Source organism: Pelodiscus sinensis, chromosome 4, assembly GCF_052426305.1.
Source record: "Pelodiscus sinensis isolate ZL-2025 chromosome 4, ASM5242630v1, whole genome shotgun sequence".
Classification (NCBI taxonomy): domain Eukaryota; kingdom Metazoa; phylum Chordata; order Testudines; family Trionychidae; genus Pelodiscus; species Pelodiscus sinensis.
The window spans coordinates 4,845,136-4,907,381 of record NC_143055.1 but is presented as its reverse complement, the minus strand read 5'-3'; the positions used below and the strand labels follow the sequence as shown (position 1 = coordinate 4,907,381).

Below are 62,246 nucleotides of genomic sequence, written 5' to 3'. Positions count from 1 at the left end.
CCCCCCCTCATCGGCCCCCTCACTAGCCTCGGGTGCCCAGCTACCCTGCCAGCAAGGGCGGGCAAGAGCATGGTGGCCGGTCCCCAGGTTCATCCCAGTCAATCACCCGTTCCAGTGCTGCCCCACCCGCCGTGGGAAACACTAATCGCCACCCTAGACCCCCCCCCCACTGTAAATTGAGCCCATCGCGCCTTACTCCGCCATCTGCCCCCACGGAGAACAGCCCCGCTCCATGCGCTTTGGATCCCCCCTTCTGGAAGTTGAAGGCTGCTCTCAAATCCCCCCTCGCTCTTCTCCTCTGCAGACTGAACAAACCCAACTCCCTCAGCCGCTCCGCATAGGTCCTGCGCTCCAGCCCCCTAAGCAGTTGTGTCAGCCTCCGCTGGACCCTCTCCAGTGCGTCCACAGCCTTTCTCTAACGGGGGCCCAGAACTGGACGCAGTACTCCAGATGTGACCGCCCCAGAGCCGAATCAAGGGGATTAATCACGTCTCTGGATCTGCTGGCAATGTTCCTCCTAATGCCCCCTAATATGCCATTCGCCCTCTTGGCTACAAGGGCGCCCTGGTGCCTCCGCTCAGACCAGAAAGGGCAGGCTGATGCCTCCCTGCCTTGAGCTTTGTGCTGGCATCAGCAGCTGTGACGCGTGAGTGTGAAATGCCACCTCCGCATACACACACACACACACACACGCAGGCTCACACCCACGCCGCACCGGTGTAAAGGACAGTCTCAGTTACAGCCCAGCGCCTGTGTTACATGCACCGTCCCCAGGAACTGTGCTGTTTTCTGCCTCCCTCATGCTGTCTTCCCAGGGGTTAAAGAGCTGGTGTCAAGGGGCCCGATCCTGCCGGGAGTGCCGCTGCGGGCGGGCGAGTCGGTGAGGCTCCATGGGCCAGATTCCCCTCTCGGCAGCGCGGGTGCAAAGGGGACTTGCGTGACGAGGCCGTAACGTAACCCCAGTGAGGGGCTAACCAGGCCTGGGCCGCTCCAGCCAGGTAGGCGTGAAACTCTGCTCAGAAGAGCTCACCGGCTAGCTCCCATCCTACCACTGGAGTGTGCCGAGCCGGGGTCCCCCCGAGGCCACCAAGCTTACCAGGTTATTCACTGAGGGACGGCTGCCACGTCCTCAGAGCTACGAGGGTTTGTTCCCAGCCGCCAGGCTGCCGGGTGAGAATTCTGCACACACCCACCCCCGGCCCCGCTCCCCGTCAGGCCGAGGAGCTGTTAGCTGGCCTGTCTCACACAGTCGCGGCTCATCACAGGGCTGTCACTCACAGCCCTCGCCAGGATAAACAGCCTTCAGCTCTTCTCCGTGCCGCTGCTCATGTTGCTGGGACTGAGTTTCTGTCAGGGATGGGCCCGAAACCAGCACTTTCCATTTTAATCCTGGGTGCCCACAGTGGGGCAGACTTTTGGGCTCAGCCCTAGGCCGGTGAGGTAGACTGCTCCATGGAGAGGGCCCTATCATAGAATCACAGAATACTAGGACTGGAAGGGACCTTGAGAGGTCATCGAGTCCAGTCCCCTGCCCTCATGGCAGGACCCAGTACTGCTAGACCATCCCTGATAGACATTTATCTAACCTGCTCTTCAATATCTCCACAGATGGAGATTCCACAACCTCCCTGGGCAATTTATTCCAGTGTTTGACCACCCTGAGGCTGTGTCTACACTGGCAAGTTATTCCGGAAAATCAGCCGCTTTTCCGGAAAAACTTGCCAGCTGTCTACACTGGCCGCTTGAATTTCCGGAAAAGCACTGACGATCTAATGTAAAATCATCAGTGCTTTTCTGGAAAAACTATGCTGCTCCCGTTCGGGCAAAAGTCTTTTTCCAGAAAACTGTTCCGGAAAAGGGCCAATGTAGACAGCACAGTAGTATTTTCCGCAAAAAAGCCCTGATTGTGAAAATGACGATCGGGGTTTTTTTGCAGAAAAGCGCGTCTAGATTGGCCATGGACGCTTTTTTGGAAAAAGTGCTTTTCCGGAAAAGTGTCCTGCCAATCTAGATGCGCTTTTCCGAAAATGCTTTTAACGGAAAACTTTTCTGTTAAAAACATTTCCGGAAAATCATGCCAGTGTAGACGTAGCCTGACAGTTGGGAACTTTTTCCTAATGTCCAACCTAAACCTCCCTTGCTGCAGTTTAAGCCCATTGCTTCTTGTTCTATCCTCAGAAGCCAAGATGAGCAAGTTTTCTCCCTCCTCCTTATGACACCCTTTTAGATACCTGAAAACAGCTATCACGTCCCTCCTCAATGATCCTTGCGCATTCCGTCTTTCTCTGCTAGAAAGCACCTGATTGAGGTGAGGGGACCATGTGAGCCAGATTCCTGCTCGCTAAGAATAGGCATGAAGCTACCACTCCTGTCACAGAGCAGGTATCACCCGCAATGGGGGACCCTCACTGCTCTCCATGTGGGCAAGCGTAACTGCCACGGGGCAGATTTGAACCTGGGACCTCTGAAGCTTAGTATGGAGCCTCTAGTGCTTGGGCTAGGAATACAGCTGCCTCTCAGTTTAGGCTGTAGAGCTCCCTTGGTTGTCTCGCTCGCTGTGGTCTCAGTGCATGGGACGGTGAGCCACACTCGGTGTGTGGGTTACACAAGTGGCAGGAGACTCCTGCCACACAAAGGCCACATTAACTGCTCTACAACCTCATGGTGCATGGGGAAGAAAGGAAGCGGGAGGATCCAGCCTGCAAAGCTGTTTGCCTTGTAATCCTGATTCGCATTTGGTTTCTCCAAGTTCCCGGGTCGTACGTCTTCACTGAATGGCTCCCCAGCATCCAAACTTCCTTGGCACCCTGGACCCGAACCCGTCTGTCTCCAAATGCCCCAACCTGGTTGGGCATCTCACCACTTAAGTCTTGCAACCTGCACTTTGGCATTTGTCTGACCTCGGAGGCTTAGCAATGGAGCGGTCAGCAAACCAGAAGGCTAAGAACTTGCAGGGAGTTGCAGACGCAAGGACAGATTCTCTGCAAACTGGTAAGCGTTAGCTTCCTACCCCACCCCCAGAGAAGGGAATCACCCCTTTTCCTGCCTGCAAACCCACTGGAGAACACCCCAGTTCCTGGGTGCTGTCTGCAAGGATTCACCTCATCATGTCAGACTCTGGGCTCTGTGTCAACTATTTGCACTGCTAGGTCACTTCATGTCGGTTCTGCTTGCTGGGTGGATAACTGCAACTTTTTTAGCCTGGGAGAACAACCACTAGCAAACGCCAAGGATCTGCTAGCGATGCTTAAGAGAACCGTTTGTGGGGCAAAACCACCAGAGCCACAGAGATTCTCACAACTGCCCGAAGCTGAAGTTAGCCGGGTTGACTTTTAAAAAGCCATAGCAACGCTGGCCAAAAATGTTCGTTAAAAAAAAATTATTTAGCGAAAACTGCAGTTTTCAGCCAAACAGAGAATGCGTCAAGGCAACTTGGTTTTTCACCGAGTTTTCAAGGTTTCAGCAATAAAAAGCAGAACTGAAAGGAAACAATCGTTTTTGTTTGGACTGGGCATTTGAAATCTGACCTGGAGATAAAACACCTACTTGAAATGAGCTAGAAAGGTTCATTTCACCCTCTCTCAAAACCTAAATCCGACCCAAAACTTTTGGAAGGAAGGCATTGCGTCTGGAATTTTTTAAGGAAAAAAGAAACTTGGATTTTACAATCAGCTCAAATTTACCTCATGCACAGAATGTCCAACGTTATAATGTAAAATAATAAAAATAACCATGCGGAGTCCTAATGAAGTGGTTTTTAACTGCGAAAGCTGATGCCCAAATAATTCTGTTAGAGTACAGCTATAAAGCAGCATTATTTCAGAATAACAAAACGTGTCTATACTACAAGCCTTTATTCCGAAATAATGGCAAGCTGGAGGACTTCTTACGCCGACTCCTGGTAACCCTCATTTCACAAAGAGTAAGGGAAGTCAAAGGAAGATTGTTCTTCATAGAATCATAGACTTCCTGCTGTGTAAAAGCCAAATTAAGCTATTTTGACTTCAGCTACACCATTGACGTAGCTGAAGTTGTGTAGCTTAATTGGACTGTAGCCCTGCTGTGTAGACATACCCTGTCTCTAAGGGTACGTCTAAACTACATGCCTCTGTCGACGGAGGCATGTAGATTAGACAGATCGGCAGAGGGAAATGAAGCTGCGATTAAAATAATCGCGGCTTCATTTAAATTTAAATGGCTGCCCCGCTCTGCCGATCAGCTGTTTGTCGGCAGATCGGGGCAGTCTGGACGCGCCGCGTCGACAAAGAAGCCTTTCTTGATCGGCACAGGTATGCCTCGTGAAACCAGGTTTACCTGTGCCGATCAAGAAAGGCTTCTTTGTCGACGCGGCGCGTCCAGACTGCCCCGATCTGCCGACAAACAGCTGATCGGCAGAGCGGGGCAGCCATTTAAATTTAAAGGAAGCCGCGATTATTTTAATCGCGGCTTCATTTCCCTCTGCCGATCTGTCTAATCTGCATGCCTCCGTCGACGGAGGCATGTAGTCTAGACACACCCCAAGGCGCTACAGGACTCCTTGTTGTTTTTGCAGATATTAGCTAACACGATTACCCTGTGGAGACATCAAAATAGCCACGCATTTTAGAAGCAATATAAACTCCCCATGGTTCAGAGTATGAACAAACCTCTATCGGAGGACAATGAAAAATATCCCCACAGGCCGATTATTCCGCAACTGTGGGGCACTTATGCCTATCTCTAAAGCATCTGGTTCTAGCATGGGCAGCAGTTCCTAATGCCCATGAAAAATAAGGACCTACAAACCTGGGTACAGGTTAACGAACTTGGTCACAGATAACAGTGAATCAGCATTTCCCTGCTCATCCAGTTCTACCAGGAATGATTTCAGTGCCAGTGATTTTAAAACACTCTGGAGAAGGGTCTGTGGTCGGATGGGAAAAGTGGATATCTTGATCTGACCAGCATCTGTGAATTCTTGCGACCTGTAGGCAGCACCACTGGATTCCTCCCACCTCCGCCCTTCACCCTGCCAAGGGAATGAGATATACTTTGAGCCCATGTTGCTTTTATTACCATACAGTCACGCACGCTACAGCTGTTCACTACCTACGACAGGCCACGCAGGCACACGCACAAAATTAAAAAGAATAAATTAAAATAAACATGTGTAAAAAAAAAAAAAGAAAAGAAAATTGTGTACATGGAGTTTCTTGGTTGACTTTTTTATTTGATCGTGTGGCTGACCGACAGCGTCAGGCTGGGAGGAATGGCAGCTCGGCTCAGTTCCCAGAAGCGCGTGACCGGCGTTTCCTCTGCTCTCCAGGCGTTTTCCTTTCCAAAACGCCTGTGAAGGCCGGCCAGGGCGCAGAACTCGGTGCTGAGGGAGGAGTTGGCCCGTAGGCCTCTCGTTCGGCCTACGTGCCACGGAGGAGGCTCAGCTGGTGGTGATTGCTTTGCCTTTGTGAAATCTCTACAGTTTTTCTTTTCTTTGCCCCGTATTTTCCCCTCTTCCCCCATGTTCCTCTCATTGGTTTATTTGCCAGCAGCCGGCCTCCTTTTCTAGTCATTGGAAGTAACATCAATGTCTTCCCCATTGGACTGCTTGGTGGCAATCCGCCATCTATTGATGTGATGCGAACCTTTCTTCTTCTGGTCTGACTCCGGGCCTTCCTCCTCCAGCTTCTGCCTCTTGTATTTCGTCCTTCTGTTTTGGAACCACACTTTCACCTGGGCGAGACAGAAAGAGGAGGGGGAGTCATGGGGAGGCTAACGCTCTGGGCGAGTATTTCGACGCGGCGCAAGCCTTGCGTCCAGAGGGTCCCTCGAGCTTTTCTTGTTTGGGGAGAAACCTTCTGCTTTCCCTACACCCCCACCCACCAGGATTGCCAGCTAGTTAAGGCTTGGTCTTCCCGAACATGCTTTATGGTGAGTGTATTGCTTGCAGGATGTGTGTATTAGAGGGCAGCGTTGTGATGGGAGCCGACAGGGATTGTGGTGTTGTGCAGCGCGATGCTTCCGATGTGCGTAGTAAGGGACTGACTGGTATGGAGATGTCGGGCGGTGGTTTTCAGTCTAGGGGTCGCGACCCAGCACTGGTTGCACAATATCAAGCACCGGGTCTCCTTGCTGTAGGGAGAACTGGGGGCTAGTAGGGGTGCTAAGGCGGCTTCCTACCTGGCCTGGCCCTGCAGAGCTCGCGGCATCCCGGAAGCGGCTTGCAGCAGGTCTGGCTCCTCGGTGGAGGGACCACGGGGCTCCATGCGCTGCTCCCGCCCTGAGCATTGGCTCCACACTCCCATTGGCCAATTCCCAGCCAATGGGAGCTGGGGGGTGGGGTCTGTGCCTGCAGGTGAGCGCCGCGGGCATCGCTGCTTGTGGACCTCCGCCTAGGAGCCAGAGCTGCTGCCGGCCGCTTCCCTGGGGGGGCAGGCTGGTCTGCGGTGCCGGGAGAGGCAGGAAACTGCTTTAGCCCCTCCCGCGCCGCTGCCCGGGAGCCGCTGGAGGACAGCCCGTTCTCAGCCATAAGCTCCAACCCCCTGTCCCCACCCTGAGTCCCCCCAACCCGTAGACCCCTCCTGCATCCAGACCCCTCGCTCCTGGCTTCTCCCCCCGCCCCCGCCGCGAGCCGGCCCTCTAGTCAAAAGACCTCCACCCCTCTCACCCCCACCGGGCGCGTCCCTGGGCTAGCCACACCTCTGTAAGAGTGACCGCGCACTGCGGTACAACAAAGCTGTAGCCTGGAAAACATCTGGGGGTGGGGGGGAGCTCACCGGGAGGGGTGTGGGGGGGCCACCTCCCACCCTCGCCTGTACGTTTCCAAGTGGGTTCGCTACCTTGCGAGAATGAATTGTGAGAGGTGAAAAACGCCCAGGGCGGAGCCACGCTCAGGTGAGATGACAGACTCCCCCGACCCCTGGGGGGGGGGGGCTGCGTCATGCTCCCGGAAGGGGCGGGGCCAGAGCAGCTGGCCTCGGTGCCACCCAGGCCACACCTCCCCAGGGCCAGCCGGAGCATGCCAGCTGGGGCTCTGCAGCGCGCTGTGCTGGGCTCTGGTGGCAGTTTAAAGGGCCCAGGGCACTGAATTGCCAGGCCCTGGGGCAGTTGTCCGCTTTGCCCCCCCCCCATCCCCATTAGGCCTGGCTACACTAGGAACTGCCATTGGCACAGCCACATTGCCCGGGGGAGAGGGGTTGGAAAATCCACCCCCTTACGTGACGTAGGCAGACAGGCTACTGGGCTAGATGGACCTTTGGTCTGACCCCGTACGGCCGTTCTTATGACGTAGTTACGCCAACCTAACCCCAGTGTAGCCAGCACGATGTCGACAGGAGCATTTTTCCAGTGACCACCCTGGCGAGGAGGTTACCTGGAGAACCCCGCCTAGCACCGGAGGTCGGTCTACACCGGAGCCTTCCAAGTGTAGACAGAGCTTCAGGGTGTGGACCCCTAGGAAGGGCTGTGCAGCCTTCGATGGGTCACAGCCTAGAGCCACTGGCTTTAGGAGCGACTGAGCCCGCCCCCGTGCTCTCGCCCGAACCTCCTCCCAAACGAGAGGTGTTGGTGCAGCTGCACCCCCTGGCTTGAAGTGGTTTCCATCAGACACAGGGTTTACAGCTGGGCTCTGTCATGCCCTCGCCCTCCTCCCTCGTACCAATTGTTCTGGCCCCCCTGCTCCCAAAAATCTTTTTTCAAGGCTCAAAAAAAAAAAAAAGGGCCTGATTTTTCATTTCATTTGTGCTCTGCCCAGTGGCCACCTGGAGTAGCATGAGACGGGCTCAAACACCAGGAGGAAGAGACGAGTCCCGGGGTATTTCTGGCCTGGGTGATGACACCAGAAAGTGCCGTCCCCGAAACCTGCTGGCTCTCCAGCGCTGCTACTCAGACCCACGTGACAGGGCGTCTGCCCCGCACTGGCCCTTTAAAGGTTAAAACCCCGCCCTAGGAGAGGGGTGGAGCTAGGGAGCCAGTGTGAGCCAATTAGGGCCCAGCTGAGCGCTGTATAAATAGAGGCGCCTGGAGCGGGTGGAGACAGACTCGATCGTGCTCTGTCTGAGGAACAGGAGGCTTCCTGAGACGGGGAGAGCTGGGGAGCTCTGGTCAGGCAAACTCCCAGGCTGAAGGCCGGAAGCAAAGCCTGAGTGTACTAGGGCTGCAGAAGGCAGCAGGTCCACACCCCCTTGCAAACCCTGTGTTTAGGGCTACCGCATGGTTTAAAAAAAATACCGGACACACTCGATCTCAGATGGGGGGCTGGCCGGGACCAGCCGGCGGGAAGCGGCGCTGACCAGGCAGGAGCGGGGGGGTGACCGGCCAGCGGGGAGTGGGGCTGGCTCGAGGTGCACACAGATCCCGGGGTGCTGCCTGTCCCGCGCTCAGTCCTGACAGGGCTCACGGGCGAGTCCGGCCCCGGGGATATGCATCCCGCCCCACTCCCACACTCCGTAGTTACATACTGTCTGGCGTACCTAGACCTCCCCCACTGCAACTTGAGACCATTGCTCCTTGTTCCGCCACCTGTCACCACTGAGAACAGCCTCTCTCCAGCCTCTTTGGAACCCCCCTTCAGGGAGTTGCAGGCTGCTCTCAGATCCCCCCTCACTCTTGTCTTCTGCAGACTGAACAAACCCAAATCCCTCAGCCTCTCCTCATAGGTCATGCGCTCCAGCCCCCAAATCATTTTTGTTGTCCTCCACTGGCCTTTCTCCAAGGCGTCCACACCTGTAATTGGTCGCATCGCCTCGCGTCTCTGCTGAGGAAGTACAACCCTTCAACTGGGGCTCAGCAGGCCTGAGGTCAAGTCCCAGTTCTACCCTGGGCTTCCTAGGTGGCCTCAGGCAAGTCACACCCGTGCCTCAGTTTCCCCATGTGTACAATGGGGATGATGCTCCTTTTTTCTACCAGGTGAGGCAGACATTTATCCGCCGTCCTGATTTTCCCCAGCTCCCGGTCCAGCTAGTCTTGGAGAGGGGCCAGGTCCTCCCGCGATGAGCCTCATTAGCGGTACCATTTGTAACGTACCCCAGATGTGAACGACAAAGCCCAGTAGCCTCCTAGGGCAGGATTCAAACCAGCAACTGCAGGGTGAAAGGGCCTGTGCAGCCCTGTGACAGAGCTACCAAGAGGTGCCCGACGGATGGCGGTGCAGGGCACAGGTCCGCGCTCCCTCCACGGCTCCACGGAGCAGCTCTGCTAAGCTTCTCCCTTGTCTACACCTTTCTGCGGCTCCCTCCCGCTTCTCTCTATTCACTGGTCTCTTGCGCCTGACTCCGCAGTTGTCTTGGCGTCTGCCCAAGCAATCCCTGGCCCCGCGTTGCACCCCGGATGCTGGGGACAAGAACAGTGCATCGTGCCCGGAGTGTTTGCTTAGAACCCAGCAGGGCAGCTGGTGCAAAGAGCGTGAGGTGTCGGGTGCTTGGAACAGACACTCCCCGCACATCACACGTAATCCTAATGCTCATTCAATTCGTGGCCAAACGGGCAGAACGAAACCCTGGTCCTCCCTGCTCACAGGGAAGCGAATGGCAAAGCTCCACGGATTTCCACTGGGTCTTTGAGTGTGGCCCATCTAGGAGAGGAGGGATGAGCCGACAGCTCTGCCCGGGAGATGGGAGACCTGACTTTCGTTTTCTGCATGTCCTCGACCGCCCACGTGGCTGGATCACTGGGTCTCTCTGGCCCAGGTTCTCAAAGGTATTTAGACACCTAACGCCCATTGAATCAATGACGTTATTACACCATGAAGCATTGCGGCGCCTAAACCCCTTTGTCGAGCTAACCATGCATGCCTCAGTTTCCCTACCCGTGCAATGGGGATAACTGTGGTGCCCTATGAGTTCCCACATTGGTAGAGGCAATCCACAACTGATCTTAATCCGTCCGAGGAGGCTGTGTGGGTGGATGTGCCTAGAGGAAGGAGGGGAGAGGCATAAACAGGGGCCGGACCAGGGTGTGCTGAGGACCTGAGATGGGGGGAGGCGTATTTGGAGGGCTTGATGCTTGGGGAGGATGAGGTGTGAGTTTAGGTGGGTGGGAATGTCGCTTTCACTGGTGACGTCCTGGGTTTGTAGTGAAATAATTTCACAACCGTCATTGACAGTTACCGTTTTTTGGGGGGGATGTCCTGCTTTTCTTGGCCAGGGGGTGGGAGAGAGACATTTAGTGCGGCTGCTCGTCAGCCGTTGAGACAGACCGAGAGAGGCGAGAAAGCTGGACAGGCAAAGACATCTCAGAAGAGGGAGGAGAGAGAAACAGAGGCCCTGATAACTCAGGGCAAGCAGCCACGTTTGACAACTGTGCTTAGCATGAGCTTCCATTCCAAAGTGTGACTCTGTACAGCGTGCGTCCAGATCTCGTTTGCTCCATCTGTAAGTGCAAAGATGAGCTTTTATCAACAGCCAGGGCCATACACTTAGCCTGGCAACTGGAGTCCCTTCCAACTCATACCCACCGCCAGCGATTATCTTAAGAGCGCCGTGTGCGCTGAACCCCCATCATCCAAAATCCAAACCTCTCCCTTGTCCCCTCTGTCTCGAGTGGAGGGATGAGGAAGGGATGCAGCTAACACAGCAGTTCGGATAACAAAGCAGAGACCCCCAGCCAGTCCTGTGAGGAGGAGGGGGAGACAGAACATGAGGAAGGCTGCTATTTTATACTGAATTAGGACAGAGTCTATTGGCACTGATCAAGGTCAGAGCCCCATTGTGCTGGGATCTGCACAGACACACAGAAAGGGCAGGTCTGCCCTTGCGGAGAAAGTCAACCTAAGATACACAACTCCAGCTATGAGAATAGCATAGCTGGAGTCGACATACCTTAGGTCGAATTTCCAGTGTCCCCACAGCGGGAGGTCGATGAAAAACTCTCCCGTTGACTTCCCTTACTCCTTGTGAGCCGGTGGAGTAGCGGAATCGAAGGGGGTGCCCTCAGCGGTTGATTGAGAGGGTCCTTACTAGACCCACTAAATCAAACTCTGGGAGATTGATCTCCACAGCGTGGATCTCCCTGTAAGTGAAGACAAGCCCTGAGAGACAATCACAGACCGCAGAGTGGTATCTGTGCTAGACTGTAACTTTAAAAACAACGAGTTGTCCTGCAGCACTTTAGAGACTAACAAATATATCTAGTAGCATGAGCTTTCATGGGCAAATGCCACTTCCTCAGATGACCTTGAGTGGAGAAAAAAAGAGGGGACCCTCACAATGTTTCTGTTTTAAACTATGCAGGGTCCCCTTTCCCCTTCCCCCTCCGAGAACGGGGCAATTTCTTGAGTATATGTGATCTGCTAGTTTATTATTCGGTTTGGGGACTAAGCTGAATAATTAAAACAAACAAATAAACTGGGTCAGTTTGAACAGAAATTGATTTTTTTTCTCAGCAAAATGAAAAGAAATTGTTTCAGGTTGAAACGAACTGTTTTTGTTCCACTTTAAACCATTTTTGCAGGTTTGTTTGTTTGTTTCAGTTGGTCTTCAAGCGTTTTTCACCAATTTTTTGCTTTGCCTGTTTTTCTAAGTTGCTAAACTGCTGAGGCCGTTTCAAAAGGAGAACCTGAAACGATTCGTTTCAAAATGGCTGGAATGAAACGGTGCAAAGCGAAAAGTCAAACCCACCTGTTGCAAAATGGTTGAGGCAAAACATCTGGAATGGTTTTTTGTGTGTGGCGTGAGGGTCTGGGCTAGTCCCTGAATTTCACCTGAATTCACAAATAGTTTCAGTGCCCTCTCAAATGCATGTTTTCATTGAATTTACTATTTGCCCCAAAAGGTCCTGATCCGGCCCCAAACACTGCAGTGTCTGAGCACCTCAGTAGACACCCTCCCCTCCCTCTTGTGAGGCAGGGGAATCCTCTTATCTGAGTTCCACAGGTGGGGAGAGGGACACAAGGTTACCCAGGGAGAGGCGGAGCCCGGAACTGACAAGGGGTCTCCCAAGCAGTATTCCCTGTAAGCTGAGCACTTGGGTGGCCCCCAGGAGAGATCCAGGTGTGGCCCAGCTGATTAGCAGAGCACCCACAGCCACCTAGTGCTGGCAGCATGTGTTCCTATTGGTGGTGCGCCTCTGCGCTTGCCTTGGTGCATATAACAAAATTAATTCTGCACATGGATTGGGGAAAAATTAGAGGGAACGCTGCTCCCCAGCCTCAGCTTAGCAGCTGGAACCAGGATGGTCCCACAGCCACCTAGAGCCGGCAGCATGTGTTCCTATTGGTGGTGCGCCTCTGCGCTTGCCTTGGTGCATATAACAAAATTGATTCTGCACATGGATGGGGGAAAAATTAAAGGGAACACTGCTCCCCAACCCCAGCTTAGCAGCTGGAACCAGGATGGTCCCACAGCCACCTAAAGCCGGCAGCATGTGTTCCTATTGGTGGTGCACCTCTGCGCTTGCCTTGGTGCATACAACAAAATTGATTCTGCACATGGATGGGGGAAAAATTAAAGGGAACGCTGCTCCCCAGCCCTAGCTTAGCAGCTGGAACCAGGATGGTCCTTCCTCCTTGCACGGAGAACTTGGCTCACCAGTTCATGGATAGTTCTCTAGCTCAGGGGTGGCCAAACTTATTGACTGTGAGCATCAGAGCTTCGTACGACAATCTTTAGAAGTTCAAGAGCCAGGATGTGCCTGCCAGGGCTTGGGGCTTGAAACCCCCCCCCCCCCCCAACAACCTCCCGCAGATTTTTGCCAAGGTTTGCTGACCCTATCTCTGGCAAAGTCTCTAACTCCACCACCCACCACAGGGCAGAAGCCCTGAGCTCCGCCCTCTGCCCCCCGTCTGACAGGCAGAAAAGGGGGGGAGGGACATGGCTGGCTCCATGCACCTCACGTTACCAGTGAGAGAGCCGAATGCATCTCACGAGCCTCAGAATGGCCACCCTGCTCTAGTTTCCAGCTGCCTGCTCCCTCTCCCGCAGCAGGGCCGACGCTGCAGAGAGGCAGAAGCAGGAAGGATTTAGTTGCGCTGCGAAGGTCGGCCGATCGGACGCTGACAGCGTGCGGGGAAAAGTGCCTTGGTGTAGCCAGGTGCTGCTTTTAACTTGCCGTACAAGTTAAGCGCCACTGTAAAAATCCAAGCATCCTAGAACTGGAAGCGACCTCGAGAGGTCATCAAGTCCAGTCCCCTGCCCTCTCGGCTGGACCAAGCACTGTCTAGTCCGGTGTTTCTCTTTTTTTTTTTTTTTACAAAGTACCCCTTTAAAACAAATTCTAAGGACCCCCAGTACCTAGTTTTCAGACACACACAACATTTTTTTCTACCATTGCAACACATTTGTTTAAACAACTTCATTGTAGCCGGGCGGGCGATGACATTTTTGGGTGTAAAAAGGACAAAAATAATAAAGTGCTGTAAAACTTCAAACAAACACTCCGTTTTCTCCACATTTCAGTTTTGTTGACGTTCCCCCCCCAGACTTCGCTCAGGGTTGAGAAACCTGATCTAGACCATCCCTGACAGGTGTCTGTCCAACCTGCTCTGAAATATCTCCAGCGATGGAGATTCCACAACCTCCCTAGGCAATTTATTCCAGTGTGTAACCACCCTGACAGGAAGTTTTTCCTCCGGTGCAACCTAAACTTCCCTTGCTGCAGTTTAAGCCCATTGCTTCTTGTCCTGTCCTCAGAGGCCAAGGAAAACAATATTCCCCTCCTTTTAGGTACTTGAAAACGGCTATCATGTCCCCTCTCAGTCTTCCAATAGAGCCGTGGAATCTTACCAGGGCTCAATGTGTCAGTGGGGACGACCTGAAGAGATGCTAGGCCTCGTTCCTGGTCTTGGACACACAGGCCTCCTGCCATCCCCATCACGCTGAGTGTACAGAGGGACCCAGTGTCCGGCTTTCTGAGGACAGGACAAGGAGTAATGGGCTTAAAGTGCAGCAGGGGAGGTTTAGATTGGACATTAGGAAAAAATTCCTAACTGTCAGGGTGGTCAAATATTGGAATAAATTGCCAAGGGAGGTGGTGGAATCTCCCTCTCTGGAGATATTTAAGAACAGGTTAGATAGACATCTGTCAGGGATGGTGTAGGTGGAGCTTGGTCCTGCCTTGAGGGCGGGGGGCTGGACTCGATGACCTCTTGAGGTCCCTTCCAGTCCTATGATTCTATGATTCTATGATTCATCCGATGCCTTTCCCTGGCCAGGCTCAGCAATGACCCGCTAGCCTGGCCTACCCTAGGACATGGAACAGCGGCTGGCCCCGTGGATTAGAACTGACGGCTCTTTGAATGGGAGCACAGAGCGGATGCAATTCTTTGAAATGGCATCATAGATGGGAGAGCTGAAGGGGAGGGGGTCTCCTGTGTTTGTACAGCGCCTAGCACAGAGGGGGCTCTGAGCCTGAGCTGAATGAGAAAGACAGAAGCAGTTTGCTCGTGTCTACACTGGCCCTCAAGCCGTAGTGAAAACTGGCGAGTCGAAACTGTAAACCCGCTGGGGCCACGTCGGGAACTGAACAGCGTCAACTCCCGCCGCAGTCCCTGGGAGCAAAGCGGGTCTGGGAAATTGGGCCCGGCTTCGCCCTGGGGCGCAGTCCCAGACTTGGGGCCGTCTCCTCCTGCGGTGGGGATGGAACCTGGGAGCAGGGGAGGTCTGGGTGTCGCGTGACAGTCCAGCCCCCGGCGGCTCCGGCTCCTCTCCCAAGCCAGTGCTGGGCCCTGCCTCGCTGTTTGCGACCAGAGGGCTCCGCAGACACATGAGAAAGGCAGGCGGAAGGCAGCCCCGTGGGGGAGGGATGCAACCCCAGAGCAGGCACTGAGACGCACTTCGCCGCCGCCCTGGGAAGGCCCCCGTGCTCGCTCCGGAGGACGGTGTCCCTGTCCCAGTGGGGACAGGAGCCCCATAAGTGAGGGCTGGAGCCAAGAGGGCAGACAGCACATCCCTGCCTGCTTGCGTGGAGGAGCCTTCATTCTCGACAGCGCTGCAGAGTGGTTACAGCAGGGCCCGGTCCACCAGGACTCCAGCTTTGTTGCCATGGTGACCAAACTGTATGGCCTTGGGCAAGTCACCCCGCAGTATCCCAGCCCCGCACGGGGCAGACAGAGCTGCTGGCCGGCTGGGAGGGGTGAATCACGGTCAGAAACGTGCTTGGAGATCCTGGGTAAGGAGGCCAGAGCCATGGGGGGCAGAAGGGACTCTGCCTACGCCCAGATCCTCAGAGGCGCATAGGTGCCCAAATCCCTTGGATTTCAGGGGGAATTAGGTGCCAAAACACTTCTACAGGCCCTCTGCCACGGGCGTCATCTCCCACGCGCGGCTGGGGCCCTCAGCCAGTGTTCCTTGTCGGCTGAGCGCTGGTGTGGCCGCCGAGGAGACATTCAAATGCCGCCCCCCTGATGAGCAGAGCACCCCCAACCTCCCCACAGCCGGCAGCATGTGTGGCTATTGGTGGTGCACGTCCACACACGCTTTGGTGCACATCAAATTTATTCCGCACACAGTTGGAAACAAAATAGAGGAAACATTGCTCAACCAATGCCCTATGCAAGGACAGGGGGAGAGGGGTCCCTTCCTGGTGTCCCAGAGGGGGAAGCAGGGTAGGAACTAGGCCACGAGGGAGTGGGGGGTTGCCATACCCCGACCCAAAAAAGGATTTCCCACCCCAAACCCAGCACATGATGGAAACCATGGTAAGCCAGGGGGGTGGGTTGCAGCAGCCCCCTCCCCCAGCACCGATGTCCTCGGATGAAATGGGGAAGGGGGAGCATTTAAAATCCAATCCACATGTAGGCCTTTGCTCTCGGACTGTGATGCTTAGGCTGCCCGGGCACAGGGCCGGCAGGAATCCAGACATCAGAAACGAGCCGCTTGTCGTTGTCAGATACTGAGTAGCTGTTTGCTTCCTTGTCAGGCAATATATTTAAATCTTCATCCGATGTGTGGCCCCCCCCTCACTGGGAGCCTCTGAGCCCCCTCACAATTTTGAATGTATTTAGCCCTACAGGAGGCAGGGAAGTCTTATTTTACACATGGAGAACCAAGCCACAGAAGCTAAGGGACTCGCCCAAGGTCACACATAAAGTCAGTGGCAGAGAAAGCATATAACTGCAGATCTGTTAATGCCGAGGCTACCACCTTGCCCACTAGACCACACCTCCTCCTCCCCAAGGTGCAGAAAGAGTTTGCGTGTTGCCCCGCCCGCAGCTCTCTTGGAGAATCGTGCATACCTCTCACCTTCTACGTAAACATTATGAAGAGATTTTTAAAAATGATCAAGGAGCAAACTTTTCCGTGTCAGGATTTGTCCAGAGTTCACCTACGTGCCAGGGTCTGAGATGCTGCAAAGGAACCGGGTGAGTAATTTTGCTCAAAACAGAACTGCTGGCGGAGCAAAACCCATCCCCGGACTGAGTGCATACTGTGATCTCATTAGAGCACGTGTCCCGGCTGAGTCAACACCTGGCTGACGCGTCTTTGGGAATAAACAACTGCCAGAGTTCTGCTTTGATGGCGACTCAGTAATGGCCTTAGTCCTTCCTAGCACCACTGTCCTGGCCACATGCAGTCCTTCAGGGACTATTAGCGCATTTCCACAGGAGCAAAGATCTGGATCCCAGCTCGGGTAGTTACTTTCTGCTTCCTCTCTAATGCCGCGTCCATCGGACACAATATTATTTACGGTCTGTCTTGGAGAGCTGAGGCTGGACAGAGACCACTGTCCACACCACTGCTGGCTGCATTTCAGTTAGGAGCAAAATAATGCCCGGATGTCATTTATGAGATGATTTGGAACCCGTCCTGGTGGAAATCAAAGCCCGGGGAATCCGTTCAATTGCTCGCATAGCGCTAGGGTATTTTCAAAACCATACCTAGAGCTGCCTTTCATTCAGCCGCTCCCAAGCACCTCGCAAACTCCAGTTCTGTCTCCCCGACGCCAAGGGTCTGGGGGAGTAATCATGAGCCCCAATTTAGAGCAGGGGAAACTGAGGCACGGAGCAATTTGGTCGCTGGGCTAAGGTCGAGCACTCATCAGAGCTAGGCATGGAACCCGTCCCGTCAGCCGGCGCGCTGTCAGCACTAGAGAGCACGTCTTTCTCCAGTCTGATGAGGCAGGGGCCTAAGATCTGGGAGCGAGGTTACAAAGGTAAACCACCCTCCTTCACACCACAGGAATTCCCAGACTGGATCAAACCCATGCACCATATAGCCCAGACCTTGTCAGATATTGGCCACAGCCGGATGCTTCCCAAAACAAGTGCAAGAACCCCACCATAGGCAGAAACAGGAGTCTGCCCCCGATGAAATTTTCATCCTGATCCCTAATAGAAACGGCTTAGATGAAGTTGTTAGCCCTTCCGAAACTCTCTTCACATTAGCGATGATAACCCTGGAGAGTCTCACCCATATAAACCTCTGACCAGTCCCTCTGAATCTCACTTAATTTTTAGCCTCAGTGACAGTCTGATCACACCCTGAGTCAAAGACGCTTTTTACTGGTTTGCTATTTTCCGTCTTTCCGTTTCGTAAACATCCCTCGTGTTGCATTATGAAGCAGGGAGAACAGAAGTTCCCAGGCTACGTTCTCTGTCCCTTTCCTTGCTTGGAAGACTGAGGTTTCCCTTCCCGCTGTGTTAATGCAGGGCCAGCCGTGCGCAGGAAAGGAGCGCTGCTTGACATTTTAAGTGAACGCAACCAAGTTGCCGGAAATTAACATGCCGAACAGACAGGGGGGAATCCAAACTGTTTAAACCCCAACCAAAGAGAAGTCATTCTTCCGCTCTACTCTGCACAGATTAGGCCTCAACTGGAGCATTGTGTCCAGTTCTGGGCACCACATTTCAAGGAAGATGTGGAGAAATTGGAGAGGGTCCAGAGAAGAGCAATGAAAATGATGAAAGGTCTAGAGAGCACGAGCTATGAGGCAAGGCTGAAGGAATCGGGCTTGTTTAGTTTGGAAAGGAGAAGACTGAGAGGGGACTTGATAGAGGTTTTCAGGTGTCTAAAAGGGTGTCATGGGAGGAGGGGACGGAATTGCTCTCCTTGGCAGCTGAGGACAGGACAAGAAGCAATGGGCTTAAATTGCAGCAAGAGAGGTTGAGGTTGGACATTAGGAAAAACTTCCTGCCTGTTGGGGGGTTAAACACTGGAATAAATTGCCCAGGGAGGTTGTGGACTCTCCATCACTGGAGATATTTAAGAGCAGGTTAGACAGACACCTGTCAGGGATGGTCTAGATCATGGGTTCCCAAACTCGGGGGGCGTGAAGAAATTCCAGGGGGGCATGAGCGACCCAGCCCTCCCCCCCATCAAGTTTTGCTGCTCCAGGCTCTTCCTGTTTTTTCCCCTCAACAAGTTTTGCTGCTATTTTTGGGGGGGGCACGAGTGTTTCTCAAAAATCAAAAAGGGGGCGTGATGCCGAAAAATTTGGGAAGCACTAGTCTAGATGGAGCTTGGTCCTGCCATGGGGGCAGGGGACTGGACTCGATGACCCCTCGAGGTCCCTTCCAACTCTAGTGTTCTATGAGTCTATGAAATGCTAAACGGGTTCCTGGTTACACTCTCCCTCTCTTGCAAGTGCTCCATATGCAGAATAAAGTCTGCAGCAGGAGCTTGTTAGCAGAGGGACTGCATCACGCAAGTGAACCAGATCTCAACTTCTACTGCTGCTGCTCCTGGTTTCAAACCCTGCTGATGACCCAGGAGGAAGTGTGTTAGACAACCATAATCAACCGCTATGGAGGACTCTAGGGTTGCGGAACCAAATCCGACAGGGAATGGACACAAATCACCATTACTATGTATGCGTTTTAGGCCTTGTCTATACTACACCCGATCCGTCCACCAGCCATCAATTTATAATGTCTGCTTAGACGCGATCAGTCGATCTCCGCACATGCTCCTGTCCTAGCTGGTACTTCACCAAGACGAGGAGAGTTCCCGGTGGCGACAGGAGAGCAACCCCCGCCGATCTTACTGCACCCAAGACGCCACGGCGAGAGATCGACTTCAGCTACACTATTTGCATAGTCGAGCTAGATCGACAGTGCCCGTGGATGTAGACACAGCCTCAGTCTTCACTCCGACCCTGCAGCCGCCAGCCCTTAGAGCTAGTCAGTGTTTTCTTGCTACCATGAAACCTTGTTTCTCTCTTGCCTGTTGCAAGCCTAGGAATAAAATACCTTGTCTGTTGTTCCTCTCTGTGCAGCGGTGGCCGGGGATGGATGGGTGGAGCCTTTGTACTTGGTGAGGGCCTTTGGGAAGCAGGCAGGAGTAGCAGAACAAGGAATAAATAGCATACGGAAGAACTGGTTGAACCGCACAAGCTCCATCAGAGTGGTGCCTTCTGGCCTGAGAATCGCAGCTGTGCCCTGCATTCCCGGTGCACCCTGCTCCCTACCACACCATGTTCCTTGTCCGTGTCCTTCATGGCAGAGGTAAGACGGACCCAGCTGTAATCGGTATGAAGGAGATTCCGTATGGAGACGGCTGGACGCAGGGGTTCTGTCTAGCTGCCGTGCTGGATACTCCAACTCCTGCACCCTATTGGCACCACGGTGGCTTTTAATTCCCAGCTGGGGCTAAGGTGTCCGGAGAGACCAGAGTCCAAATGCTTTCTGAATGCACCTCCAAGGCAGAGTTTGCCATTGGTCAACACAGATGAGCTTAGGAAATCAACATCAACTCACCCCACATTTTATCTTTTCTCTGGATTTTATCTTTTCTAACCCTAACCCCAGAGAAATTCAATTACAAGAATTTAACGTTAAATGAAACATGAAGGTTACACGCATAAATGTGCCAAAGGCCAGGGATGAAGAGTGAAGGAGGGATTGTGGTCGGGAAAACAACAGCATAACTGTGCCACTTTCTCACTCACAGACATGTATGTGTAACTGCCACAAGGTGGATTTGAACCCAGGACCTCTGGAGCTTAGCATAAGAGCCTCTACAGCAGGGTTTCCCACCCTATGGGTCAGAACCCAAATATGGGTCGCCATTACATTTCAAAAGGGTCGCCGGGTGGCTCTGCCCCCTCTCCTCTCCCCCTCTCCTCTCCTCTCCCAATTTTTGAGTTGCCTTGGGTCACCAAGTCTTCCTGATTTGTCAAAATGGGTCCTCAACTGGAAAAGATTGGGAACCAAAGCTCTACAGCTTGAGCTATAAGCCAGTTGGCTAGCAGCCTGTGCTATAAAGGTCTCTTGTTCTTATCTGCAAAAGTGACAAGGAGTCCTGTGGCACCTTATAGACTAACTGAAGTGTAGTCTATAAGGTGCCACAGGACTCCTCGTCACTTTTGCAGATTCAGACTAACACGGCTACCCCTCTGATACTTGTTCTTATCCGTTGCTGTGGTCTAGGGGCCACTGCATGGGACAGTGACCCACACTATGGCTATGTCTACACCCCCGGCTTCTTGCACAAGTACAGCCGTTCTTGCACAAGAATCCTCAGAGCATTCACACTGCCCGCTCGCTCTTGCGCAAGGAAATTTACAGTACGGCATAGTAAGAGAGGGCTTCTTGCACAAGAGCTACGCTCTTTTTTAACAGGTGTAAGCCTTCTTGTGCAGGAGCTCTTGTGCAAGAGGGCAGTGTGGACGGCCGGCAGGGATTTCTTGCGCAAGAAAGCCCTGTGGCTAAAATGGCCATCAGAGCTTTCTTGTGCAAGAGAGTGTCCACACAGCCATGTGAGCTCTTGTGCAAAAGCACAGCTCGCACATGGCAGTGTGGACGTTTTCTTGCACAAGACTTCTTGCACAAGAACCCTTGCACAAAATATTCTTGTGCAAGAAGCCGCCAGTGTAGACATAGCTTAGGTGTGTGGGTTACATGAGCATACACACACCCCCAAAACACCCACACACACCATCTGCGTCTCACAGTCAAAGCTGCCCCCTAAACTACATTTTCACTCCTTTTTGCCTTGCAGAGGCCAACACGGCCATGAGAGAAGGCAGCTCGGTTCTGTTCCGGCTCCTGTAGAGTTAGCCGAACCGTTCACCAGATTCTAGTCCCAGATCTTTACTGTTTGTGTCAAGACAGAATTAGGATAGAACCAGCTTGTCCTTTGGATGGCCAGGCTGAGTTCGCTGGGCTGGCGGTTAGAAGAAAACATCATAGGGATTGTCATCAGAGCAAACTGGATCTGGACTCATAGAGAGACGAAATAAATAAAACCCCAGTGGTGCCTTTTCTACAGTCACTTTCCAGGGTGTAATGGCTCTTTAAGAGGGAAAATCTGGACTCCGTTATGCCTTCACCAGAATCGGTGAAGATGCTCCAGATTTATACCACTGTAACGAAGAGCAGAATCTAGTCCGCATTTATCCTTGGAATGTAGCCTCCGTCCCCGTGAATACGTTTATACCTCTGTTATTCTGTTGAAACACACGTTCTACTGTAGCAATGAGAGGCGTAGTCGATACAGGACTAGCAAACGCACATTAGTTTGCACCCGAGGACTCCGTGACTTCTGGCACCGTGACCCTCGCTGAACTGCATCCCACAGTTTGCTTGAGAGGCGACAGGGTCACGCTGCCACCCAAAAAGCTTTGCTAAAATACAGCGAGGGCTTTATAGTCCTGTTATTGTTATGAGCAGCATTTTTTGGGGGGGGTTAATATGAGGCACAACTCTCATGGCTGCGAGACACAGGAATAATGACTTGTCCTCTCTGGCCTGCCTGCTGTTGGATCCATCGTCCAAGTCCTCCACTCACGCTGTTAACCATAGAATCACAGAGCACTAGAACTGGAAGGGACCTCGCAAGGTCATCGAGTCCAGTCCCCTGCCCTCCCGGCAGGACCAAGCACAGTCTAGATCATCCCTGACAGGTCTGTCTAACCTGCTCTTACCTATCTCCAGTGCTGGAAATTCCACAATCCCTGGGCAATTTATTCCAGTGTTTAACCCCCCTGACAGGTAGGAATTTTTTCCTACTGTCCAACCTAAACCTCCCTTGCTGCAGTTTAAGCCCATTGCTTCGCGTCGTGTCACGGCACATGGCAGCTCCGAACATAATCTGCACCTGCTGGCCTTGCCGCACCTCCCAGTCCTAGATTTCACATAAAACCAGCAGCCCCTACAGCAATGCCACTGGGAAAGTGGGAGCTAATCCAGACACAATTCCACTCCCTCCCTACTCTGCCATCCCCCTCCCCCCGCCAAACACAGCCGAAAGCAGGGGCAGGAAGAAATCACATTGGAGGCCTTTCCCCCATATTCCCTGGCACATTTCGCCTTCCAACCCCAAATGTTCATCAGGAATCCACACAGCATCCTTTTAAGGGGCTGGTGAATGTAATTCCCCTCCCCCGTGTCACAGACAGGGAAACTGAGGCAGAGGCACCGGGACTTGCCTGTAGTTGCCGACTCAAGTTCAGGAGGCTGCAGCTCCTAGGCTTGTGTGCCAGCCGCTAGCATCTCTCCCTTTTATGTTCCCCTCCACGGTAGGGTCCCCTCCCCACGCTCTTCCCTATGCAAGTCTCAGTGGAATTTTGCCTGCTTGAGAGGGGAAGAATTTTCCCCAAGGAACAATGAGTCGTTCTGTCTCCTACACATCAGATCAGCAGGGCAACGGGGAATCCAGTCACCCTGCCATTCTCCCTGCCTGTCGGCCTTTCTACCGGCCCCTGGCCACACGGATCGTGTGTAGCAAGCAGCTGTGTGACCCTCCCTGAACCATTAGGATTTTACGAGTGTAAATGCACCTTTCTCTCCGCCGCCAGTTTCACGGTGTGGCCACACAGATGTCCCGCCATCACATGCTTTCCCAGAATGCCAGCTGGGATGGGGTGGCATGGGTCCGAAGGGACCCATCTCGGCATCTCGGCTGTGGCCCAAGTGTTCCCTCAGGGCTACCGGGGCCTTTGAATGGGGGCTTGGAATTATGCTCTCAGGTCGTGGGCAAAGTTCCCCCTATCTTTGCCGGGCACAGAGCTCTGCCTTTGCTTGGTGATGGAGCATTTTGGAACCACCCAGCCAAGGAGTTTGGAACTGCCCTGAACTTGGAGGTTAGAGGGGTAACCCTGGAGACCTGCCTCTGGTGGAACAGGGAGGTTTTCGTTGGCCAAAAGTCTTCCCAACAAGTCAAACAGCATTTCGTAAATTTCAGTTGGTAAATTTATCCCAGCCCCCGACACACGCTCAATGTCCAACACCATCCCTCTAGCCTCACTGCTAACCCAGAGCACGGCTCCTCCTCAGCAAACCAACAAATGCACAGCACACGGACGATGCATGCATCCCGACCTCCGCACCTCACAACAAACCCACAACCCTCTGACACAAATCGACACACGCACACAGTGCACAAATGACGCACACAGCCCCATTCGGCACGTCACCCCAAACTCTGCAACACAAATTGACAAGCACATAGCGCACAAGCGCATCCCCCATCACACCAATTCCTCCGACACAAATCAATGCACACACGCAGCACACAAACCCACAACCCCTTCTGACACAAATTGACACACACTGCGCACAAACTACACATACCTCCCAACATCAGTGCGTCACACCAAAGACATGACCCCCTAACACAAATTGACACATACAAAACACAAATTACACCTGCATCCTGAATCAGTGTGTCACAGCAAGCTCACAACCCTTCTGACACAAGTCGATACACAAACAGTATACAAAGGACACACAAATTCCAATATCAACACTTTGCACACAAACCCACCAGCCTTCTGACACATCACCACACAGCATCAACATCCCAGTACACACACAACATCAGCTCTGGAGTTGTGCGTTTGTGTGTCTTTGGGGGCCAGTTAGGTAAAGAGCATTTCTCGCATCTGAAAACAAAAATATGTCTGTCTATGTGTGTGTATGTGTGTGTCTGCAAGAGCAGTCTGAGAGAAGGTGCATGTATTACACAGGAAGGATGCTACCACGGCTGCTAAACACAGGACCAATGCATTGTCCTCTCTGCTCGCGCGTTATTGGATCCGCTCTCTGCACAGATTCCGAACACTCCACACACACGCCTCCCGGCATCAGCACGTCACACCAAACCCACAACCCCTTCTTCTCCAAACCGCACTGTCAGAGAACACCAACGACACATATCCATCTGCATTACCAGCACAGCACCTACCCCTCCTACCCAAATCCACACACAGATGACACCCACCCCCCCATCCCGACAGCGGCACCGCACCCACAACCCCACCCACGGCGAGTGGGCCTGGCCAGGCTGGATCCCCGGTAGAAGTGTGTTATTGTCTGGAGGAGCCCCGTGGACTCTATTCCAGCCCCCTTTTCCGTGCCTTCTCCCCCTCTCCCCCCCGATTATGTCAACTCAGTAGAACATAAGAACATGAGAACGGCCGTACTGGGTCAGACCAAAGGTCCATCTAGCCCAGTATCCTGTCTGCCGACAGTGGCCAGTACCAGGTGCCCCAGAGAGGGTGGACAGAAGACAACGATCAAGCGATTTGTCTCCTGCCATCCCTCTCCAGCCTCTGACTGCGAGACACCTCACACCCTACACCACAAGGCAATGCCTGGGCAAGTTTTTGCTGGGTTGGGATCCACAGGGATGGGCAGGTGTGGACGGGGTCCTTCAAACCCCTCTCTGCCTTCCAGATGTTGCTCTCTGGTCCCAGCTGGGCCTCGCCCCAGCTGGGTCCCTCAAGCTGCCCCTTCTTGGGAGAGGAGGCAGGTACTTAGCACCTTCCCAGAAAGTCTTAGCCGGGACTGGGAGCAAGTTCAAAAAGCAGGTGCCAGGAGAAGAATGACCCAGAGATGGAGCAAGGCCCATGCCCCTATTGGTGACCGTAGGCTCCGGGGGTTGAGTTACTGACTTTGGGCTATTTGCATGTTTCTCATCTGAGATCAGAACTAAGTATGGGCGGGTTTCTCTGTGAGGCTCGGATGGAGGGGGGGTGCGAGAGGAAAGAAGGTGCCTGTATCATGGAAGAAGGGTGTGATTCTTCCATATGAAACGGGGGGGGGGGGGGGTGTTGTACATGACACATCATGTGTGTCTTACATAAGAGGAAGCGTAAGCCTTTCCCTGGCTGTGTGTGTGTGAGAGAGAGAGAGAGGCAGAGAGGCGAAGCATGTGCAGGGTGGTTGTGTGCTGTACACATCATGTACCCACACTGCATGTGCTGGCTGTAAATGTGTGTTACAATCTACACTTCGTGGTTCCTATTTTCGGAGTGCGGATGGGATACTTTGATTCCACCGACCGGTCGGGGTCTCCGCCAACCAGTCTGTACTGCGATGCCCATTCATGCAGCAACATGAATGTTTTGGGGACAACAGGTGTGTATTGCTCATGGAAATGTGGTTCATTCCTCCCACACACACACACGTGCGCACACTTTACACAATCAAACATACACCGAAAAGCCCCACAACTCTAAATACATTAACAAAAATACACATCTGGGTTGAGCTGGAAAAGTCCCCTTTGGAAATCTCCCAAAGATTTCCACTTGTGGAAACTTGTGAGCTACTTTGGTGACCCTGGGGTCCAGGTGGGACCCATCTCTTCCCATTTAGCCTCTGATGGCTATTTGCTTCTGCGGGACGGCCGATGCCGTGAAGTGGTGCGGAAATGCTATTAAAGGCTAGAATCTGGCTCTAGATTCCCGGCAATTCCAACGAGAAATCTCTCAGGCCACCCTCCAGTCTGGTTTTCACTGAGTGGATGCTGATGCTAAGTAGCCCTGTGCTAGAAAGCTACAAAAATGTATCCACACGCTTTCTACACACACTATGGCTGCCCAGAGACTGCGGCGTGAGCGGCCTCTTTCCTTCCGTCTATACACATGCCCGTGCGCCCAGATTTCGAGATAGGCCATTTCCATTTTCTAAGCACATCGCAATTATGCTTGCGGCAACCTGCACAATTGCAAGGACTCCACGAACCCCCAGGGCAATATTTGACTGACGTTGCCTTCAGAACTAATTGGCATTTGTTCCATTAACCTTTCTGAGGCCTTGGTAGTGCTGGCTTCATATCTGAGGAAGGACAGAAGGAGCAAAGAAGAGCGCAGGACAGCAGAGTGTGTGGGATGAAGGTGGGTGGCAAATCACGGCCCCCTGCAAGCCAGTTCTTAGACTGCCTCATTGGCTCCAAAGGGGGAAGAGCAGAACCAACCCCCCTGGGGAGACCGGATCCGGGTCTGAATTCTGTGGCTCAGCCTCATCCGTCTCTCTGTCTCGTAGACCCATTTTCCCACGAGCTGTTCCTTATGCCCGATAACGCAGTCTCAGAAACTCTTTTAATCCTGGGGCAACTTTTTGCTGATGATTTTTTCCCCCAAGAGTGTGTGTGTGTGTGTGTGTGTGTGTGTGTGTGTGTGTGTGTGTGTAAGAGAGAGAGAGAGAGAGAAAGAGAGAGTATGTATATGTGTGTGTGTGTGAAAGAGAGAGTGTGTTTATGTGTGTGTGTGAAAGAGAGTGTGTGTAAGTGTGTGTAAGAGAGAGAGAGTGTGTATGTGTGTGTGAAAGAGAGAGTGTGTGTATGTGTATGAGAGAGCGTGTGTGTGAGAATGTGTATATATGAGAGTGTGTATGAGTGTGAGTGTGTGAGTGAGTGTGTGTATGTGTGTGAGAGAGTGTGTGTGGGTGTATGTGTGAGTGTGTGTGTGCGTGTGAGAGTGAGTGTGTGTGAGAGATAGTGTGTGTATGTGTGAGTGAGTGTGTGTATGTGTGTGTGAGAGTGTGTGTGTGTGTGAGAGAGAGTGTGTGTGTGTGTATGTGAGTGAGTGTGTGTATGTGTGTGTGAGTGTGAGAGACTGTGTGTGTGTATGTGTGTGAGAGAGTGTGTGTATGTGAGAGTGTGTGTATGAGAGAGAGTGTGTGTGTGTGTGTGAGTGTGTACCTACACAAATGTAATATAGTTCTATTGTTACACTGTACAATAAAATATACTCTCACCTAGAATTCAGCAAGATTCTAAACCGGATTGGACATAGATGTAGCTACTGAAACCACCCTCTCCTACCTTAGACGGGATAACAACGTCCAAGGGATATAAACCCTCTGAATTCAGGGAATGCACTGAGAAGGAACTTTCTCAGTGGCGGTTTATTCCCTCCTATTCCTCTGTGGGAAATTCAGCACCTTCTGAAGAAGCTGATGTGGATGGACACAGCACCCTGAGCTAGACAGACCTCCGGGCTGTTCCCGGCTGGGTATGCTCCTCCACTCCTTCCCCTCTGCATCTTTTCCTCCTCTCTCTGGCATTTTGTTTTTACATCCACATTCCTATCTCTAATCTTTCTGGATTTCTGTCATTCTTAACACCGCGCGGGTGGGAGGGGGAAGGGAAATGCCCTTGTAAAATCTCCCCCAAGACAGGAGAACGTTGACATTAAAACAAAATCTCCAGCCTTTTTCTTTGCCAGCCGGGTTTGGTTCTGTTTCCTCGCTGGCTCGACTTCTAAAATGTGGAAAGTTGGCTGATAGACTCTAATAAGGGGAATAACGCTCCCTTTCCGCCGCCTTACACGCAAGAGGAGAGCGCTACCCCTTGATAGCAGTTCTTGTTAGTAGCAGGAATCGCTAGCCCAGAATTGGGGATAAGTCAAAAATGGGTCCAGGGAGTATTGCTCCCTTAGCCCAGGACTTTGGGGAGAACTGATCTTACAGAGAGCTGAGCTTCAAATCCTTGATATATTGAAGAAGAAGAAGAAGAAGAAAAGGAGAAGGAAGAGGACTAGGCCAGATTTTTATCATCTACAGACCGCAAGGGAGTTTAGCTAGTCCAGTGTTTCTCAAGTTTTTTTTTATAAATTACCCTTTTAAAAAAAAATAAAAGGACCCCCAGGACCTACAGTTTTCAGCCACACAATTTTTTTTCTACCATTGCAACACATTTGTTTAAACAACTTCATCGTAGCCAGGCGGGCGATGAAATTTTTGGGTGTAAAAAGGACAAAAATAATAAAACGCTGTAAAACCTCAAACCAAAATTGAGTTTTCTCCCAAGGTCAGTTGTGTTGCTGTATCCCCCCCCCCCACACCCACACACACACACACACTTCTCTCGAGTACCCCCTGAGGAGACTGGACCAGTGGTTGAGAAACATTGATCTAGTCAACTGTGTTGCTTTTCTGGTGTGTAGTGGGGTCAGAGCGTGGCTCTGACGCCCCAAGACATCCGCCCGCTTTCCCCTACGGACGCCTGAGCGATGTCTAGGGGAGAGGTGGCAGGTTTCGGCCCGCCAGCCGCACAGAAACCCGAGCAGCAAGCTCCTTTGCTAAAGCAAAACCTCGCGTCTGCAACCCCAGCGGCTGGAGTGCCACTCCGGAGCCTGCAGCCGGCTCTCCAAAGCGCTCGGCGGCCTCTGTTCCCTCTGGAGCCAGCGGGACTTCGAGGCTGTTCACCAGCGCCCCGGCGGAGCCTCGTCCGAGTCCCCCCTAACCTCCCCCCCCACTCCCCCTAATTTCTGGGGGCCCGCGGCGGCGTGGAACTCGCCGGACAGCTGCGCTCGGACCCGCTCCCTGGTGCGCGCTGCGCCCTGGCGCTGCCCCCTCGCCCGCCAGGGACAGATGTTTGGGGCGCTCCCCTCGGTGCCCAGGCGCCTGCCCATGTCCGCCTGGCACATAAGCCCCCGCGGAGGGGTCAGAGAGGCTCTGAAGGGAGGGGGGCGAAGGGAAGGTGCATGGATCCCCCCCCCCCCGCACACACGGCACCTACCTGTGTCTCCGAGAGGCTGAGGCTGCTGGCCAGCTGTTTGCGCTCGGCCCCCACCACGTAGTGGTTCTTCTCGAAGGCCCGCTCCAGCCGCAGGAGCTGGGAAGGGGAGAAGGCCGTGCGGATCCGCTTGGGCTTCCGGGCGAAGGGCCCGTGCAGCAGCAAACCCTCCTGGGACACTTCGCTCCCTGCGGACAGAGCGGGGGAGAGTCAGAGACTTGCCTGGACCGGAGCGAGGGTGGGGCTGACTCCAACCCCCCTCCGCTTCTCCATCGGCCCGCATGGGTCCGAGCAGCCCCCTCCCTGCCCAAAGGGCTCCCCCCTTCCCATCCTCGGGAGCGGCCACGCAAGGGCCTTAGGCAACCTCAGCACTGGGGGGGTCCGATGGGACAGGAAGAAAAGTAAAGAGAGAATCGAGAAAAAGAACAAAAAGAACAAGTGGAAAGAAAGAAAGAAAGAAAGAAAGAAAGAAAGAAAGAAAGAAAGAAAGAAAGAAAGAAAGAAAGAAAGAAAGCAGAGAAGGAAGGAAGGAGGCAGAGAGGGAAGGAAAAAAAGGAGGCAGAGAAGGAAGGAAGGAAGGAAGGAAGGAAGAGAAGGAGGCAGAGAAGGAAGGAAGGAAGGAAGAGAAGGAGGCAGAGAAGGCAGGAAGGAGGCAGAGAAGGCAGGAAGGAAGGAAAAGAAGGAGGCAGAGAAGGAAGGAAGGAGGCAGAGAAGGAAGGAAGGAAGGAAGAGAAGGAGGCAGAGAAGGCAGGAAGGAGGCAGAGAAGGAGGCAGAGAAGGCAGGAAGGAGGCAGAGAAGGAAGGAAGGAAGGAAGGAAGGAAGGAAGGAAGGAGGCAGAGAAGGAAGGAAGGAAGGAAGAGAAGGAGGCAGAGAAGGAAGGAAGGAAGGAAGAGAAGGAGGCAGAGAAGGAAGGAAGGAGGCAGAGAAGGAAGGAAGGAGGCAGAGAAGGAAGAGAAGGAGGCAGAGAAGGCAGGAAGGAAGGAAGGAAGGAAGGAAGGAAGGAAGGAAGGAAGAGAAGGAGGCAGAGAAGGAGGCAGAGAAGGAAGGAAGGAGGCAGAGAAGGAGGCAGAGAAGGAAGGAAGGAGGCAGAGAAGGAGGCAGAGAAGGCAGGAAGGCAAAGGGAGCTAGCGAGGAACGCAGGCCCGGAGAGGGGGAAGCGAGGCCAGGAGAAGGGACTGGAGAGACTTGGCGGCGGGTGAGCTCCGTGAGGCTGCAGTGGATGGATCCGGCTTCCTGCTTCCCCGGGGGACCCCGCCAGCGCCAGCCCCGGCGAGCTGCCCCGGCCCGCGAGGCGCGCTGGGTTCCGCGCCCTGCCCGGTGCTGAGCGGCCCGGCCGCCGGAGGAGGCAGCGCCCACGGGCGCCCATAAATCACCGGCAGGCTCCCTTTGAAGCGGCCTTATCGCTGCTCCCGTCCCGCGCGGGGTCAGGCCGCGGGGGGGCCGGAGACAAACGAGCGGGGGGCGATGGGCAGGGACCCGCCCGGCACTTAAGCAATTGCGAAGCGCGCGGAGCTTTTAATTAACTGCGGGGCCCGGCCTGGCAGAGGGGGGCCGGGGGCTCCGCCGCTCCTCGGGACCGGCCGCCTTCCCAGCCCCCGATTGCCCGCGGCGGGGACAGGCCGAAAGCAGGAGCAGCGCTTCCAGAGTAATGGGATTCACCCGCGGCCGCAGCGGCCTTCAGCTGGGCCGGGGCCGAACGGGCCGCAGCCGGGACCCCAGAGAGACAGGGGTAGGGAGCGAGGTGACGCGGACGAGACACAGAGCGGGGGGGGGGGGGAGACAGAAGAGGTGGAAGCCGGTGAGTCTGGCAGGCGAGTCGGTAGAAAGGAGAAACGGGCAAGAAAGACTCGGGCGAGGAGAAGTGGAAACAGACACGCAAGGTGGAAAGAAAGAAAAAGCTGTTGAATAGAGTGGAAGTGGAAACGACTCGTTTTTAAGAGAGGAAGGATGGAAGAAGTGGAAACCGGTACAGGAAGGAAGAAAATATACTGAATAGAGTGACAGAAGTGGAAACGGGTCAGAAAGAAAGAAAGAAAGAAAGAAAGAAAGAAAGAAAGAAAGAAAGAAAGAAAGAAAGAACTGGAAACTACCGGTTGTTTTTAAGAGAGGAAGAATGGAAGAAGTAGAAACGGATAGGAAGGAAGGAATAAAGGAAGGGAGGAAAGAAGGAAGGAAAGGAGGGAAGAAGGAAGGAAAGGAGGGAAGAAGGAAGGAAAGAAGGAGGGAAGAAGGAAGGAAAGGAGGGAAGAAGGAAGGAAAGGAGGGAAGAAGGAAGGAAAGAAGGAGGGAAGAAGGAAGGAAGGAAGGAAAGAAGGAGGGAAGAAGGAAGGAAAGGAGGGAAGAAGGAAGGGAGGAAGGAAGGAAGGAAAGGAGGAAGGAAAGGAGGGAGGGAGGGAGAGAGGGAGGAAAGAAGGAAGGAAAGGAGGGAAGAAGGAAGGGAGGAAGGAAGGAAGGAAAGAAGGAGGGAAGAAGGAAGGAAAGGAGGGAAGAAGGAGGGAAGAAGGAAGGAAAGGAGGAAGGAAAGGAGGGAGGGAGAGAGAGAGGGAGGAAAGAAGGAGGAAAGAAGGAAGGGGGGAAGGAAGATATCGGAGAGCTGGATAGAGTGACAGAAGTGGAGACACACCTGGCGGGCCGGTCTGGGAGCGGATAGGAAGAAAGGCAGGGGACAGAGCGGAAGGGGTGGACCAGAGACCTATGGTACAAAGCCAGCCCTGGGCCTACATGCATGAGACAGGTGCGGGAAGAGAGAGAGCCCTTCTCCCACAACGCTCCCTTGTCCGAGCGATCTCGGCCCCTCGGTATCTAGGGCCGGGGCCCTCCCGCAGGTCTGTACTGCGCCGAGCGCAAGGGAGCCCAGGATCGGGGCCTCTGGGCGCTGGCCCGGGGAGGATCACACACAAGCCGCTCGCCTCCTCCTCTCTGCCCCCTCTTCGGTTTCGCCTCCGGCCCCTGACATGCCCAGGACGAGGCAGGACTGGCCGCTCCGAAGGGATCTCCAAGCGCAAAGGCGCCCTGCGCGATTTCCCTTCGCAGCCCACTCCCACCCTCCCTCCCAGCAGCACCGCCGCGCCGATACTGGGCAGAAATAATTTCTTGGCTGGGGCGGGGGGGGGTTGGTTTTGTATATTGGCCCGGGAGGGGGGCCGGTTCCTGCCCGGCCCCCTCCCGAGGGCAGGAAAAGGGGGTCCCCAGAGGGAACCGGCCCTGGCACCCCTGGATTGGATTTTTTCTATCTGCCAGGCTAATCAGCGCCGCTGCTACGGAACAATTCCAGCAATCTAGCGAGCGGCGATGTATTGCTTCAGCATCGCCTGGAGCCGGGGGGGAACTGGCTGGCGAGGAGATAACCTAATCTCCCCCTCCCGCCGGAACAAAGCGCCCTTTGACGCGGCCCTGCGCTCCTTTTACTCGCGGGAGTGTATGGAGTGAAAAGCCGACGGTGGATTTGCATTTCTAACGCCGTAATGAGCAGCGGGGCCAGGTCTGGAGGGGGGTACAGCCCCCTGAGCACAGCCGCGGCTTTGCAGTCCTAGCCCGGGTCAACCCCCTTGCACGGGCGCTGGGTGCTTTGCAAAAAGACAGGCGGCTCCTTTTTGGAGAAACCTTTCCCCTGGGTCGGGGGGGGATCGCAACAGGCTGCCCCCCCCCCGCTGGCAACTAGAGTGTCAGAAGGCTCCGCAGAGTTTGGGGGGGTAGGGAAGGGCGCACCATTTCCAAGCGATTACGCGTGAAGAACTCCCGCACCCACGTGGAGGCCTAGACAAGGCTCGGATTCGAATCGGCCGCGGTATGTAAACACCCCCCCTGTGCACTCGCGCCTCTCTCCTCCAGAGGTGGCTGCTTTTTCAGAAGCGTGGCATGCGACACGGAAAGAAACAACATGCCCGGGAGGTCCCGCTTTCGATCCTTACGCGCCGCAGCGAAGGGGCGCGAGTGTGTGCGTGTTTACACGCGGAGAGCGCTTCGGAACGGATCCGTTTCTGGGGCCGGAGGAGCCGCGCGATGAAGCTACCCAGGTCTCTTCGGAACGGGCACACAAGCCGTGTACACACGCAGTACAAATGATACACAATCCAATTCGTGCTCTACTCCATCCCATCGGCTGAAGAAGTGGATTTTGCCCACCAACGCTCGTGATACTCTCCACTTGTGTTAGTCTCTAAAAAGTGCCACAGGCCCACGCGTTGTTATTGTAATTATATGTAAAGAAAGGTGTATATTTGTACAGCAGAATATCGTCTCTCTCCGATGCGTGTAAACGCTGCGTGCGGACATTATCGAATATATTCTATCGCTCACGGACCATGGAGGCGCAGATAAATCTAATTATATATATCTATGCAAATATAATTAGATGTAATTTTCCACCTGCAGGGCCTGGTCGCTAGGACTGCTCCTGGCTTCTATAATCACTGGCAACACTTCCCCCGACTCACTGAATTCAGAATGTCCCCCATACTGCTGGGAAATGCGAAGGCAGCTCGCACATTTCTTGCTCCGGGTTCTGATCCCTTTTCCAAAATGGCAAGATTCAAGGGGGAAGCAGCGTCGGAGTCGGTCAGATCTTCCCTAATTTCCCCCCTTCTCTTTCTCCCGGGGAACTAGCTTCTCCCTTCCCTTGGAGTGTCCAGCAAAAGGGCAGAAAACTGGGAGCAAAAGCTCCAAGCAGCTGGCGAAGCGAGTTTTGTAGCTGTAGACGTTTCCCGTGGATTTATTTCTACCCTGCTTCCGCGACCGTGACACCGCGTAGAAATTTAGTTTATGGGAAACCAAAACGAGCGCGCGCAAAAAAAAAATACAAATCGAAATCCAGAAGGCTTGAAAACCGCATCCAATAATTCTTTAAAAGGGAAACATTGGGCTTACTCCGGATCATTGTTTCTAGCGACAGCGCTTGTTTATTAATTGCTATTTGCTCCTGCGCTATCCTTACCGCTTTAGGCGAGTCGGATGTTCTACATATCGCTAGAAAGGAGATCCCCAACGTTTACACTTTCTCCCTCCAAGCAGCGACTCACTGGTTTCGAGTCATTTTAGCTAGACTCACAGAAATCGGCATAATAGGCAGATACACGTCTACACACATTCGGGTATGGAAGTGTATTTGCGGGCATACACAGTTTGTGTAGATCGCACTGAAAAAATATATCCCTATATAATTACCAGTGTTAGAAAGTCCTATGAAACAAAAAACAGGACTATGTAGCACTTTAAAGACTAACAAGATGGTTTATTAGGTGATGAGCTTTCGTGGGCCAGAGCCAGAGAGAAGGAATCTATATAGCTAAACGCATGTCTATTTGAGCATGCAAAATAAATGCAAGATAAGAAAGAAAGAAAGAAAGAAAGAAAGAAAGAAAGAAAGAAAGAAAGAAAGAAAGAAAGAAAGAAAGAAAGAAAGAAAGAAAGAAAGAAAGAAAGAACAGGGCGAAATAATATATTATCATCGATCAATTTCTGTTGATGAATGAGACAGGCTTTTAAGCTACACAGAACTCTTCTTCAGAATAAATTCAACAATGCACAAACAGTGTATGCGTTATGTATGAAAATATATATATTGAAACCTTGTCCCTGCCACCAACAGAAGTTGGTTCTTTAAAAGATATTACCTCACCCGCTCTGGCTCTATCCTGAGTCGTAAGAGGGCTGAGACAGGATAGATAGATAGATAGATAGATAGATAGATAGATAGATAGATAGATAGATAGATAGATAGATAGCATAGCATAGGGATGGAAAGAAAGAAAGAAAGAAAGAAAGAAAGAAAGAAAGAAAGAAAGAAAGAAAGAAAGAAAGAAAGAAAGAAAGAAAGAAAGAAAAAGGATAGATGGAGAGAGAGTAGGGGGCTAGCTAGATAGATAGTATAGGGATGGATAGATAGACAGACAGGGCTGCACGCAAGAAACCGGCCCCAGGAATTGTTCAGTTCCCCAACCCTCTCCCCAGGACAGATCCCTTGCACTGTCGGGGACTCCTGTGTGGAGAGAAGGACGCTCCGTGCACACAGCCCCACGCCCACGCGTGCCCGGACCCAGTATCCCCGGCGCACCGCCGGGCCCGGGGCAGTGCCGGGGCCGGCTGGCTGGAGGAAAGGGGCCGAGGCGCAGCGACGAGGCAGGGACCCCAATCCCCCGCCCGGTGTCCGAGGGCTGCGAAGTGCGGGCGAGCGGCGCGTTACCTTGGAAGCGGTGCCCGAAGAACCGGTTCCGCAGCACCCAGGGGTAGAAGTTGAGCGGGTCTCTGTGCTGGGGGCCGAAGAAGGCGTGCGGGTGCTGCAGCTGGGACGCGCCCAGGGCGTGCGGGTGGACGCCCAGGGAGGGGTGGCTCACGGCCTCCGGGAAGACCAGCTCCGGGCTGCTGTAGAGGGAGCGGCCGGCCGCCGCGCTGTGGAAGCCATTGACGAAGGCCTCGGCGGCGGAGGGGTTGGGGTAGTTGAGGGCGGTGGGCCGGAGGGGCTCCTCGGACGCCAAGTGATTGTCCTTCGCCACCAGCGACTCGATGGTGAAGCAGCGCTTGGCTGCGGGCTGGAACATGGCTCGCTCCGGAGTGACGCTCTTTGGAGGGGGCCGCGCGCCTGGGTCCTGCGTGTGTGTGTGCACACGGTGCCCCCGGCGCGCGCTCACACACACAGTCCGGCCCCCCCCTCCCGCCCCCCACCCCAGAAGAAACGCGAGCAGGGGGGCGCGTCTTCCCCCCGCGAGGGGAGCGCAGCCAGCGAGCCCGGCAAACTTGTCCCCGGAGCGCGCCGCCTTGGAGGAGGGCTCTCCAGCCGGCCCCGCGCTCGCACACCATACACACCCCCGGGCTGGCTCGCGGAGCCGTACAAATAAGACGGGTACCTGGCCAGGGCCAGCTGATTGGACAGCTCACCTGCCCTAAGGTTGGGGAGGGCATAGGGGGGAGCGAGATCTCCTGAAAAAACCGGACTGGAGCCTCTGCAGAAGCAGCCACGCAAACTTGGCAGCGCTGCAGCCACCGGGGGCTGCCTCCCGGCTCCTCCATTGGCTAACCTCCCCCCAGCCCTCCCCAGCGCGCACACCTCTCCCCCGCTCCGCTTTGCAGGAAGGGGCGTTGCGGCGCAGGGAGAAGCCCCCGCCGCGCCGCATGGAGCGCGCACCTAGCGCTTGGAACGGGCCTTTGGGTTCCAAACCGGCTCAGCTGCTTAAAGGGGGAAGCGGAGGGGGGGGGGTCGATTTTAACTCGCCCTCTCCCCTCTTTTCAGTCGTGTGTGCGTTGGGTAACTCCCTCCACTAGAGAGCCAAGGCGGTTTTTAATGCGGCGCCGTCACCATTTGCGTCCACATTGCTTCAAACCGAATTGTTCCTTACACACAACACGCTGGAGCCCTCAGATTATCCAGCGGCCACTTGCCAGTTCTGGGGTTTACTCCAATTCCCCCCCATCCCCAGAGACAGCAGCGTCCCCTCTTCGGCCGGTGGACACCAAGGCCAGGCGCTCCGCCTCTCCCTGCGCACATCGGATTGATTTCTTCTTTGGCGAGAAAGGGTCGTGCGAGCACGGACCCTGCGCTCGCAAGCGGCGACGTGTTCTGCTCGGTTGGCCTTCCAATGGGCCATTTGAGGGCCTCTACTCAAAAGACTTGTCTTGTTTGTCCTCGTTGGTGGTTGCGCTGGTCAGAGGAACGTGCTCATAGAACTGTTTAAAACAACCCCCAACGTATAAGTGCGCACCTGCCTGCCTATTGCACACGCAGTCACATAACCGCACACCTCCCTGCCTATTGCACACATACTCACATAACCGCACACCTCCCTGCCTATTGCACACGCACTCACATAACCGCACACCTCCCTGCCTATTGCACACATACTCACATAACTGCACACCTCCCTGCCTATTGCACACGCACTCACATAACCGCACACCTATTGCACAGGCAGACACATAATTGCACACCTGCCTGCCTATTGCACACGCAAACACATAATTGTACACCTGCCTGACTATTGCACACGCAGACACATAATTGTACACCTGTCTGCCTATTGCACACGCACTCACATAACCGCACACCTATTGCACAGGCAGACACATAATTGCACACCTGCCTGCCTATTGCACACGCAAACACATAATTGTACACCTGCCTGACTATTGCACATGCAGACACATAATTGTACACCTGTCTGCCTATTGCACACGCACTCACATAACCGCACACCTATTGCACAGGCAGACACATAATTGCACACCTGCCTGCCTATTGCACACGCAGACACATAATTGTACACCTGCCTGACTATTGCACACGCAGACACATAATTGTACACCTGTCTGCCTATTGCACACGCACTCACATAACCGCACACCTATTGCACACGCAGACACATAATTGCACACCTGCCTGCCTATTGCACACGCAAACACATAATTGTACACCTGCCAGCCTATTGCACACGCAGACACATAATTGTACACCTGCCTGCCTATTGCACACGCACTCACATAACCGCGCACCTGCCTGCCTATTGCACACGCAGACGCTTTGCACCGGGCTTGGTTAGCTTCGCAGCAAGATTACTGCGGGCAGGCAGACGGCTCGGTGCGCCTGACTTTCTTACAACGCGGCTCGGCAGCGGACCGTTTCTGACGGGCTCTCCCGCCGAAGATGTCCATCTCCCGGATCAAAGGGCGCTCGGGACAGGAACTCGCCGGAGCCTGAACCCCTGCGTCTCGGTAGGGTTGTTTTAAACTTTCTCATTCAAGGGGGGGGGGGGATCCCGACTTTGTGGCCTCTCCCCCCGCCCGTCTACTCCAGCGCCCCTCCCAGCTTGCCCCTGAGATTTTTACTGCGGAGGAAAACTCCTGGGGTGGGGGGATCAATCCCCTCCCCCCCCAAAACTGGTGCAAACGTCCGGAGCCGCTTCCCCGGGCTTCCCCCGCCCCTTCCCGGGCCGAGTTCACCCCGGGTTTTGGCTGCGGCTCCCTGCTTCCAGGCCCGGGTCCAGGCGGTGCTGTTCGGTCCTCCCGCAGTGCGCCACACCGTGGGGTTAAAGTCTGGTTTCCACTCCAGCGGGCTGAAATGCGGCGTGCGGGCAACCCGCCGCCCTCCCCTGCTGCTGGGGGTGAAGCCTATTTAAGGGGGGGAGTTACCCCGTAAGCTGGGACCCTTCTCGCTTTCTGTTCTCCTCGCTGTCTTGCCCGGAGGTGCCCTTGGCCCGTAGGAAGGACAGATCTCTCCCCAGGCAGGTGTCTGCCCAAATCAGAGGGCGTGGGACGCAGACACTGTTTTGGGGAGACACCAGATTCGCCCGCCTGGTGTAAACGGGTTCGAATAGCGCCCGGGCGGGGAGGAATCACCGAACTTCTGTATTCCTTGCTCGGCGCGTTTATCCGCGGACGCGCGGGCTGAGGGCGCAAGGAAATGGACAGAGCCGTTTACACGGGAGTCCGCGGGGATCGCAGCCCTAAATCGAGAGGCGGCCTTTGGTTCTGCTCTCTTGGCGGGGCTGGAGACGTGGGGGGATTTGGAAGTGAAGGCTCTAGAAAAGGCGTCGAGCTAGAAAGCGAAGGAGAGTGAAAATGGTTCTGCCCTAGGAGGAGAAAAAAAAAAGGTTTGGTTGGAAGCAAACCGTTGAATGTTGCCAGGCCCTCCGCGGCCACACACAGGACCGCTCCGAAACCCCCTAAGTCTTCTCAGTATCGCCAGGGGGTTGTTAAACGGCTCCTCGGCGACCCACAGATGGAGGCAGGCTGTAGGAATAAAGCGGAGTTTATGACATTCACGATCCAACGGAGGGACACATCTCCACGGGGAAACAAAATTCATTCCTCCTGGGCAGAGGAAAATCAAGCGCTTTAGGAACCAGGGAGCCTGCGGTGTCAGATCCAGTGTTCCCCTGGGTCTGTAAAAAACAAACCAAGCAACCCAACACAATGTCTCTTTCCCGGGTTAAAAACCAACCCAAGCCCTCCGCTTTTTTTTTAACCCATCATTTAAAATGGAAGCTTCTGTAGCTGTTCATTTGGGGATTTCGGGGTTTTTTGCAAGCACGCTCGGTGGGTAAAAAGAAAGGCTAAAAATGAATTAAAATGTGTGTGTTTGATGTGTCCAGCGGTTAAAAAAAAGGACCAGTGTAACGTGTCAAAACCTGCCACTCTATTTTCCAGAGCTTTTGGAAAACACCCGTTTGGTTGTCGAGCAAATAATGTGGCAAGCGATCTCTCCTGTCTGCCCGCCGGCTTTTTCCCACCCCTCTTTGAAAAGAACAATTCGATTTCATTTCGACTTTGAAAGCGACTTCGCTCGGATCCATTCGGCTTCGTTCACCTGGCTCCTTGGCAGCTGTAACACATTTCCTGCCGCTGTTTGATCCCGCGTGGGAGCTGCGGGGAAGGGAGGGCGGGTTGCAGGATCCTTTTGCGAAGAGTAACATTTAGGCTTTTCAAGAGAGAGTCCGGTTTGCGGGTGCCCGAAAACGGAAAGTCGTTTTGAAAAGGGGCAGCGAACCAATTACAGAGCCGGGCGAAGAGGAGCGGCTGCGGTGTGTCCCTTTACATTAAAGCAAAAGGGAAGCGATCCGTGCCTGCAGGAGACACCGCGGTTTGTCTTCCCACGAGAAGATCCGAATTCGTGCTCTGGATCCGGATCGCCCATCGCTCACAGCGAATCGCTCATAAAAGGGGGTTATTATTTCTGTTCTTCCGAGGGAGCCAGCTTCTCCGGAGGGGGGAAAACAGAGCCTTCCTAGCCTTGTCAATTTCACTTCGCTCCACGCCTGGGTGCAGCGGATTGGACACCGTTTCAAAGCGCTGCTGTTGTGTGTAAACCCAGCACGAAATCACTCCACTTCCCTTTCGCAAACAGGGGCGATTCCAAACCCAATCCGCCCAGAAACTTCCCCGGGAGGGAAACAACCAGAAAGTAAAATCTCCAGCCTGTGCTTTCCTGCCGGGTGCAAGGCCCATGTACCAGACAGTCCACCTTGTTTAGGGCAACCAGGGAGCGGTTCATTCCTCCACGCGGAAAGCTGGAAAGTGGAGGAGACATTTTATTAAAGAAAGAAAGTCCGCCCCCCTTCCCCCGCGCTGGGTTGAATTGGGAAATTGGAACTAGTTTGGATCTCTCTTGGCTGAGCGCAATCAGGAGCGTTTCGTGCGGGGAATCGGATTCAGAACGGATGAAAGTGACCAGGGGAGACAATTCGGGATGGATTCGTCTGGACCCGCCTCGCCACGCTCCGGAGACTCGGTGAAACGAAGCCGGCTCCGGGTCGGACCCTAGCAAGATCGGAAAGGTGGGAGGGAGCGGAAGGGGTCAGAAGCCCGGAGTGGGGGGGGATTAATGCCCCCGGGGTAATTGATGATTATGGTTTCCCGCTAGCAAACGGAGCAGGGGGAGGGGGCAGATACTGACTCTGAGATTGTGAATTCAGGTGGCTTTTCTCCCCCCTCCCCCCCACACTTTCCTTCCTTATCGATCTCATCTAAGGAAAGTGATTCCCAACACCCCTTGCCCTCGCTCCTATTTCCCCCGTGTAGACATGCCCTGGTGGCTGGGATCAGACCTGCAGCCGTTTCTGAGGGCTGCAGGCGCTGCCCCTCCCTCCCCCTGTTAATCTGTAACCCATCAGCCTCCCTCATCAAAGGGCACAATGTGGAAAATCAAGACTCACACACTCAAAAGGGCAGCCCCGGGGGAGGAACCTGGTGGGACATTAAAAGTTGATCAGACTTCAAAGTGCTGCATCATTTCCTTTTAAACTCGCCTAATGATTATGGGGGTGGGGTTATTAACTTGCTTTGGCTGGAATTTTATCTCCCTCATTTATCTCTCCCCCCCCCCCCCCAGCCTGGCTAAGTGGAGTTTGGGAACTCCGAAAAGTCACGTGGCGGGCACTCTTTAACCACAGGCTCTTACTTGCGCACACTTTTGGGTGGCTGATGGCGGAATCCTACCCCCCAAGAGCCAAACGTCTTCCCTTCTTGCCTGCCAGGGGTTAGCCATAAACGGAGTCTCCTCTGTGCCTCTTTCCACTCATCCTTATCGATTTCCTTCTGCTCAGGTGGTTCAGAATTATTTAAAATCAGGTGTCCTGTCCACCCAGCCCTCAACTCCAATTGCTGGGGTTCAGGGGTAGCTGGGTGAATCAGTTTCAGCAAAAAGAAAAAGGAGTCCGAGGGGTACCTTAAGGATTAACCATTTTATTATAGTGATAGAAATGTAGCCGTGTTTGTCTGGGGTAGCTGAAGCAAAATGCAGGACAATGTAGCACTTTAAAGACTTTAAAGATTTTATTATGGCAGAAGCTTTCCTGAGTTGCAGCTGATGCAGTGAGTTGCAACTCAGAAAAGCTTATGCCATTTGTCTTCCTCCCCTTCATTTTTTTTCCTTCCCCCCCCCCCCCCCCGCTTTCTTATTTATTCTTGGATCTGGACTTTCAACACTCCCATCATCTGAAGAAGTGGATTGTGCCCACGAAAGCTCATGATACTACCTACATGTTTTCTTAGTCTTTAAAGTGCTACCAGACTATTCGTCGTTTTTTAAGTTTTTCCTGTTACAGACTAAAGGAGCTACCCTGCTGAAGCATAACAAAATGGTTAGTCTTTGGGGGCACATTGACACCACAGGGCAAAAGTCGAATTTCGCTATGCATCTTCAGCTACATCAATTGCGCCGCTGATGTCGAAATAGCTTCATTCGGCTTTTGGCGCTGTCTACACAGCAGGAAGTCGAAGGAAGAACACACTCCCTCCGACGTCCCTTATGCCTCATGAAATGAGGGGTACAGGAGTTGGAGTAAGAAGTCCTCCAGCTTGACATTTTGAAATAATAGCTTGCTATGTAGGTGCACTCTTTGTTATTTCAAAATAACATAAAGTCCTGAGGGTGAAGGACAGACAGATCTCTCCTCACCACACACAGAGGCTACATCCAGACTGGCATGATTTTCTGGAAATGCTTTTAACGGAAAAGTTTTCCGTTAAAATCATTTTTGGAACAGAGCGTCTAGATTGGCACGGACGCTTTTCCGCAAAAGCACTTTTTGCAGAAAAGCGTCCATGGCCAATCTAGACGCACTTTTGTGCAAAAAAGCCCCAATCGCCATTTTCGCGATCGGGGCTTTTTTGCGGAAAACAAATCTCAGCTGTCTACACTGGCCCTTTTGCACAAAAGTTTTGTGCAAAAGGGACTTTTGCCCGAACGGGAGCAGCATAGTATTTCCGCAAAAAGCACTGATTTCTTACAGTAGGAAGTCAGTGCTTTTGTGGAAATTCAAACGGCCCGTATAGACAGCTGGCAAGTTCTTCCAGAAAAGCTGCTGATTTTCTGGAAAAACTGGCCAGTCTAGACCCAGCCAGAGAGGCAGGCTAATAGACGGACAGGGATAGCACTATCAGGTTGCATCTACATAGCATCCTAAACTCGAAATAAGATAAATAAAGTCATATCTTATTTTGATTGAATTTCGAAATAGGCTATTTAATAATAAGTGCCAAATTTCAAAATAATGTGCTACTTTGAGACATCCCTTAACCCTCGTGGAACAAGGTTTACTGGGAGGTTGAAATAGCATGCCCATTATTTCGAAAAATATTTCAAAATAACGGCTGGCTTGTGAAGACATGAGGCAGTGTAGACATACCCTTAGTGAGACACCAGAATAAGAGTCAGGAAACCTGTGTTCTGTTTTTAGCTTCCCCGCTGCTGCTTTGGACAAGGCACTTTGGTTCCCACTGAACAATGACAGAAAACAGAAGTCAGGGAACAGAGGTTAACTGTGGCCGAAGAATGAATTCACAAGTATAAATAATACATGAAGGCTACGTCTACACTGGCATGATTTTCCGAAAATGCTTTTAACGGAAAACTTTTCCGTTAAAAGCATTTTCGGAAAAGCACGTCTAGATTGGCAGGATGCTTTTCCGCAAAAGCACTTTTTGCGGAAAAGTATCCGTGGCCAATCTAGACGCGGTTTTCCACAAAAAAGCCCCAATCGCCTTTTTTGCGATCGGGGCTTTTTTCGGAAAACAGTACTATGCTGTCTACACTGACCCTTTTGCGCAAAAGTCTTTCGGAAAAAGACTTTTGCCCGAACGGGAGCAGCATAGTATTTCCGGAAAAGCACTGATGATTTTACATGAGATCGTCAGTGCTTTTCCGGAAATTCAAGCGGCCAGTGTAGACAGCTGGCAAGTTTTTCCGCAAAATCGGATGATTTTGCGGAAAAACTTGCCAGTCTAGACACAGCCCATTGGTAAAGAAAGAAGCACCAATGAGAACAGCAACATGAGCTAAGTTTGCAGCTTTGCTCATTAGGATGCCTTGTAGTGTATTATCTAGTCAGGGATTGGTTTCCCTAATTAGTAAGCCAGTCATAAAGCATGTAATGTGCATCTGTTTTATAATCACTGGAGATATTTAAGAGTAGGTTAGATAAACATCTGTCAGGGACGATCTGGATCTGCAGGGTCCCACACTCTAGGTACAAGCCAGATGTGGCTATTTGGCCAATTGCGTGTGGCTAGTTGGCTCAGAAAGTGTGTGTCTACACTGCACTGTAACTCAAAACAAGATATGCACTTTGTGCTACGCAAATTGCGTATTGTATTTCAATGGTATTTTGAAATCGCTTCTTTCATCATTTGGCGCTGCCTACACAACACCCCATTCCAAAATCAAGTGCTGTTCCGAAACGTCCCTTACTCCTTGTAGAGTGAAGTTTACAGGGACATCGGAATAGTGAGCCCAAAATAATGGGCTTGCTGTGAAGTCGTGGGATTGCTAGTTTGGGATACTCCCGAAATAACGTTGCAGTGTAGATACACCCCAAAGTGTTTACGTTTTCAGAATAATGTGACTACTTCACCATAGCGGTAGCCTCTGTAGTGGCTACTGATTCAGAATTGGTTGGACACCACGGACTAGACAATGCTGGGTCCTGCTGGGAGGGCGGGGGGCTGGTCTCGGAGATCTCTCGAGGTCCCTTCCAGTCCTAGTGTTCTATGGTTCTATAGATGTGGATCGGTTCGGGTGTAGCTTTATGAAATGCCAGGGGAGAAGCCCCGGTGACCAGCCTACCATGCTGCGGAAGGAGATATAGAAGCAAAAACTATAGGAGCCCTTCTCCTGGGCCAAGTGACTTCGTCTGCTTGGTTCTTTAGGTCCTGTCCGCGCTACTCACTGAAAGGGAACCCAGCCCCAACCAGCCCCATGGGTATTAAAGTAGGCTTCACACTGAGCCCTGCTTAAAACCCACCAGCTCCTGACCCCCACCTTAGCTTACTGCTTGCTCTCTATTTTGGACTGGCTCTTTGTTCTCTGGTTTGGAGGGAAGGCTGGGTGCAGGAGCAGGGTGGGGGTGAAGAGGGTGGAGGGGAGGTTGGGTGCAGGAGCAGGGTGGGGGTGAGGGGACTGGAGGAGAGGCTGGGTGCAGGAGCAGGGTGGGGGTGAGGGGGGTGGAGGGGAGGTTGGGTGCAGGGGCAGGGTGGGGGTGAGGGGACTGGAGGAGAGGCGGGGTGCAGGAGCAGGGTGGGGGTGGGGGGTGGAGGGGAGGTTGGGTGCAGGAGAAGGGTGGGAGTGAGGGATCTGGAGGGGAGGCTGGGTGCAGGAGCAGGGTGGGGGTGAGGGATCTGGAGGGGAGGCTGGCTGCAGGAGCAGGGTGGGGGTGAGGCTGGAGCAGGGTGGAGGGGAGGGGAGGGGAGGTTGGGTGCAGGAGCAGGGTGGGGGTGAGGGGACTGGAGGGGAGGCTGGGTGCAGGAGCAGGGTGGGGGTGAGGGATCTGGGGGGGAGGTTGGGTGCAGGAGCAGGGTGGTGGGGGAGGGATCTGGAGGGGAGGCTGGGTGCAGGAGCAGGGTGGTGGGGGAGGGATCTTGGGGGGAGGTTGGGTGCAGGAGCAGGGTGGTGGGGGAGGGATCTGGGGGGGAGGTTGGGTGCAGGAGCAGGGTGGTGGGGGAGGGATCTGGAGGGGAGGCTGGGTGCAGGAGCAGGGTGGTGGGGGAGGGATCTTGGGGGGAGGTTGGGTGCAGGAGCAGGGTGGTGGGGGAGGGATCGGGGGGGAGGTTGGGTGCAGGAGCAGGGTGGTGGGGGAGGGATCTGGAGGGGAGGCTGGGTGCAGGAGCAGGGTGGTGGGGGAGGGATCTGGGGGGGAGGTTGGGTTCAGGAGCAGGGTGGTGGGGGAGGGATCTGGGGGGGAGGCTGGGTGCAGGAGCAGGGTGGGGGTGAGGGATCTGGAGGGGAGGCTGGGTGCAGGAGCAGGGTGGTGGGGGAGGGATCTGGGGGGGAGGCTGGGTGCAGGAGCAGGGTGGTGGGGGAGGGATCTGGGGGGGAGGTTGGGTGCAGGAGCAGGGTGGGGGTGAGGGATCTGGAGGGGAGGCTGGGTGCAGGAGCAGGGTGGTGGGGGAGGGATCTGGGGGGGAGGCTGGGTGCAGGAGCAGGGTGGTGGGGGAGGGATCTGGGGGGGAGGCTGGGTGCAGGAGCAGGCTCAGGATGGGAGGTGCAGGTGGGGGTGCGAGGTTTGGGCAGAAGAGAGGGTGCAGGAGCGGGGTGGGGGTGCGAGGTCTAGGCATGAGGGGGATGGGAGTGTGAGGTCTGGGCAGAAGGGATTGAGGGTGCTTACCTGGCACCATGCCCCCACCCCCGCAGCTTCCATTGGCTGTGATTCTGGCCAATAGGAGCAGCAGGGAAAGCCCTCAGGGGAGGGGTTTCCTGCTTTGCCATTCCCCCAGCCGGGGCAGAGGGAGCATGTGGAGGCCGCTTCCTTCCTCTTTGAGTCAGATCCGGCCCATGAGGCTCCAAACCCCAACCCCCTGCAGCAGGAATCCGGCGTTCACGCTCCAACCGTGCGAGGGGGGGAGCATGGCGCAGGCTTCCCCCTGTGGGAGGAGGAGCCCCGAGCCCACGGCCCACCTGCAAGATGGTCACGGACCACACTCTGAGAACCACCGGGGGAGAGTTACCTGGGGAGTAGCAGGACAGGTTTGCCTGGCGTCTTTCTCTCCTCAGCTCAGGCATGAGGGGGCTGAAACCTAATCCATGGAAGCGGGCAAGGGCTGGTGTCCGGATGTGATGGCTGTACATGAGGCTGCTGCAACTCCAGGTGTTGGAGTGTGACACGTGGGGTCCCATTCCAGATTCTTGCATTGCCCCAGGAGGACACGCCCATGGAAGTGATAGGCAGTGTTCCCTAATGGGGGGATCTAATAAGGCTTGGGGGGGAGGGTCCAGTCTCAGCTTAGTCACTAAGCTATTGTGCAACCTTGGCCCAGTCACTGTTACTTGCACGGCGTCAGTTTCCCCATCTGTAAAATGGGCATGGCAGGACTGATTTCTCACAGCAGGGGGGCTCCATCCCACAGGGCCGTAGTGGGGAGAGCTGCAGGTACATGCTGCAACGGGGCCTGTCAGCAGCACTTTTCATTCCAAGGCTTCCAGAGTGGCTGATACTAGAGTAAGGGGGCTGGCAAGAAGGGCCAGACCATCTCACATGATAGGGGGATGTGATCTGTAGGGGCCCACCCAGGCTGTGGTTTAATAGACAGAGAGGATGGGGAGCTCTCACAGGGGGAGAACGGGGGAGGGGAGAGATACTGCTCCCTCAAGTCAGGCAGAAAAGAGGGAAATCCCCGCTGCTTTTAGCTCCCCTTCGCCTTAAGCTCTGGGCCTAGACTGCCCAAGTCAGGCCTCCCACCTAATTCTGCAACCGCTGTGCAATCAAATCTCCCTCTGAGCGTGAGAGTTGGATGCAAGAAGAACACAGGACCAGGGCCATTGGGAGTCACATGTATTCTGAGCCTAAAAACAATCTACCCTGGGCAGCTCCTTTAAAGAAGATGCACCAATAATATTAGCACTTGCACCGCTCGCAGGACTTGTCCACCCTGGCAAGTTTTTGTCACCAATAACTGAGTTTTGGCGACAAACCAGTGAGAGCGTTTACACTGCAATGTGACTTTTGCCGGGAAAAACACCCAATTTTGGCGACAAAAAACTTCCGCCCTGGGAGAGGCTTTTGTCTTTCCGCCTCCCTTTGTTGACAAAGAGCCAGTGTGGACTCAGCTGTTTGTTTTGTATCTGATAGTGCCTGCCCTATAGTGCTGCTCAGTGTTTTGTGATCTCCGCTGCCCTGCAGGCATGTGTCCCTCCCCTTTCAAAGGTCTGGGAAATATCTGACAGCTGAGTGAATTGCTCTGTTTGGGTAACAAACTAAGAGCAAATCATTGGAATGCTTCTGTTCTGCCCTGCTAGAACACAGGGCAGGCAGGCTGCTGCTGCAGGGGGAGGGCTGGAGAGATAGCCGTGCTGTTTTGGCATTCCTCAGCATGGACCACTCACAAGAAGTGCAGGGATCATCTCTGCCTTCCCACAACACTGCACTGCTGGGTGCTCACCCACAACGCCATGCTCTATCGGTCAACAAGGTGTGAGCCATGTGGCCATGAAACGTCAACAATGGGAGGCAGAAAAAAACGGTTTTCACTTCTGGCGACTTTTGCTTGTCAATGGCACTTTGGTTGCCAAACCTTCCTGGTGTAGATACAGCCACATTGGCAGCCGGTTGCAACCGCCCACCTGTGCATGCAGAGGGTGTCCGCTCATTAGTGGCCCTGCTGATTCTCCAAGTCTCAGATACCCCTCGTACGGTCTTTCCCCAAGGAGCACTTACGAAGCTCTGCAGAGGGAAAGGAGCATCTCTGGGGTTTGCTACCTGATCCAACATGCTATGCCCAGCACGTCTCAGTCCCCTTTGGATCCAGATGAAGAAGTGGGTTGTGCCCACGAAAGCTCATGATACCATCTACATGTTTTGTTAGTCTTTAAGGTGCTGCCGGACTATTTGTTGTTTTTTAAGTGTTTCATATCCATTTTTATCTCCAGGAAGGATGGACTAGTGGGTAAAGCACTGAACTACTCTAGTCCTACTGCTTTATAGGACCTGTTGCCCATGACGTCACTTTATGCCTCAGCAATCCGTCTGTAAAATGGGCACACTACATACTGACTGGCTACTTCCTTCCCAGGATTCGTACGATAAGGGTACTGGGCATGTTAAGTTGTAGAGGAGCATTACTTAGTGGCACATTGCTTAACATCCTCCCTTTGAGAAAGATACTTTTGTCTAGAAAAGTGTTTCCCAATTTTATTTGGCCACGGAACCCTTTTAAACATGAAAGAATTTTACGGAGTCCCTAATCACAACCTAATATATGGAGCTGAAAAAGCAAACTACAAATAAGTAAGGTTAATAATAAACAAATGCTAAACAAGCTCATGAGACCAACATTTAGTTTAATTGCACAAATTTAAAAACAAAAATCACATCATCTATTTTTTTAAATCATAAAACGTGATTTAATGGAATTTTCTCGCGGAACCCTTATTTTCACTTTGCGGAACACTGGGGTTCCGTGGAACATCATTTGGGAAACAGTGGTCTAGAAACTAGATGCACATTTTGGACAGGGAAGGTGAGTAGCCATCCGAACAAACTTTGGAGGGGCATAGTGAGTTTTCAGTCACTGGAAGTTTTGGAGACTGGCTGAGGTTCTAAAAGAGATCCTGTAGGTATCGGCTGGACGAAAACATGACGGGATGAGATTCTTTGGAAGCCAGACTGTCTGAAGAGTGTGGCCCCTTCCGGCTTTCCAATCTATGAATTTTCCTCCTGGAAAGATTTGTCTGGAAACCGTCTATGGGACCTTAGATGATTCATATATTTATTTTCCCCATTGCCGTATGAAAGGCAAACCGAGTGTTTCTATCCGCGACTGCTAGGTGCTTACAACACTGACATTCGCAATGAGAAAAATAGTCAGGGAGGCATCTTAGCAGCAGTTTTATTGTGTTAATAAGTTTGGCGTCTATAAGCAACATATGTAAATGGCTGATATACTGTCTTGCTGCCATTTAACATTATGTTGCTGAGGTGACTGGGTGCCAAGTCTGCAGCTTTTCGACTAATATGCTGGGAGCTGCCAATTTTTTTAGGTTGTTTTTTTTTTAATTTAAATAAGTTAGCAATCTGCCCGTGCCAAAACAATGACTCGGGCCCTTGCGTCTCCTTTGAGAATTCCTAGGAGTGTGGATAAATATTGTGTGTGTTTATCCTTCTTTTCAGCTGAAGGGCCCAAAAGCAAAATCTCTGAGAAGAACCAGAGGAGGCTTCTCAATCGATTCGTTTCTCCACCATTCCTTTTTGGTACAAATCAATCACTTGGAGACATATCCCTCCACCTTTAGAGCAAGGAACTCAAGCCATGTCTTCACTACATGGATGATCGATGCTGCCATAATCGATCTTCCGGAGTTTGATTTAGTTAGTCTAGTTAAGACTTGTTAAATCAAACTCAGAGGGTGCCCCTGCCAGCGTCCGGTATTCCTGCTTCTGCAAGGAGTAAGGGAAGCTGATGGGAGTGTTTGTTCCCATTGGCTTCCCATTCTTAAAACAAAGTATGTTGACTCCAGCTAGGCAGGGAACCTTGAAACAAAATCCGTCGACTCCAGCTATATAACTAACTTAGCTGGAGTTGCGTTTCTTAATTCCATCTTCCCTTTTAGTGTAGACCTGGCCTTACTGAGCAGCGAGGACACTGGGTCGTTTTATTGCAAACAAAGCATCTTCATCCTTGCTGTATTTCCTGGGCCAGCCCTGTTAAAGTTTGACGACTGATTTTGGGGGCGGGTGGGGGAGCTCCAATCTTGCTCTGATGCCTGCAGTGTTTAGTCTACACACTTGCTTTTCAGCAAACCACCACTGGTACCTGAAAGAGACCAAGGGGAAGGGCTCTGATAGCCACCAGTGGCGATCATATCTCGTCCTCCCTCTGCAGACACTCAAGACACGGAGCATGGTGGCGTAGAATACTTGGAGAAAACTCCACAAGCTTGCCAAGCAAAGCCATCCTTGTTGGAAGCGTAGATGCCAATAGCTCTGTGCTTCCCCCTTCTCAGGCTGGGGGTGAGGAGAAGGGGAAAAAAAGACGGTTAGTTTCTGTCTCGTAATTTTCAGTTCATTTATGTTGAATTGCTGGTTTCTTGCAGTCATATGGATGGCAAGCTCCCAGCCATTATTAGTGTAAACAGATTTGTGCACAGTATATTTAGCCATTCCATATTGCTTTCAGGAAGTGTGCACATTTTAATGGCTTATACTTAGAGGGCCATATTCTGCCGTCGCGCTGTAGGAAGGCGCCAAATGGGAATGGCGCATAAAACAAACATTGGGTGGCGCGCTCGGGCTGCAAGGCTCTTTTGGGGTCATGAAGGAAGCCGTTAGGGCAGAGTCCGGGGAATCTGGCTTGGTTGTCACCTTCCTTCAAAGCAGGCATCAGTCAGACAATAACACCGTACATTTATTCACCTGCAGATCTCACAGCGCTTGGCAGGAGTGCGGGAAGATCACAAATGGGGAATATTAGGTAAAGGGAGTGGAACAGACTTCTCCAAGGGGAGAGTTAGTGGAACAAGTGGATGCACAGCCCAAGTCTCCTGAGCTAACCCCCAAAAGTTGGCTTTCTTGTTGTCATTCCTTTCGCGGCGTGTTTGCCAAGCTAAATAGGAGTCAACAGTGTGACGCTGTTGCAAAAAAAGCAACCATCCTCCTGGGAGACATGCACAGGAGTGTTGTGAGCAAGACACGAGAAGTCGTTCCGCTCTACTCTATGCGGATTAGGCCTCAGCCGGAGTCTTGTGTCCAGTTCTGGGCCGCGCATTTGAGGAACGATGTGGAGAACTTGGGAAAAAGTCCAGAGAAGAGCAACAAACGTGCTGAAAGGTCTAGAGAACATGAGCGAGGAGGGAAGACTGAAAGAACTGGGGTTGAGTCTGGAGAAGAGAAGACCGAGATGGGACATCATAGCAGCTTTCAAGCATCTAAAAGGTTGTTACAAGGAGGAGGGAGAAAATGTCTGAAGGTGGTTCTTATGGAGGGTAGGTCCATCAGTGGCTATTAGCCAGGATGGACAGAGATGGTGTCCCTCGCCTCTGTGTGTCAGAAGCCAGGAATGGGTAACAGAGGAGGGATCACTTGATACTTCCCTGTTCTGTTCATTCCCTCTGGGGACCTGGTTTTGACCACTGTTGGCAGACAGGACACGGGGATAGATGGACCTTTGGTCTGACCCACTGTGGCCGTTCTTATGTTCTTAATTTATTTTCCTTAACCTCTGAGGACAGGACAAGAGGCAATGGGCTTAAACTGCTGCAAGGGAGGTTTAGGTTGGACATTAGGAAAAACGTCTTAACTGTCAGGGCGGTTCGGCACTGGAATAAATTGCCTAGGGAAGTTGAGGAATCGCCATCATTGGAGTAGGACAAGAGCTGAGGCACATGGGGCCTGTGTGGGTCTCCCTCGATGAAAACTGGGTGGCCACGGTCTATTCAGGCCCCCTGTGGCTAGGCCACTGGTGCAAACCCCTAGTGCAGATGCCCTGCACTGGTATGAAAAGTGCCTTGTCCTCGTGCAACACTGCAAGTCACTTTTACACTGGTGGGATTTGCACTAGTGAAGCCGTATCCCTGCAGCCCTTCCACACTCCCTGCACAAGGCCTCGCTCTGAGCTGCCATTAGGACTGGAGTGTGGACGTGAATTTTTACATGTAGCCCAGCTGTTACTGAAAGAGCTGCGAGGTGCATTCAGCATTCCAGCCGTGTCCCTGAGACACTACGGTGTAGGCACTATCTGTGCTGAAAAGAGGAATTATTCCAGTAGCACATCGTCCTCCCAGAAAGGTGGTGCAGGTTGAACCTCTCTAGTCTGGCAACATCCATGGTCTGGCATGATTTGAGTTTGCCGGATGGCCACTTAGCATGGGCGTGGCCAAGTTTCCCGTGGTCCCATAACGTTTGTTTCCAGCCACCAGGCCTGGCTCTCAGTGTTCTGTGCTGTGATTTAGCTCGAATTCACTCCTCAATGTCTTCTAAGAGCCCAGTGGAAGTGTTGGTCATGCTGCTAGACAACATTGACTGCCCATGGTTCAGCAAATTCTCTGGTTCGGCACCGGTTGGGTGCTGGACTAGAGAGATTCAACCTGTAGTTAGATTGGTGGGGAAATTCTGCCAACCTACCACTGTCTACATGGGGACTTATAGTTTCATAGTATCATAGAGCTGGAAGAGACCTTAGAAGATCATCAAGTCCAGCCCCTTGCTCTAGGCAGGACCAATCCCAACTAAATCAACCCAGCCAGGGCTTTGTCAAGCTGAGACTTAAACACCTCTAGGGATGGAGACTCCACTACTTCCCTAGGTAACCCAATCCAGTGCTTCACCACCCTCCTAGTGAAATAGTTTTTCCTAATATCCAACCTGGACCTCTCCCACCACAACTTGAGACCATTGCTCCTTGTTCTGCCATCTGTCACTACTGAGAACAGCCTCTCTCCGTCCTCTTTGGAACCTCCCTTCAGGAAGTTGAAGGCTGCTATCAAATCCCCCCTCACTCTTCGCGTCTGCAGACTAAACAGACCCAACTCCCTCAGCCTCTCCTCATAGGTCATATGCTCCAGCCCCCTTAGGTCAGCAAGCAGCTCAGGGTGAGATTTTTCACACCCCTGAGTGTAGTTATGCCAACCTAGTTTTCTAGGACTTGATCTACACTACAGAGTTGGTGCCAGGTAAGGTGACTTATGCTGAACTAACCCTGTAAGTGCGGACATGACAGAGTTGCTCCTGCCAATGGAAGTCACCCTCGGCACTGTCCTAAAAACTCCATGAGAGGCGTAGCGCTTAGGTCAATGCAATGTGGGCAACACAGCGTCCAGGTAGATACTGCATTTTTGACATTGCTTGTTGGCCGTGTGGAAGCAGGACTAAGGGAGAGGGGATTTGGGTGGCCATTTCAGGGTTTGTCAGTAGCAGAGCAAGAGTCTGGGTCACTCTGACGCCTGCTAACGCTAGAGCTTGAAGAGACGCTGTGTTCACCTCTCTGTCTCTCTCTCCAAGATAAGAGTGGAATGCTTACCTCAGTGAGAACCTTGAGATAAGACAGTGTCCGATGGAAACTGAGTGGCCAGGGAAGTAATTGTTTAATGTTATATGTAATAGAAAGGTATATATATTGGTTTTTAATTGCTTTGTGTGACGGCGCGTTGGGGGTCCCCCGTCTCCTGCACCCCGAAATGGCACAAACAGACTGCACCAGCCGGTGGAATAGAGGAAGTTTATTGCCTCTCCAGGATACAGTACAGCACAGACGTAATCTGGTTACAGAGCTGGGCTAGGATGCCTCAGGCCCCCTTGAGATGGGGGAGACTGGGCCCCTAAACTCCAGCCCCTTTCCCTAGGCTGTCTCCTCCATGCTTCCAGCCCGCAACTAACTAACTCTCTTCCAGCCCTGCCCCCCCAGCCAGGGCAGCCTCCACCTTCCTTTGTTCCTCTCCATGGGGGGTGTCTGGCCCTACTGGTTTGCATAGTGACTCATCCTGTTTTGCTGGGTCGTGGTACCCACGGCAGACAGGGGGGGTTACCCCAGAGCCAGCAGCATAGAAACCAGCCAGGTACCCCCACTACGTCACACTTTGTATTTGAAGATTCGCTTATGCTGTCTTCCCTTGCAATATTGCTAGAATAAACTGCCTCTGGCAACTTGTTGCTTAAACACAACTCAGAGTGAAGGCTCGTTATCTTCCACAGCTGTCAACACCACGAGGGGGAGGAAGGATTCCAGTTGTCAGTGCCCCACATGTTTAAGTTGGTGAAAGTTAGGATGCCTCACTAGCAGAGGGGGTGTAGCGTGGACATGAACTACCTCAATAATAACTGTAGTGGCTGTACATTGACCTTACTTAGCTTGACTTAGTTTTGTAGTGTCGACAAGGCCTAATCTAGACAGGGCCCCTGTCAGGGAACCATAGAGTTTAAGGCTAGAAGGGACCACACTCCTCCAGTGCACTGTATCTTATAGAGGCGGGACAAGTCTTGTAGTATGTCAGGGCAGGGGAACAGGTGTCAGGATTTTTGGGTTCCATTCCTGGGACAAGATCCACAGAATCAGATGGAAAATAAACCACCATCATCCTCATTTAGCCCCATCCATATAAATAACGTGGTGCCTTCTGAAGTGTAATTGACATTTCATGCTGTTCCAAGGAAAACTATATTACGATGCAACGTTATTTTGATTTTGCATTAACAGGAGCGTTCTGAGCAAGACACGAGAAGTCATTCTTCCATTCTCCTCCGTGCTGCTTAGACCTCAATTGGAGTATTGAGTCCAGTTCTTTCATTTCATGAAAGATGTGGAGAAATTGGGGAGGGTCCAGAGAAGAGCAACAAAAATGATGAAAGGTCTAGAAAACATGAGCTATGTGGGAAGGCTGAAGGAATTGGGTGTGTTTAGTTTGGAAAGGAGAAGACTGAGAGGGGACATGATAGAGGTTTTCAGGTATCTAAAAGGGTGTCACAGAGAAAAGGGGGGGATTATTCTTCTTGGCATCTGAGGACAGGACAAGAAGCAAGGGGCTTAAACTGCAGCAAGGGAGGTTTAGGTTGGACATTAGGAAAAACTTCCTACCTGTCAGGGGGGTCAAACACTGGAATAAGTTGCCTAGGGAAGTTGTGGAATCCCCATCTCTGGAGATATTTATGAACAGGTTAGACAGACACCTGTCAGGGATGAGATGGTGCGTGGTCCTGCCATGAGGGCAGGGGACTGGACTTGATGACCTTTCGAGGTCCCTTCCAGTTCTAGTGTTCTATGAGTCTATGATTTAGTAGCACTCAGTGTTTGTATTAACACCTCAGAGGCCCAGGCGCTAGGCGCTGTACAAACCCAGGACCAAAAAATGGTCCCTACCCCCAAAGAACTTCCAATCCAGGTATGAGACGAGGGCTACGCAATGGATTCGGACCACAGAGGGAGTGCAAGCGGACAAGGAGACCATTCTGGGCAGCGTGATGGGCAGGGATTTCAATTTTTGTAGGCATCGCCGCAAAGGAGAATTGCAAGGAGGATTTTGAAAGTGGGCCATGATAAGAGATGGTTACGCAGAGCTCATCCCATGCGTGCCGGGCGCAGGAGAAAGCAGGAAGCTTGCGTGAAGACGTCACAAGTGGGCTGATCAGAGGTGAGTCTCGACAGCCCAGTAGTGAATGAGAGATGACAGGTGGGCGGGGACGAGGCCACAAAGCGCCTTGAAAGTGAAGCCAAGTAGCTTACAAGTGAAATGATAGAGTGAGGGGCATTGTTGAAGGAGAGAAAGGGGGGAGGTTGTCAATGCAAGTCAGGAAACCCCTCTTTGCGGCTGCATTCTGAACGGATCCGAGCAAGGCAAGATCAGACCAGAGAGAAGACTTTGGCCATTTTCAAGACACAAGATGATGGGCACCTGGGTGGGTGTGTTAGTTGTGGGGGGAGAGAGGAAAGGCCGTAGCTCAGAGATGTCAGGTGGGCAGAAAACACAGGCGTTCTCTGCAGATCCGATCTGGAAATGCTTAAAAAGCAGCAGCACTTTGCAGCACGAGTAAGCTCAGAGGGCTATGACATGGATTGGCGGTCACCTATTCCGATTGCTTGTGTGTAGGGGGATTCAACGTTTTCTATTAAGGATTGCTGTGTTATTCAAAACAGATTTGATCTTGGGCGGACACCATCGGCCTTACGCAAAGAAACATCCCACCAGCATGAAGGCGAAGTCTACCTGCAGATGGATTCGATCCAACCTTCAATTTGCATCTGCGTATGTTTCCTTTTGTGGCTCAGTTTGGTCAGTGTTATTTGCTGGTTGCCAACCCTGTATTTAAAAATATGGGACTAATTTCTGAGCACCTCTGCGCTCCCCCACCTCCCAATATGATTATCATCATCATTAATAATAACAACCCTGGAGCTATACTCACCTACATTCACCCAAAGGTATTTCTTGCTGTTTTTTGCAGCACTCAGAAACTCCTGAGCTTGTTGTATAGAGATGAAAATATAAAGCATGTCCCTTGTAATAAGGGACTGTCGACAACCTTAGCTGGCAGCCCCTGGTAGAAAAGAGCCCAGGACTTGCAGCCCCCCACATGAAACTTTCCCTTTCATTCATATGAAGACTGGCCCTACATGGAAGGATCTTGCTGGTTTCAGCAAAATTATAACCATTTCTCCATTCCGCTCTCCCCTTCTCAAAGTTCTCCAAGTCCAGTGCAACTCAGTGGAATTTAAAGGGTCCCATTGATGAAAAATACCCCCCAGTGGTGCCTGCTGTTTTCTTGCCTACTCCTGCTCTGAGTGAGCCCTGTGATCACTAGACTCAGGAGAGTTTTGAGCGGGGATACATCTTTGTGTGACTCCGAGCCTTTGACTGCACTTTGCACCTTGTCAGTTTCAGTCCTAGGCGACTCAGAAGGTGCACAGCCCCCATGTCTCTGCTAAAATCTTAATTGCTAAATGGGGTGCCCCCTCATGCTCCCTCCCTATTCCACCAGGAGACCCTCCCTGCACACTTTCGGCGACAGGCACCAGTCTCCTATGTTTTCCCCGCTGTCATCAGGCCTCTGACTCCACAATCAGTCTTTCCTGGGTACATTCGTAGATCCAGGTAGAGTCTCATGACTTCATTGTGGCTCCCCAGGGCTTTGTCTGAGCAGAGCAAAATGCAAGATTGGGGGTATTCATTCAGTGTGGGTCAGTTAGTGTGGATTCTTCACACAGCAACCAGGGGAAATAGAAAAAAAGGTAATGGGAACATGTCAAAGGTACAGTCATAAAACCTGGCAAAGGGACTCAGAGAACCTGACACCCATCGTGAGAAATTTTCCATGGAGGAGGACGATTGTTTAGAGACGTGTTTTAATGATCTTCAGCAACTCACCAATGAAATATTTTAAAAGCAAATTTTAGATGAAGGTCCTGTCGACTAACACGGTAAATTGAGAAACTGATAGTATGGCAAATGCTTATTAAATGGCTTCATTACTCTTGAGTGGATCTTTTACAGGCTAATAGCTCTGGCAGGCTCTTTCACTGTTCTCTTGGATGGGGCGGGTGAGTGGACATTAAGACCCAGCAGTGCCCCAAATTTTTGGGTGCCCCACGCAGTTGTGTATTCTGCGTGTGGGTCAGGATGGCACTGGCCACACCTGCTGAGGGTCTGGGCCTAGATTTCGAGCTGTAATGTTTCTAGCTGTGTGTGGCTGGTGGGAATCAGTTCTGCACCAGCGCCTGCTTTCCAGAAACCTGTAACCGTCGGAAAGGAGACTGGCGTAATTGAGGGTAGGATCCGGCTTTCATTTACAGCACACAGATGGGTGCTGCAGTTGATGAGCCATATCCTCAACTGGTCTCAGCCAGTGTTGCTCCACCGAAGCCAAGGAAACAGTCCCAATTTACACCAGGGAGGGCCGGGCGCTCAGTTTTGGAGACAAGCAGATCTAATGCAAAACTGAATAAAATGGACAATTTTAGGATGGTTAGACCCCCCCCATTTTAAATTTGTTAACCCCCCCCCCCAAATTTAACCCTCTCCCCCCCCCAAAAAAATCTCAATATAACTGTGGTCAGTGCAGTGACACCAGGAGAGAGCTGGTGCAGCTGAGCCGAGCCAACATTCGGGCGCTGAGATGGGTCGGGGTCCCACCCTGCCATCCTTACCCTGCCTCTCGTTAGCAGCCCATTTGAAATCGATGGGCCTCCTCCCATCGCCGCCACACACTCGGCTGTTCCAAAAAAAGGCTCTGCCAAAGGACAAAGTGCCTCTGTGGAGACAAAAACGGCCCAGCAATTACGAATCCAGGCTCAGCATCTGCAAAGCTCACACCGGGTGAGATGGCCCGGAGGAGGCGAGGGGATGCAGCATGGGAGAGGGGGACAGAATTGGGCCCTCTGTGAGTTATGCTTTTCATTCTGGCTGCCTGTGTAAACAGACAGCTGGAAGAAGAGTGTTCAGATGCCAGTGAAAGATGCCGAAAAGGCTGCTGTAACATGCCTGGAAGGGAGTTTTAGGCTCAGCCAGTCTCTGAGCCCAACGGCAGAGGGGAAGGAGTTTGGGATCTGTCTCACCATGGCTACCCAGGGTCGAGAAAAGTATGCCAGCTCAGGGGGCGGGGTGGGGTCTCAGACATCAAGCTCCTTTCAGCGAGGGAGAAAGCCAGAACATCAGGGCGCTGTTATTGGATGTCATAATCCCCCTCCAGAGAGTGTGAAAAATCAATTAGAAAGAATTAGTGATGTGCCGAAGCTGGAAGTGGGTATTGTGCGGGGTGAATCACAGGCCCCGTCCTGCAGAGACCGACTCACATCAGCCGTCCCGACTCAGGCAAGTAAACCCAGTTCCCTGGCTGTCAGTGGCATTATTCCTGATTTACACCCACATACGTTAAAGAGAGGAAACCCAGCAGCAACAACGCTCACGGACAATTATTCGCAGCGCCTTGCAAGTTGCAGTATTAATTTGCAAATCATTACTCAGATACAGAAGACAAGAATTGCTTATTAATGGCTTCGTATCAGCTTGGTTTCTTCCCGAGGCCTAGATCTTTTAAAAGGCATTTAGTCGCCTAACTGCCTTTCGGAGCTGCTCCCGGCTGCTCAGTGCCTTCCACATCCCAAAATGCTTTTCGACTAGTGGACTATGCGACAGAGAAAGCACCGGCTGGGGCTGAAAAGTAGGCGATGAGCGATTAGCGTCCAGCGTTAGGTTTCTCGCCCGGGTAGAAATGAAAGTTCGTAAGGAGCGTGATTGTGTGGTGGTGCGGTGGTGTGCATCTGCGAGGCTTGTGTTCCTCGAATGCCCCGAGAAAAGGAGAATTTAGACTGGGGAACTTCCTATCAGACTGCAAAGTCCTTTCCCAAAGCAAACTTAAAACATTTAAATCCCGAGCGGACAAAGCAGGCAGGCCCTGATTCGGGAAAGCAGTTAAGCACATGCTTAAATCCATTCCTACTCAGGACAGCCGTTAAGTATGTTTTTAAGTCCCTTTCGCTTCAGCAGGGCTGGGGGGGTTGAGATTAGACGGTGGGGAATCATGCTGCATTGGCCCTAGCGGCTCGGGGCTGGCACATATTATAACAGAGTTTGGCCACATCAGGTCTAAGCCAGCTCCCACTGAGGCAAGTAGAAATAGGATCAAGCCCTTTATTTCTAGGCTGTGTCTAGACTAGGGCACAGGCTGCACGTGGGGCCCTCCTTCATCTCAGCAGGCCGCAAGATTGTCGGAATCAGGACGGTGCCCCCCGGGAGAGGGCAGGATCGCTCACTGCGCTGGTGTCCCTAGGATTTGCTGGTTGTGCCCACTGATCCGGAGCAGTGCTGGGATTGGCCGTAGAGGGAGCGCCCGGCTTTCACCGTCAGCGCTGTGTGCAATCAGCACCCGCCTCCCTCACGGGTGCTGGGTCTCCGTGTCTGTCACTTTACTAACACCAGTAGGAAAAAAATGTTGCGGATGGAACCCAGTGGAATCTGGCAACCCTGCCAAAATGTCTTGTGGGCCGCACATCGAACCCCGACGGGCCACAGGGTGCCCACTGCTGGTTTAGTCTAACTCCCTATAACACAGCCCCACAATAATTCCTAGAGCAGAGCTTTTGGATAAAACATCCAGCCTTGATTTAAAAATGGAGAATCCACCATGACTCTTGGTAAATTGTCCGGAAGGAAAATTCCTCTTGCTGCTAAAAATGGACATTGTATTTCCTGTCGTTATTGGTTGAGCTTCGACTTCCAGCCACTGGGCCGTGTTAGATCTTTCTGTACTAGATCAAAGAGCCCGTTAATTTTGGTCCTCCATGTAGATACCAAGTTGCTCTGTAACCTTCAGTTAAGCTAAACACATTAAGCTCTTTGAGTCTGTCACCACAAGCCAGCTTTTGTAATCCTCTACTCATTCTTGTGGCTCCTCTCTGAACCCTCTTGGCTACGTCTAGACTACATTCCTTTTTCGTAAAAGGGATGTAAATTAGACGTATCGCAATTGCTAATGAAGCGGGGATTTAAATCTCCCCCGCTTCATTAGCATAAAAATGGCTGCCGCTTTTTTTCGGCACGGAGCTTTGCCGGAGAAAAGCGCCAGTCTAGACGCTGATCTTGCAGAAAATAAACCCTTTTCTGAAAGATCCCTTATCCCTTATTTCATAGAGCATAAAAGCTAGATCCCTTTTCCTTATTTCATAGAGGGATAAGGGATCTTTCGGAAAAGGCTTTATTTTCCGCAAGATCAGCGTCTAGCGCTTTTCTCCGGCAAAGCTCCGTGCCGAAAAAAAGCAGCAGCCATTTTTATGCTAATGAAGTGGGGGAGATTTAAATCCCCACTTCATTAGCAATTGCGATACATCTAATTTACATCCCTTTTACGAAAAAGTGATGTAGTCTAGACATAGCCTCTTCAGTTTAGCAACATCCTTCATACAGCCAGGAGCGGCCCGAGGACGGCTGCAGCAGCTGGCACCCCAGGCAGAAGGCACGATTGGCGCCCCCGCCTGCACGGCCATCAATGGCTGTGATGTCATCATTGGACGCCCGGGCACCCCATGACATCATCATTGGGTGCGCAGGCTGGCGGCACCCTAGGCGATTGCCTAGTCTGCCTAGGCTCACGGACCACCCCTGCATACAGCGCACAGGCAACCTGCGGAACTCCTTGCCAGAAGATGTTGTGAAAACTAGGACTTTAACAGGGTTCAGAAAAGAACTTGATACATTCACGGAGGTTAGGTCCATCAATGGCTGTTAGCCAGGATGGGTAGGGATGGTGTCTCTAGCCTCTGTTTGTCTGGAAATGAGTGGTAGGGGAGGGCTCACTTGATGGTGCCTTGTTCTGTTCACTCCCTTTGGGGCACCTGGCCTTGGCAACTGTGGGCAGACAGGACACTGAGCTGGATGGACCTTTGGTCTGATCCCGTCTGGCCTTTTTTATGTTTGTATCCTTCTTGAATTGTGAGCATTAGAATTTTTGCCAAATATTTGCCATTCTACTCTGACTCGAACTTCCCTTAATTGTGCATCCCAGAATCACATTAGCTCTTTGGACCCCCGTGTCACACTGGGAGCTCATATCCTGCTGATTATTCACCAAGACTGTCAAATCTTTTTCAGAGTCATTGCTTCCCCGGATGGAAACTCTCCCACCCTGGAAGGATGGCCTGCATTCTTTGTTCCTAGGTGCATACATTTACAGTTAGCCCTATTAAAAAGCCTCTTGCTTGCTGGTGCTCAGCTGACCGAGCGATCCTGATCACTCTTCATCAGCCAGCTGCTCTCATTATTTATTGTGTTTACAATTTTTGTGTCATCTGAAAACTTCAGCAATGACAATGTTATGTTTTCTTCCAGGTTGTTAATTAAAATGCTATAGAGTTTAGGGCCAAGAACTGATCCTTATAGGAGACCTCACTAGAAATACACCCAGTCAATGAGGATTAAAATATTGCCCCAACATTAACTTTCTTCTGTTTTGTTTTTTGTTTTGTTTTTTAACTTCCCAGATTTATTGAAATTCCAAGATGTATTGAAAACCAACATTAACAAGACCAGTTAGTTCGATCAGCCTGCTCTTTTAAAACTCTTGGATGCAAATTTATCTGAACTTGCTAATTTAAAAATGTCTAATGTCATTAGTGGCTGGAATGGAAAATATGTTATCATATGATATGACTACATGATCTGTTTTCTTCTTGAAATATAGAACAGAAATGTGTATTGAATACTTTTGCCTTTTCTGTGTTATTATTGACAATTCTACTGTATCCTTCTAGCTATGGACCAACACACTTGTCAGGATTGCTTTTCATTCCTAATATACTTTAAAACAACTCCTCCTTGTTGTCCTTCATTCTTCCTGCCATATGTGTCTCCTTGTGTCACTTTGCTTCCCTTATCACTTTTCTACACTTTCCTGAGGCAGCGAAATGGTATGATGTCATGCCATGGTGTAAACTAAGCCTTGCCCCCTAATACAACTCTTTCAGAGGGAACATGGTCTTGTAGTTAAGGTATAAGAGTCAGGATATCTGAGTTCAGTTCTTGGGTCTCTCACCGACTCCTTTAGTGACCATGGGCAGATTATTTTATGTCTCTGTGCTCTCAGAGCCCCACCGGATGTTTGTTAGGCTGTGTTCATTAATATTTATAAATTGCTTTGAGATCCTCAGACAGAAAGTGCTATGGATGTGCAAAACATCAGTTATTTGTCCTAAAAGGTTGCCTATTTTTAACCTGTTCTGGCCCTGTTTTAATAACAGCAGTTCGATAGGTGCCAGCCAAGAACTTCCAGTCCATGATGTGCCTTTCACACTAGGCCTCCAGAGACCTCCTAAATCCCTCAGGAATCAGTTGTCAATCCGGTTTTACGCTTCCTTTGCCCCTCCCAAGCTTCAGCAACAATCTCACCAGCTCTAGACTAAGTGGCTCAATTAGCATTTAATTGGTGCACCAGCAACGGGCTTTCGAGTCCAATGATAGCAACAGTGAGGCTAAGTGGGTTTGGGTCTGTAGTTCAAGCCCATCTCCTTCACTCCGGGGTGGGAAGTGATGCAGTCAGTGGCTGCTTTCCTTCTCTTCTCTTTCACTGCACAAAAACGAAAACCCAAACTCTGATTAAAATCCTCTTTTTTTTTTAAATTCACCTGCCCATCTTTCCTCTGTCTCTGTCTCCCTTTCTATCCAAACTCATAATTAATCGCTCAAGGCAAAAGTAATGAATGTTAATTGGCCATCTGTACAAAGACTAATTAAAATCTACCATGCTGGGGATTAAAACATACCTATA

At 52.3% G+C, this 62,246-nt stretch overlaps 2 protein-coding genes across 11 annotated transcripts; one reads left to right on the top strand and one right to left on the bottom strand.

The window, feature by feature from the left end:
• Positions 1-5,188: 5,188 nt before the first annotated feature.
• EMX1 (empty spiracles homeobox 1) lies at positions 5,189-35,275 on the bottom strand. 2 transcript variants are annotated; one of them, XM_075931043.2, is made up of 3 exons: positions 34,775-35,275; positions 28,596-28,780; positions 5,189-5,709 (listed from the first exon to the last, which is right to left on the bottom strand). In XM_075931043.2, exons 1-3 carry the CDS (start codon positions 35,127-35,129, stop codon positions 5,542-5,544), a joined length of 708 nt encoding a protein of 235 aa, XP_075787158.1. In that variant the 5' UTR covers positions 35,130-35,275; the 3' UTR covers positions 5,189-5,541. The 2 variants fall into 2 exon arrangements, with proteins under 2 accessions (XP_075787158.1, XP_089633860.1); XM_089777734.1 differs by lacking the exons at positions 5,189-5,709; positions 34,775-35,275 and adding an exon at positions 30,253-32,909 and having other exon boundaries at positions 28,643-28,780.
• A 47-nt stretch (positions 35,276-35,322) lies between these two features.
• On the top strand, positions 35,323-61,182 carry LOC142829713 (uncharacterized). Of its 9 annotated transcripts, XM_089777736.1 has the most exons (7): positions 35,323-37,293; positions 38,728-39,854; positions 49,304-49,542; positions 52,503-54,625; positions 55,129-55,237; positions 60,575-60,640; positions 60,964-61,182. In XM_089777736.1, the coding sequence occupies exons 4-7, from the start codon at positions 54,538-54,540 to the stop codon at positions 61,001-61,003; spliced, it is 303 nt and encodes a 100-aa protein (XP_089633862.1). In that variant the 5' UTR covers positions 35,323-37,293; positions 38,728-39,854; positions 49,304-49,542; positions 52,503-54,537; the 3' UTR covers positions 61,004-61,182. The 9 variants fall into 9 exon arrangements, 1 of the variants encoding a protein (XP_089633862.1); XR_012904461.2 differs by lacking the exon at positions 60,575-60,640; XR_012904465.2 differs by lacking the exons at positions 60,575-60,640; positions 60,964-61,182 and having other exon boundaries at positions 52,503-53,846; positions 54,482-54,625; positions 55,129-56,462.
• The last annotated feature ends 1,064 nt before the right edge of the window (positions 61,183-62,246 follow it).

What these genes read in the sequence shown, in the direction of transcription:
- EMX1 (XM_089777734.1), bottom strand. Translation starts at nt 31,320, where the DNA reads ATGCATGTAGGCCCAGGGCTGGCTTTGTACCATAGGTCTCTGGTCCAC.
- LOC142829713 (XM_089777736.1), top strand. Translation starts at nt 54,538, where the DNA reads ATGGTTACGCAGAGCTCATCCCATGCGTGCCGGGCGCAGGAGAAAGCA. An exon ending in AACCTTCAATTTGCATCTGC is followed by an intron (nt 55,238 to 60,574) that starts GTATGTTTCCTT and finishes AATCTTTTTCAG; the next exon opens with AGTCATTGCTTCCCCGGATG. An exon ending in CCTGCATTCTTTGTTCCTAG is followed by an intron (nt 60,641 to 60,963) that starts GTGCATACATTT and finishes TTAACTTCCCAG; the next exon opens with ATTTATTGAAATTCCAAGAT.